Genomic DNA, 53,516 nt, shown 5'->3' on the forward strand with positions numbered 1-53,516 from the left:
GTGATGTGACGTGTACATGGCCCAGCCGGTTCTCAGAGGGGACACTGCAACCAGCCTCGCCCACCCAACTCTCTTGTAAGGCTGGCCAGCCCACCCCCAGCCCTGATGGGCATCTGCAGAAAACACAGCAGCAGCATGTGTGGGGCTGGGGACAGTGGGGCTGGCTGGGGTGGCAGGCTGGAACCTCTCCAGGAACCTGGGTTGCACCAGGGCTGGTGTCCACAGAGGCATCCCATACCACCGGCCTGGCATGGGCTCCGCGCCAGACACACTTTCACTGGACACCGTGGTTAGCCCACTTGCACAGAAGGCGGACACTTGACGCAGGGCTGCGTGTGGCTCCCTCACGTCAATGTGAGGCAGACTGTGTGGCTACGTGGGGGAGGTATGGGGGCCTCAGTAGGCCTAGGGCTGGGGGAGGGGCTGGACTGCCAGACCCCCCCACCCCCGTCTTCTCACTGCCCACAACACCCCCAGCCTGAGAGCCCACAACTTTTAAGAAAAGAGCTCTTTATTCCACGTCGTCCAATATTTTTACACAAGTAAAATAAAATGCATATCTCTATGTTCCGCGATCCGGGCGGGAGGCAGCGTTCTGCAACAAACGCTGCCACACCCTGTAAACATGATGGGGTGGAGATGGGGAGTGGGCGGGCAGGTGGGGAGACGTCCGTCAGGGAGGGCCTGCCCTGCCCATGGGGCTGCTCCGTGCTGACACTGGGCTGGCAGAGGCATTGGGCCCCGGCTGACACATGGAGGGAGCCGGTATGTACACACACCTAGTTGCAGAGAAAGGCCTTATGTTCTGAGGGCTGGTCAGCAAGGCCTGAGCACTGTCCACAGGGCGAGTGCCAGGCCCAGGGGGGTGAGGCTGCAGGCGAGGCAGGGCAGAGCACCTGAGCCCTCTGCATCGCTACCCCCACTGCCCCCACTGCCCCCACTGCCTGCCTGACCCAGACGACACTGGCTGCGGGTACGGTTCTTTCGGGAACAGCCTGGCCTCCGGCGTGGGCCCGTGGTGGGGAGCCCTGGTGGCTCGGAGCCCTCGGGCTGCAGCCCCCTTAGTGGGGGCTCAGCTGAGCCAGGCAGGGTCCCAAAGGGGGAGTCATTGCTGTGCCGAGGGCTGGAGCCGTTGCCCAGTGGGCTGTCACCGGGTGGCACACGCCCCTTGAGAGCATTGCCTGCTGATGCTGGGCTCCCAGCCTCCAGCACTGAGGCCTTGTCCATGACGTCTGGCTGGCAGCACTTCGGCAGCCCTAGCAGCTCCTCGTCAGTGGGCCCGCCAGTCCGGATGGGACGGGAGGGCCTGGCCGCCACAGCACAGCCCTCCAAGTCGGCAGCAGCCAGGCGCTTGAGGTCGCGGTTGGCCAGGCGTGGGGGCAGGCTACAGGGGAGCTCAGACGAGGAGCCTCGGAACTGTTGGAGCCAGGCCCAGAGCGGGCGCGCCCGGCAGTCACACACCCAGGGGTTGTCATTGAGCCTCAGGTACTGCAGGGCACGCAGGGGTGTCAGGGCCTCAGCAGATAGTGCCGAGAGGTTGTTGGCAAACAGGTAGAGCGTCATGAGGCGGCCAAGGTCATGGAAGGCGTGTGGGTGCACATAGGCTACACGGTTCTGGTGTAGCAACAGACGGTCGAGGCTGTGCAGGCCGCGGAAGGCGCGCTCGGGCACGCTGGGGATGCGGTTGCCATGCAGGAAGAGGTGTGTGAGGTTGCCCAGGTCGCGGAAGGTATCATCAGGCAGCGCCTGCAACCTGTTGTCCTGCAGGTAGAGGTACTGCAGGGCAACCAGGCCACGGAACAGGCCTGGGCCCAGTTCCTGCAGGCCGCAGCGGTCTAGGTGCAGCGTGTGCAGGCGGCTCAAGCCTCGGAACGTAGCGGGGTCCACGAAGCGCAGCTGTCCGTTGTCGCTGAGGTCCAGCTGCTCGAGGAGCGCCAGGCCAGCAAAGGCGGTGGCGTCGATGTGGGCCAGCGCGTTGGAGTGCAGCCACAGGATGGTGAGGTTGCGGCAGGCACGGAAGCCGGCGGCTGGCACGTGCGCAATGCGGTTTCCGTGCAGGAAGACACGCTGGCTGGCAGCTGGGATGTCGGCGGGCAAGGCCAGCAGGCCCTGCTGTGGGCAGCTTGTTGTCACCTTTGGCTCATTGTAACACACACAGGCGCCCGGGCACGGTGCTGCCACCTGCCACACCTGCAGCCACAGCAACCACGCCAGCAGCTGGCTCCCTGTGGGCAGACAACAGGCAGTTAGGGGGCAGGTCCCTGAGAAGCTGGAGGCACCGGTACCATGCTGGCCCTGTGATTGTGTCTCGGCGGGAGCAGGGTGGGGTGCAAGATGCAACAACCACTACTGGGAATCGGGGCTGTGGTGAGTCCCGGTCCACACAACACATGGAAGGTGCTGTGCCAACTGCACCATGGGAACCACATGTCCTACTTGAAGAAAACGCACCTGAGTTCCCCCACATCACCCACTCGAGGCCTGGGGTCAGCTTGCCCATCTCCCCCAAGGCCAGTCATAGGACTCCTGAGATGGGTGCTCAGGCCTACAGTCTTGGGATTCCATCAAATACAGAGTGCCTGGGCCTGGCCACCACTCCCATCGGTCACTGTGCTGTCCTTGGCCTACCTCTGTCTCCCCCGACCCTCAGGCCAGGCTGGGAGAGAGAGTGGGGCTCTTGGCAAACATGGGGAGACCATGCTGGCCACACTCACGGCCTTTGAGGCAGGGCTGATATAGATGCAGCCCTGCTCAAGGGCCCTCCTGGACCATAGGACAAGGGCTGTGGCTCAGGCCCCATGACCCGCTCAGGCCCAGAGCCACTGAGGCCACTGGGCTGCCAGATTCCTGCGGAGGCTTTGTTACCTGGCCAGTAGCTGTGGGGGTCCCCAGGAAACACTTCCATGGGGACCCGGCCCCTGTGTCTGGGAACCCACAGGGCTCTGGGAGAGTACAACCCTGCCCTGCGTACCTGCTTCCCAGGCAGGCTGCTCCCTCCACCCATGTCTCCCCCTTGCCTCCCACCTTTAAACCGCTTCCTGCTTTGGTGGTGGAACACTTCCCGTAGCCTCCTCCCGTCGCCCTCATTCCCAGCTTGATTTTCTCTTAGAGTGAGGCGTTCATTCCTTCCCAGCCAATCCCTGCACAGCTGCCCTCTGCCAATGTCCCCAATTCTCCTGCCCAGATGTTTCCCCGCTGGCTCTTCTCTGGGCCACCTCTCAGTGGGTTCTTCCCCAGGCCCATTGTGAGGCTAGACACACAGGGGCTCCACCAAGGATCTGTCTAGGCGGGAGATCCCTTCGAGGTGCCGTATCAAGCCCTGGTCTCAGCAGCAGGGCCACCTCCCCCAATACTGAGATCACTGCTTACCATTCCACCATTAGACTTCCCACAACCCCCCATGAATCCTGAGGGTTCTCTCTGCCTTCAGGAGTAAGTCTATTAAAATGTGAATCCCCCTGGGAGGGTTATGGCTTATCAGCTAACACTTGAGTTATCAGCTAACACTTGAGTTATCAGCTTACACCTTCCTTGACAGCTAACACCTGTGTTGACAGCTAACACCTTCCTTGGCAGCTAGCTAAGAGCAGAATTCTGCAGACATGAGGCTGGCTAAGTGCTGAAGCTGGAGCCAGAGGAAGGAAAGAGGACCACAGCCAGCTTGCCTACCCTGGACTGTGACCCTGGGGCCTTCCCACCCATGCTCTCCCCACCCCGAAAAAAAACCCCACACTGGGTCCTTTCTGTCTGGGCCGTCGTAGATGCTTGCCCCAACCTGGGAAATACGTGGGGACCAGGCTGGCTGAGCTCACAGTCACTACACGCTCATGCCCTTTCTGACTCTGGGACTTGGTCTGTCCTGTCTCCCAGATGCCCTCCTGGAAGGCCCCTCCTCCCCACACCCTGGGGCCCCCTCTGCCCTCTGCATCCCACTGGGCTGCTGGGGCTGGAGGCCATTTGTTGGCTACCTGGGAGATGGTAGCCCCAGGATGGGGGTTCAGAGAGATAGGCCTGGCCTAGGAGGCCCCGGAGCCCCGAGCGCCCTCCCCAGGTCGGCTGGTATAAACCCGAACCTTCTTGGCCAGGCCGTGCATGTGGGAGGCGGTGATGATGCAACTTGGCTTGATGTTCTATTTCAACTGCTGACACCTCCCCACTCTCTTCACAGATGTCCTCCCAGGTAAGTCGGGCTTGATTATGCCAGCTCCCCGTCAGTGTCTCACCTGCTGTCACAGGAGGTGACTGTGCTATGTAAACAGTACTTCCTACCCCTAGGACCTGGTCGGCACACGCAGGCCATGTGAGCACTGGGGCCAGACCCAGTACCTCACTGAGAAGAGTGGGCCAAGCCACCAATCACACCACAATCACGACCACACCACGTCACTGTACCATGTCACCAACTGAGCCTCGTCACCAGCTAAAGCACATCAGAGATCGGGCCACGCTGCCACCACCTCGGCAACACTACCTCCACACCACATTGTAATGATGCCACGTCACCGATGGAGCCACGTTGCCCATAGCCCCATGCCCCAGGGCTCCCTGCCTGAAGACTTGGTCTGTGAGCTCAGCCAGGCTCGGGCGCAGCTGACTTCTCTACCTACTAGAACCGTGCAGGCTTTCCCTTCTCCCTCTGGCCTCTAGGCCCTCTCGGCCTGGGCCCCCAGGAGGCTGTGTGCTCAGAGGCCTCCTCCCTCCCGAGGCCATGACACCCACTTTGAGTGCCCAGAGCAAGACTCAGAGACTGAACCACCTTGGGGCAGTGGCCATGTGGGTCTCATGGTGCTCAGCCTGGCCTGGGAGTGGGCAAGGGGTGACGAGACCACTACCTATCACTGCCGAGACAGAAGTTGGAAACCAACTCCATACCTCCCCAATCCACAGTTGCCCATCCTGGGAACCAACTTCTGTTGCCTGGTCCCTCTGCTTGGCCTGAGTCAGCCCAGTGGTGGGGTGGGAGCGGGTGGCAGCTCCATTCTCTGAAGAAATTTGTTAGCCACCCCCTACTGGTCTCCATGGCAACCCCTGGAAGATTTGAGGGACATCTTCCTATGAAATAATCAAACCCAACTTTGTGTCATGGGCTCATATTCATATCAGGTGCCCTGGGGGCGTGGCACCCCAGGGGTGCCCCTCCCACCCCCAATGTAGATCACTGTCCCACCCCATCCTAGAAAGTCTTCTTTGCACCATCAAGGTCTTTCCAGCTTCTAGGTCTGCATCCTTCCACCAGCCCCACCCTGCCCACCTATTCTCCTTTGCCTCTCCAGCCCGGGCCGCCCCCACTGGCTCCTCTGCTTCATTCATTTCCCAGTTCTCCACTGAACATCCACTTGAGGCGTAGCCCCGGAACACACGTGAGAACAGCCCTGATGTGGCCCCAACTCTCCCAGACACCACTGGTGCCAGCCAGGACCTCCGGCCACCTGTGCCTCCCCCAAGCCTGTGCCAAGGACCCCACATGACTGGACTGGCTCCTCAGCCTGTGATCACACCCTCTGCCCCCACCTCAGAGCCCCTCTCCCACCATCCTGAGGCTACAGGAACCCCCACCCCACAGCCGCCCATCCTGAGGCCATAGCTGCTCCTCTTCCCTCAGGCCAATGGCATAGGTCAGGGGCTAACTCCAGAGCCCTCCCCACAAAGGGACTACACTGGCTGGGGGAACAGGTCAGGCTAGGGGCTCCACCAGGTCTGGCTCAAGGGCCCAACAGGGCCAGAGCCTGTAGAAAGAGAAGGGACTGGCAGCTGCAGGCAGGCAGCATAAGGGCCTGGGCGTGCCCGTGCGGGCCATCCTAGGGGCTGCAGGGTCCATGGGGGCAGGAGTGGCAGGAGGCCTAGCTCTTGTGCAGCGTGGTGCCATGTTCACTTTCAAATGGCCAATGAGGGAGAGAGGGGAAGGAGGGGGCAAGAAGGAGAGCGGGAGCGTGGGGCAGGGAGAAGAGTGAAGGGGGAGCCAGATGGGACTCCCCCAGCAGCAGCAGAAGCCAGTAGTCAGGCAGGCAGAGGCTGCTGAGGTCAGCAGCTCCTGGAGTCAGGATTGCCAGAGGCCACATCTGAGGTGGCAGGCAGGCAGCTGGAGGTGGGTCTTTGGTGTCTTCCCTGGGTCCTGTCCCTGACTGGATCCCTCCCATCTTCACATGCCATCCTGCCAGGAAGGAAGGAGCAGAATCCAAACTCTAGGCTCCCACTGGGGACAGTCCAGAGGAAAGGTGGGTGAGGGAAGGCATCATAGTGCCGCCAGAGGGAACCATAAGGCGCATCCGGCTCTAGCCGGGAGGGCCTAAGAAGTGCCCAGCTGTGCTGGGTCTGTGTTGGTTCTTCCTGTGTTGTCCATGGCTGGGAGGGGACATCTCCAGGGAGGCTCTGAGCTGCCACCCTCCTCCTAGGAGTTTGGGGAGTCAGAAGGCTTTGAGGGGCCAGGGTGGAGGAGAGCTGGGTTATTGGTCAACTCAGGACCTTTGCCAATACCAACGATGTCCCTATAGGGGTCACGTCACAGATCGTATTATGAGGCAGAAGAGGCCACAGCTCAGCAAAGGAGGCCAGAAATAGCTCTTGTTGGCAGATGGGGGAAGGAGTGCTGTCCACATGCTGCAGAGGGCCAGAGCACCCCGCAGCGGCACATGCACACCCCCCACCCCTGGCCCCACCCTGCTGGCCCGGCACATGCACCAGCCCCCCACCCTCTCATTGTCCATCTGTCCAGCCTCCGCAGCCTCACACACTTCTCACACCCACCACCCACCTTCCGTCCATCCTGGGAAGGGCATTTCTGCACCCACAGATGCTCGCGGGGCAGCGACGCATCTCCATGGCATTTCCTGTACCTCTTTCCTGGCGTCAGGTTCTGGGGGTGGTGGCAGCAGCTCCAGTGGGACAGCCTGCCCTTGCAGGGGACCCACATCTCCTAGGGGTGTGGCCTCTGCTTCTACCTTCCCCCTTCTTGTGCCCTCAAGAGTGACCCAGGAGGGAGAGGCACGCAGCCTGGCTATGGAGTGCATGGGGCGGCATCTGTCCTTCTGGCCAGGCTGCTGGCCCCTCTGAGGCCCTGCTCCTTATTGATCTCCTTGGTGCAGTGGCTGCAGGGGTGGGGCAGGCAGGCTGGGGTTCTGTAGGGCTACGATGGGCAAGGTCACCCACCACGGCAAGAGGATGCTGGGTTGAGCCTGAGGTGGCTGCCAGCCCCAGCCCTGTGCATTGGAGAAACTGAGGCCCACCTGAGGTTGCACTGTGACAGGGGCCGTGCTGGGTAGGACCAGGACCCAAGCCTGACTCCACATTTTGTCCCCCACCTGCACCCTCTCAGTCAGGCCTGTCTTTGCCTTGTGATGCTGGGATCACACTCCAGACAACAAGGGCACCAACAAGGGCCCAGGGCCAGCAGGCCAGGTCTGGGGTAGGGCTCCTCAGCCTGCTTAACTCTCCTAGGAGTCGTCTTTTTTTCCCCCCTATGCCGTGTTATTTACACACGAATGTTCAACAAGGGTCAAGTTAATTTACCCGTTTTACAGGTGAGAAAAATGAGGTTGGCTGGGGGGAGGCCCCTTGATCATACACAAAAAGCCAAACCAAACCTGTTGCCATCAAGACAAATCTGACCCATTGTGACCCCACAGGACAGAGTAGAACTGCCCCATAGGGTTTCCAAGGAGTGGCTGGTGGATTCGAACTGCTGATCTTTTGGTTAGAGCTGAACGCTTAACCACCTTGATCACAGCCCTGGGCTAATAGGATGTGACCCTTTGATTTTCCAAGCCCCCAGAACCTGGGATCTGAAAGGCCTTGCCAAACAGTAAAGGGTTAAAGCCCTCTTACTTCCACTTTATTTTTAAACACCACCACCCTGAACCTGAGCTCCATCACCCCAAAGAATGTCTCCAGCCAACCCAGCACCCTGGGAAGGTTCACCATGGACCCCCTTCTAGTCAAGGAAAGTGAAGGTGGCAGGGGGTGGGGACTGGCTGGGAGCCTAGCAGCAGACTCACACCCTGAAGGTGTGGCCACCAGGTGGCCTCTCTGCTCAGCTCATCAGGATTCACTCCTTCACATGTGCCAGGCAGCCCCAGCCAGGTGCGGTGCTGGGTGCTGGGCACTGCATACACAAGACCATGTTGCAGACCCTAGCTCACGGCACTCATGGCCTGGGAGCAGCAGGCCCCGGGTGGGCACCCTGCTACATGTCATGTGCCACAATGGGGGAGTTAGGCTCTATGGGCCCCAAGCTGGCCCCAGACAGCTTCGGAATGTCACGGAGTAGCCCAGAGGCCAGCGTGAGTGTCCAAGCCTCGGGAATTCTTTCTTGGACAAGGCCAGGCTGCCAGCTTGGAGGGCTCTGGAACCCGGCCCTCTCACAGACCACACATTCCTCACTGATGCTAATCTCCCTCGGCCCCCACTCAAAGGCACTGCGGGCTGATGATGCCATTGTCCAAGCCCTGTCCAGCCCCAGGATGCCACGAGTACAGGCCACCAGATGGTCCTACCCACAGCCCCCAGCACCAGGGAGTCAGCCCCATGCCCTCCCCCGCCACAGGAGCTGGCGCCCCCTCCCTCTTCTCCCTTTTCCACCAGGCCGTCAGCAACCTCCCGATGCCTAATTACCTGGTGAATTCTGTCTTCACCACTTACTCATCATGGTCCCACAGTTAATCGAATCTGGCAGGCAGCGTGGACTTGAGACCCCAGAGGAGGCTAATGAGAAACTGGCCAGTGGCTGACATGGCTCTGCCTTGGGGGGCATGGGAAGGAGGGCACCTCCCTGTGCTGAGGTATGAGCACCTACATACCGCACACTAGCTGCCACGCCCATCTGCCTCTCCGTGTCAATCTAAACCATTCCTCAAGCCCTTCCTCCACCCCCTAGAGAGTGGCTGGCTGCTCACAAATATCGCTGCCTGCTGTGACCCTTCCCGCCACCAGCCCCACCCAGCACAGACGGTGTCTACCTGGCAGGGCTTTCCTCCCACCCCATGCCCATTCCCACTGCTACCACCGTGCCCTGAGCCCCATGCTCTCGAGGCAACCCACTGTACTCGTGGAACCCTGGTCTGTTTCCTGCACAAAACTACCCAGTCACTGACAGGCCCAAAGCGGAGCCTCTGAAAGGGCAGGACAGGCGAGTACTGGCGTGCACACTCAGGGCATACACAGTAGAGGCACACACTTGGGGTGTACACAATAGAAGCACATGCTTGGCACGCACAATAGAAGTGCATACAACAGGAGCTCACACTCAGGGTACACGTCATGAGAGCACACACAGGCACATAGCAGGTGCACATGCTTGGGGTATACACAACAGGAGCACACACTTGGGGCGTGTACAACAGGAGTGCACACAACAGGAGCTCACACTCAGGGTATGCGTTAGGGGAGCACACACAGGCACATAGGAGCACACATTTGGGGTGTACACAACAGTAGTGCACACTCGGTGCACACCATAGGAGCATACATGGGCAGACAGTAGGAGTGCACACCTGCAGCACACACCATAGGAGTACACACTTGGGGTGCACACAGTGGGAGAACACACCCAGGCCCTCCTAGCTGCTGGTGCTGGAGGCGGCCAGGGCAGAGGAGGGTGAGCTGGGCAGAGCACAGAGGGGTGGCTGAGATGGGGGCCAGGCAGAGGTGGGGACCTGCAGCCATGCCAGGAACCAGATCAGGGCGGAGGGTTTATTCTCCACTCTAAGGAAGCAAGACTGGGTGGACATATTTGAGCCCTTGGCACTTGTAAAACATGACAGACGAGGCAGCAGGGCGGCCTTTGCTGAGGCAGGATTCCTTCTGCTATGAAAAGATATGCACAGGCAGCTCCAGGTCTCCGGAAGCCTGCTCGCCCACTGGGATCACCGCAGATGTGCCCACTGCCAGGAGGAGGGCAGCTGTGCTGGACCAGACACCACCTGAGGGTGTTAAGGAGTCATCTTTCCAGGTAAACTCCAGCCACTTCCAACATTCCTGACCAGACATGGCTCCTTTGCAGATGAGACATTTGAATGTTTCTAGTAATGCTCAGTGGCTAAAACTCAGCTGGAGGCCTTGGGGTGGGAGGCAGAAGGGGGCACAAGTCCAGTGCCTGCCAGGACCTTGGAGAAGCACAGCGAGGGCCAGGGAGCGCACCTGGTAGGGACAGGTGAGGTGGCTGCTGGGCCAGTGGGTTCCAGCACTTGCCAGGGAACAAGAGATTCAACCAATAACAAAGGGCCTCGTTTGAGTCAACAGCGACCAGCGGCTGAGGCCAGATAGCCATAGGGAAGCACCTGTCATGCCTATTTTCCAGTGCACCTGACAGACCATGCCCTCAGGCTGGTGCTGGCCCTTGTAAATAAAGTGATATTGGCAAAGAGCCACGCTCTTTCTGTGACATGTTGTCTATGGCTGCTTTCACGATACCATGGCAGAGTTGAGCAGCTATGACAGAGACCGTGTGGCCACGAAGACAACATATTTAGTAACTGACCCTTTACGGAAGAAGTGTACAGCCCTGGTTTGCCCTCATAGCCACCAGTAGCAGTGAGCACCTGCCGTTTGGGTGTTGCCGCCTTCACCCTCACGACATCCCTGACCAAGGTCACTCATCCCCCTACTTAATGAAGAGGAAACCAAGGCTGGGAGAAGGCCGCTAGCCTGCCGAGCCCACAAGGCTGGGGAGGACAGAGCCAGGGTGGAGCCCCGTCTGCTTCTCCGCAGGCAAAGAGCCGCAGGGTCAGTCCTGGAGGAGGCTGGGGCGAGGGCAGCCTGTCAGGAGCGGAGGTTGAGGGTGCAAGGGAGGTGCCTCTGAAATACCCCCATGCAGGTTAAAAGAATAAGGATTATTTTGCTAGAGAGGCTGTCAGGGGGTTCACAACCAAATGCACACAGAAGAGGACAACTTAAAAACACAAACAGAATAAAACTGGCTGTAAGAAGCAGAGGGACGGATGTCCCCAGGTACCCTGGAGGAGGCGCTGAATGAAAACAGTCCCTACTGTGAGGGAAGGACAGAGATACGGCTTCAGGGAAGACAAATCTGATGCGAGGCAGCTTGGAGCACAGATGGGGCGACTCTGGGCCATGGCTATGATCTCCCCATGTCAAGCAAAACTGTTCCCCGGGCCCTTTGTCTACTCCCAGACAGTAGCTCACTGCCCACAAACATCAGAACCTGCCCACTTGAGCCTGACGGGAGGGGACACAGGACAGGTCCGGTGTGATGAGCTTCTCAGCCTCAGCTGATGATCTTCGCATTTTGAGAACAAAGAACCAGGAACCGAGAGAAGTGTCCGAGTGTGGGGTGTCGTTGAGGACAAGCTGCCCTAGACACCACGTGGCTGCTGCAGGGGCTGGGCTCCAGGCATCCTGGGGTCCACCCACTCCTGTTGACCCTTGGAAAGTGGGCTATGGAGGCGTTTGCTGTCGTCATCAGCATCATCAGCGTCACATCAGCCATGTGCAAGACCCTCAATCGCAGGTGGCCTGGGGCCAGCCTGGAGCCCGCCCAACCTCGTGATGTAGGAGCAAGGAGCCCCAGAAATGAATGGCAGCAGAGAGCAGATAGCAGACATCCCTGGGCAGGGACCATGGCCCACGGACCGCTCCATTCCAGCACTGGTGCCTCGTGGTTAAGGCAAGCCTGCTCAATGGCTGTGGAGGGGTTTTGAATGAGCATCTATCACCCAGGGGAGGCCCTGTCTATCAGTCCACCATTCTACCCCAACCCTAGCCTTACATGGGCCCACCAACAGCTTGTGTTTGGCTGGGGGGAAGAGTGAGAGGGGAAGAAGGAAAACAAGAGAGGGATGGAGAGGAAAGGGGGTATGGCCTCTCAGGTATGGCCCAAGGTACACACATTTCTCCTGTCACTCCTCCCTGGACGTGTCATGACCTCACCACAGTGCACCCTCCCAAACACACTGAGGGTGGGTGACCATCAACCCCACTCTTTAGACAACGGCATTGGGGCTCAGAGAAGTGAGATGATCACCTAGAGCACCCAGCGAGGTGGCAGAGCCAGGAGGCAGACTGGGCACACAGTCTAGGCCCCAGGACACAGAAGGGAGGGACTGCTGCACCCCCCTACTCCCCTGCCCCTGCTGTGGGTAGCCCCCTGACCCGCCCCACCCCCTGACCCCACCCCACCCCCAGTGCCTCGGCCTCTGCCCACGCCTTTTGTTCCCCTGAGCTGGCTGAGGGTGGGCCCTGGGGCCCGGCAGCCCTGAGTTTGGGTTCAGGCTTTGCACTCCCTTGCCATGTGGCTGGAGGACTTGCCAGTCTGCTGTGAGTCTCCATCTTAACATCAGTGATGCGACGATGGCCATGGGACAGCACCAGCCTCCCCAGGCCAGGAAACACCTCTGGCCTGGAAACCCCTCTGAGCACCCCCATCTGCGACTGGGCTCTCTGCCCACGTGCTGCTCCCCAGAGGGCACTGCAGCCTGCCGGTCTGACCTTCATCAGCCCGATCCCAGGTGAGCATCCCGGTCAGGCCCAATCTCCACCCTCCCAGCAGTCACCGCCTCTCTGGCCTGAGTGGATAGTAAATCCTGCCTTGTCCAGGAATGATTGCAGCAAGAGCTGGTTGCAGTCCAGGAGGGAGGAGGGTGAAATGGCTAGGTGCCCTACAGACATGACCGGAGGCTACAGGTAGGCCTAGTGCGGTGGCCCCAACTCGCCTCCCAAGAGAACCCTGCCGGCCCTCAACGAAAATCACCACTGTTTTACGTGCAACGCCAGCGCACTCAGGGTTTCCACTTCCCTGCCCACCCACACATTAGAAGTGGTGCTTTGGAAGAGGGGAGACATGTTAGAGTCCCAGTAAGACGATGGTGACAGAATACACCCTGTGAGGAGCAGGGAGCAGGGTGATGGGGGCTGTTGCCCTGGACAGACAGCCCAAGAAAAGGGTCCCCAACATTGGCACCTGGGGATCCTAGAGGCAGCTCCTGTGTAATCACCCGAAACCTGCCAGTCAACAAGCCTCACTCTCAAGAGAGCTTTCAACCAGCTTCTAATGCTTCCCTTTTCAATGTGACCAGAAAACCAAAGATAACTAAGCATCTGGAAACGGCTCCAATGCAAACCAAGATGAAAAACAACTCCAGAGGAAGCAGGGACAGTGCAGGAATAGAGGAAAATAGAGAGAGAGAAAAAAAGTGTAATTAGTACCCTTCTAGGGATAGGAGAGAGGATTTAAAACAAGAACAGGGTGCCATGAATAAAGAGCCGTAGAAGAATGAGAAAGAATGACTGGAAATTAAAAATAGAATTGCTAAAATTAAAAAAAAAAAAAAAATCAATAGAAGGGTTGGAAAACAAGGTCAAGAAAATCTTCAAGAAAGACAAACAAAAAGGGGGGGGGGAAGAAAGATGAGATTCAGAACCACAAATCTGTATTAGAGGAGTTCCTGAGCAAGAAAATTGAGAGAAAGTTATCAAAGAAATAACACCAGAAAATTTCTCAGAGCTGAAGACCCCACCCTCCACTATGCAAGCACAAAGAATGACATTCACAGTGCCATTTCAGGACTCTGGGGATCAAGAGAGGCCTGAAGCCCCCAGAGGAAAAGGTGGGCATGATCAACACAATACAAATCAGCCTTCTCCACAGCACACCCGGCACCAGAAGACAACCAAATTGTAATGGTTTCAAAACTCTGAGGTCAAACTCTTTTCAACAGGAAATTCTGTACCCAGCCAATCAAGTTTGAATAGACTTTCAAACATGCAAGAACTCATAAAATGATTCTTCAACATGCCTACCTTACAAAGTCAGTTAGGGATGTGCTTCAGCCAAAATGAGGGCATAAAAATGTGTCACTCAGGAAACATTGGATCTACCCTGGCACTGGTGAAGGAAAGTCGTGGGGCAGCAGGATCAGGTTCTGGGATGAGACCTCCAGGTGAAAAACCAGAGACCTGTAGAACCCCTGACATGGGGAAGAAGTAAGCACATGAGGTGGCAGATGGGACAAGAGAAAAAAGACAAAGTCAACTGTAAACCCCAGGAAAAGCAAAAGGCCATACAAGAAAGGGAAGGTCACCACAGCACCCCCCTGTGGCTTGGTGGCAAACAGCTTTTTTGTGACCTGGAATGAGAAACAGGGCTGTGGATTAACTGTCAGTAGTAATGAGATGACCTCTCTGGGTAGCACAAATAGTTTGCATTCAGCTAGTAATTGAAAGATTGATGGTTCAAACCTACTCAGTGGTGCCACAGAAGAAAGGCCTGGTGATCTGCTTCCATAAAGATTACAGCCAAGAAAACCCTATGAAGCTCAGTTCTACTCAGTTACCCATGGTGTTGCCATGAGTCAGGGGCTGACTCAACGGCAACAGGTTTGGGTTTTTCTGGTTTTAGTGAGAAGGTGACCACGCAGTGGAGTGTGGTACAGGTTTTAACCTTGTGCTGGGTACAGGCTGGGTACAGATTTTAACCTTGTGTAAGATATTGTGGCCCAAAATGTTATTTTTTTTAAACTATTGCATATTTGATACAGACGGCTCAGAAATAGAGATAAATAAAAAGAAGAAAACGAAGTACAGCTGCCAAAAGGTGGAGATGAACGTGCGTGAGAAGCAGGCATTGTTGGGTGCAGGAGGAATAGGAACCATAAAAGCTGGTTTGACATCACACTGCCCAGTCTGGGTGTCACCACGGGGGCAAGGCCCTGCTCACCACTCTGCCTGCTTCCTGCTCAGCTAAGGGTGACCAAGGATACCCTCCGGGTTCCCTGGGACACTCTGGGCTCCCAACAGAGGTGCCCTCGCAATCCAGACAGGTTCCAGCCAGAGCAGCCATACACCTGAAGGGGCAGCTTGGGCAGGGGGCAGCTGTTCCTCCAGGTCCAGCCTGCTGGTGTGGTGGGAAGGTAGGCTTCCCCCCTCTACTCCCACCTGGGCCAGCCCCCTCAGGATGCTGGCTGTCTCACCCCCTGCCTTGACCTTGTGAGCTAGCAGGCACCTAGTACATAAGAAACCTGATGAAGGCTGCAAGGCCTCTCCACCCCATCTCATCATTGTCATGGGCACCACCCCCTGTTTACAGGTCTGAACCCCTCCAGGCTGGAGCCTCTCAGGAGCTGACTGACCTTGCTTCTACAGAGCCCAAAACAGCATTCCTGAAACTGAACCCTCAGCACACAGGCAGAGGCGACGTGAATAAGTAATTGCTCTTTTATTAACGAGTGATAAATTATTCCTATATGATTGTGTGTGATAACTCTTCCTTATTCGAAATCAATTTGGGATGGAAATTGTCGGCGTCTTCTCACCAACAGGGGTGGAAGAAGCAGGCGCCTCTACCTCCTGGAAAAGCAGGTCAGCGTATTTCGGCAGCTTCCTGACATGACAGGTGCTCCCAGCGGGCAGCAGGTAGGCAGAATGGGCAGAGCAGGGTCAGGCTGCCCTGGGGGCGGGGAGGCCACCAAGGCAGGCAGTGCTGAAGTGGAGATAGGGTGGAGGCCAGGGCCCACCCTCAGCACCTTCCGTCCGGGCGGTGGGAGGGGTCAGTGCCGCCTCACTCCAGCCTCTTCCCACACACCTCTAAAAAAACCCCTGAAAGAGGCATAGCTCAAGTCCAGCAAACAGACTCCCCAGGCAGAGTCCCTGGGCAGGTGCCAGGGCCCGAGGATCCAACTCCCACCCAACACCTGGTGGCCACGGCCATGCCATCAGGGGTCAAAGAGAGGTCTTTGGCAGCCATGATCTCGCCCCGCCTCCCTTCACCCCACAGAGGACACATCCAGACCGAGCTCCGCACCCCAGCATCCTCCTCCTGGGCCCGCTGCCCCAACTCTCCACCAGGCTGAGCTTATCAAGCCTGAAAAGGCATTTGCCTTTTTCCTAACCCCTGGTCCCCATCTTTCCTCCTTCCCCAGAGCCCAACACACGGGGTCCCCAGAGTGAGCCCCACTGGTGACCCTGGCAGGTCGCCACCCCCTGGGGCCTCAGTGTCATCTGTGAAAAGGTCACTAAAGTAAGACTACATGCTTGAGGGCTGCACACAGCAGGTGCTCACTAACTGCTGAATAGGAGGATGACAGTACTCCCCAAGGGCCCCCTCCCATCTTGCAGCCCTGCAGCCACCACCTCTGAGCATGAGGCCCCTCTTCAGCCAGCACTGCAGGTGTGGCTGCTTGGGACAATGCCCCATGCCTGGCCGGCTCCCTGCCCTCTGCCCCTCAGTCGGCACCTCTTCCCATTAATGCAACATTTCAAACCCAGCAACTCCACCAGGCCAGCAGCCAGCCGCCTCCCTCAGGACCAGCTTCAGCGGCTCACTACTCCTCCCCAGAGCCACTCCTGCCCCCGTGGTGCTGCAGTGGGCAGGGCTCCCACCTGTGAGGCCGGGCCACCCCCCAGCCAAGCACTGCTGGGACCGCAACCTCTAGGGGCCTGTGAAATGGCAGAGCTGGGTGAAATGGCAGAGCAGACAATCCCCCGGGGGTGGGGGTACTTCAGCAGGCCTGCCTCCCTCTCAGGTCACTACTCTCTCCTGGGTCTGGAACCCACCCACTCTCCAGGTGTCCTGGTGCCCTCCCCTACCTTCTGTCCACAGCCAGCCACGTCCATTCCACTCTGTACCCCTGCTCTACTAGGCTGTGCCCCACGGGGACAACACCACGGCTGGTGGCCCCTGCACACAGCAGGCACTCCATAAATGTTTGTCAAATGAATGCAAAAAACGCCCATCATTCTAGCCAGTCATGGCCACTCCCAGGGTGGCGCTCCCTAAGGGCATCCAGCAGCTGGACAGCCACAGCCTGTGAGCCCCACAAACTGAAGTCCCTGCAGGCAGGCACGGCCCCAGTGACAGGTTTTCTGAGTGGTGCCATGAATGGCTTTACTTCTCTCTTAAAACTTTGGTGTATTTTCCGCCAAATTTTCTAATATGAGCACGGCTTGATAAAATCAGAATTTGCCAAGTGTTTTTGGTTTGTTCTGTTTGTTTACCGTGCTGAAGCTGGAGCACACGGCCCTGCCTGGGGAGTCCCAGCCTGCAGGGTCCCTACCCAGCCATGCTCATCCCATAGATGGGGTGAAGGCCAGGGCTTCGGCCCTGGCTCTGCTCTGTGGGGCCTCAGGCAGGTCTCCCAACCTCTCGGAACCTGCTTCCTCCTCTGGAAATGGAGATAACAGAGCCCATCTCACAGGACTGTGAGGGTCCATGTGCTCATGTAGGGCAGGTGCACAGTGGGTGCCCTGCCAAGACACTGTCATTTGAAGGCTGAGAGGGGGCAGGAGCCTAGGATCTCAACCTGCAGGGAAGTGCAGGGAGTGCATTCCCTGGAGCACCTTCACATCACCTGGATGTACTCTGCCTTACAGGAGAGACAGCCAAGCATCTGAGAGGGCCAGTCACACCTAGGAAGGGTGATGGCCCCAGCCCTGCCCTTCAGCCCTGCACTGGCCACCCCACAGCTAAACCCCTTCCCCACCCGTGCTACCACCTTGCCCCGAGTATCCCCCCAGATCCATCTTTAGTCCTGGACTCAGGCCCAATGAGGGCACCATGGGAAGCGGTGGGTGAGCAGGATTGGGCCTGCCTTGGGAGGGCCCCTCGTGGTTGTTCAGGGGCACGGTCCATAAACTTCCACCATGGGGTGCTCGGGCAGGCAAAAAGCATCAGCTAGGCCCAAGGTGTTCAGCGTGAGTGACCTCCAACCCCTTTTTGGGTGATCTGAGGTAGGACATGACCCTGCCCTGGGCCTTGGTTGGCCAGTGCAATGTGGGGGTAATAAACACACATCGGGTGTCAGTTATCTATAGGACATGAGCCTTGGGGCCAGAAGTGCAAGGCCTGTGACTCCTCCCTAACCTCTTCCCAGTGCCCCAGCAACACACTACCCCTGTTGAGGGCCCTTGTCACAGCCAAGCCCTGGTGACAGCATGACAGAGACAGCCTATATCAGGTTGCAGGGATTAGGAGGCCTGCGGGTCCCTGGGTACCTAAGCCCAGCCTGACCCCCACCTCCTGGAGCTCCCTGCCTGCAGGGGACAGGGATGGCAGCTCAGGTGGGGTCAGGGGCGCTTTTCTGGAGGCAGTGCCTCTGCTGGGAGAGGAAGCAGAGGTGGTCCCCGGAGCACCGACCCATAAGACGGGCTCTGGGGCAGTGGGAGGAGGAGGTGCTAGGGCTGTTGAGGCGGGAGCCGCCATTCCATTAGTATTTGTGGCACAGGTCCTCAGGGTTCCTGACTGTGACAGAGGCCCTGGTGAGCGATGGGGCGGGAGCAGGCAAGCCATGGTGTAGGAGAGAGTGACCTAGGGGGGCTGATACCCCTGCCCCTACCGCAGGTCTCGGGCCACCCCGGGGCTGGCCCCGCTCCAGGCAGCAGGTGAAGAATGGAGTCCATTAGGACCACCATCTGTCTCAGCCGTGATGGGTCCTGGCGGTGATATCCAGGAGGTATAAAAAACCAGGAGGTATATAGATGGAATATCTTTATGGGGAGAGTTTTTCTTTTGCCAATTTTCGAACAGGAAGCTAGACACTTGTCACACCTGTCCCCGTGTCAACCTCTGCCTGACATAAATTGGGGCCGAGGCAGGGAGATGAAAGATAGGCTGGACATGGCCTGGTGTGCAGGGCACGTGTCACACTGTTGGAGCACGGGGCCAGACAGGGGCCATTTGTGCCCATGGGCAGCCCCATATGACCATCCCCCTCCCGAAGCCTCCACACCTGTCCTCTGGGCCCAAGACCCCCAAGGTCTCCTTCTGTTCCCTTCCTGCCCTGTGGCTTCTCCCACGTGCCCCTCACCCAGCTCTTCCATTTCCCTCCTTCTGATATCCACAGCTCCCCTGCCTGTGGCTGGCCCCTCCCCTTACCCCGCTATTTCCAAGGACTCCTGGCTTCTGCTCCTGGGGCTCTGGCTGCCAGGAGCCCCTTCCTTCTCTAAGACCCGGCAAGACTGTGGCCTCAGTGCGGCCCGGTGGGCAGAGGCCAGGGTAGTGAGTGCAACCTCCCAGGCCTCAGGATGCTCACCGCTTGGCCCCTGTGCTGGCATTGTTCTCCAGGGGACCTCATATGCTTCGGGGTGTGCCTCTGGCAGCCTGGTGGGGGACTTTGAGCGTGAAGTGTGTTTTAGGACTCTCTGGGTGCCTAGTATAGAAACCCTGGTGGCGTAGTGGTTAACTGCTATGGCTGCTAACCAAGAGGTCGGCAGTTTGAATCCGCCAGGTGCTCCTTGGAAACTCTATGGGGCAGCTCTACTCTGTCCTGTAGGGTCGCGATGAGTCAGAATCGACTTGACGGCAGTGGGGTTTTTTGGTTTGGGTGCCCAGTACCCAGCACAATGGCTTGCTGCTCCCTCAGAGGCCCCTGGGAATCTTGGCCACACCCCTCAAGGAGTCTGGGGTTGGAGGCCCGCCTAGGCTGTCAGGAGGCCCTGGGGAGCCACAGTGGAGGCTGAGAGAATGTTGGTGAACAGAAAAGTGAGTGACCTGGGCCCCCTACAACAGAGACCCTGCCTGGACTCCCCCTTCTTAGGCCTCTGACTCTTAGTAACCGCTAACTCTGACCGGGGTGTGGGATGGCCCTCCCCAGGGACACTGTGGGTCCATCTGCCAGGCCACGGTCAGGGATCAGTGCCTCACAGTCCCCATGCCAGCCCTTCATGTGGGAAAGGACACCCATGTGGGGGCGGGGGGGGGATGCTCATGCCAGAGGAGCATGGATCACCACCTTGCTACTCCCTCAAAGGCTCCTGGGAGTCTCAGTCGCAGCCCCTAAGGAGCCTGGAGTTGAGGCCTGCCTCAGCTGTCAGGAGGCCCTGGGGATCCGCAGGGAGCTGCTGGTCAGCTCTGTGACCTCAAAGGAGCTCTCAGAGGTGGCGGCCCTGGGGGCGAGGATAGGGGAGGAGCGGCTGGATGGGTCAGGAAGAGCTGGGTGGCCTCAACTGGGGCAGACGGAGACGCGTGTGGGAGGGAACTTGGCAGGGCTGTGATGGATGGAGGTGGGGGGCACTAGGCAGACTCGCAGTTCTCGGGCCGGGATGCGGTGTAGAGGCAGGTGGGGGCTGGGAGAGCTGGGCACGGAGCGTCCTTGTGACCTTGGCCAGCTCCACAGCTTCCCGCGACTGCCCTGATGGGGCCTTCCTAGCGTGTGTCCTGGGGACTGGCCAGGCCTGGGTGACTCTGGCAGACTGGCCTCTCTCTGGCGCAGAAGCCACACCAGGGCCAGTGGCCTGCTCTCCCCCACCTGACTGTCCCGTGCCCCTGTCTTGGAGTGGGAGGCCCACCCAACTGAGGACCCCAGCCCAAGGACCAGGCAGGAGCTGGGGACCCACCCCTCTACCTGCACCGTGAGTCAGGCACAAAGCGGATTGTGGGGCAGTGACTTCCACACGGTGAAGGCCAGAGAACCGCCAATTTCCTTCTGCGTTTACCTGTGGCCGGGCCCAACCCCAGCTTGCCAGCTCCCTGCAAGGAGGACCCTGGCTGAGTTTCAGTCTGAGAAAAGTGGAGACAACAGGGACTAATGAGGGTCCCCATGTGGACACCCCAGTTGCTGGCTCTGGACAGCCCTACCCCCATCCTGCCCAGCCTCAGCCTGTTCCACACTCAGGCCTGTTCCACAGCACAGCATTGAGCTCTGTGTACTGACTCCCTTGCATGGGTGACTAAGACCCTCAGGGGCAGAAGGATCCATGGGAGGGTGGCCCCATACAGGGGCTCCTCCTCTGACTGCCTCCCCCACCCCCGGCACCGCTCAGCAGAGGCTCCCACTCCCAAGAACACTCTGAGGTCCACATGCCCTGAAGACACCTTTCCCACCTGCCTGTCTGGGGTTCCACCATTTCATTACCTCTCAGGGGATGCTAAGTGAGGAAAGCCTTAAGAAACTGGGGAACCCTAGAAGGTGGGGGCTATATCTCCCACCGAGGAGCCTAGAAACCCCATCATCATTTCAGCCCAGGGTAGAAAGTATTCTGGAAAGATCCTAGCCTAGCTGGGAAGGGGCCCCAGCAGCTGGGATAATCAGGAGCCAGTTTGCACGATTCAAGCACTCACCACCAACTCCACCATCACCACACCTGCCACATGCATAGGGGATCAGCGGGGTGGGTGACCCACCCAGGTGCACAGCTGACTCTGAGTGAAAGTCCAGCTGGTCCCACATTCCAGGCACCTGACGCCCGGCCACCTCCATGCCGAGTGGACATTGCACAGGTTGGCACCTCCATTTTCTTTCCAGACTGAGGCCACCAGCTGGCTGCCCTCTTGCAGCCACTTTGGCCAACCAGCCTGCGTGTGACGGCCAGTGGCCAGCCCAGGGTGCTGTCAGCTCCGACCTCCCTTGGGAGCTGCTTGAGGGGCAAGGTTCGTGCCCAGGCATGGGAGCCCCACTAATACCAGTAAGGATGCCCCTCCACGTCAGCCCCTGCCTCCTCCCAGGAGAGTGGAGGCAGGAGGCCTGGCTGGACACATTTCGGGAAAACTTTTCAGAGCCTCACTGGAGCATGAGCTGGTAGGCAAGGAGCCCAGGTGTCTGAGGGTGGGTCCAGGGCAGGCCCTCAGCCAGGCCAAGGAAAACCCACTGCCATCGAGTCGATTCCGACCCATAGAGACCCTATAGGACAGAGTAGAACTGCCCCATAGAGTTTCCAAGGAGCACCTGGTGGATTCGAACTGCCGACCTTTCGGTTAGCAGCCATAGCTCTTAACCACTACGCCACCAGGGTTTCCAACAGGCTCCAAAAAGAGGTTCCGATTTAGCACTGGATTTGAATTTGGGGAGGGATTGAGGCAGGCGGTCAGGGACCCTGGTTCTTGGGCTCAGATGCCAGAGGTGGAGAGCAGGTGGTACAGAGGGTGCCCAAGATCAGATAAGATGGGAGGCTGAATGTGGGGAACCAGGATGGCCAGGGGAGTGGAGCTGCAGTACAGGGGAAGGAGATGTGGAGCCAGTGGAGAGGGTAGCCTAGGGGGCCCTGAGACCTCACTCAGCCACACAGGCCTGGCACAGAGTAGGGAGGCAGCAAACATTGGCTGACCTACTGCCTGGGCCTGAGGGCTAGCAGCAGACTTGGTGACAAGCTGGGCTTAGCCATCGGAGCTGGTCCTGCTGGGGTAAGTGCAGGGGCCAAGGGTTTCTAGCTCGGCTTGAGCCCTCCCCTGCATTCCATATCCACCCACAGCCCCTTGGCTCTTTACTGAGCACCTACTGTGGGGACTGGCTGCATTCTCCCACCTATGAGGGGACTGAGCTGAGAACATCACCTCTGGTTGGCAGCCATGGATTATGGACGAGGCCTTCAGTGACCAGAGAAGTCACACAGTGAGTTGGCACAGCATGGGCTGATCCTACGGCTGCCCATGTTGGGGGGGAGGGCTTCTAGCATGTCCCGAGATGTGCCATCTGAGCCCTGGCAGGAGGTCAATAAAGGCAACATCTCACCAAGGTCAAAATGGCCTGGGGCAGAGAGAGGACATGACAAGGAGACTAGCACAGAAAAGGGCAATCCAAGAGGGCACCCAGGAGGAGGTGAGGGGGCCCTGAGTCCCATCTTGGCCTGAGCCCCAGAGCACCCCAGCCTGCTCAGCCTCACCCCTTTCCTCAGTAGGCCCCTGGCCCAGCTTCAGCCTTGGCCTGACATTTCCCGTGACATTTGCTGCAAAGAAATAGAGTCATAAATCCAAAGGTTAAATTTGCACATTGCCTCTCACTGAGGGGAGGAGTGGCAGCCCCTCCACCCACCAGGCACACTGAGCAGGCAGGTTTGCGTGGGATGGCCCACCTATCCCCAGGACCCCTGAGGAGGCCCAAAGGTCCCCCAGGGACCCTAGGAGGGACCTCAGCCATCTTTTCACAAAATGGGTTCCTGGGGCCCCCTTGCCCTGAAGCTCCTCCTATAGGGGGCGCCGGTCAAAGAAGTGCAGGAAGGCGCCTGCTACCCACCTGCTTATGCAGACTCCAGGCACTGAGAAGTCCTGTGGGAAAGGAGCTGGGTCAGGACTGTTTAACCCAACTGCTCCCAAATTTGTTTGACCACCAACATTTCAAGCACTTCAATTCCAGAGCGTGCATGATCCATGAGGGCCAGGCAAGGACGTCTGCAGTGCGGACCAGAGAGCAAAGGAGCAAACTCAGAGCGCCAAGCAGGCCAGCTCTGAACATCCCTTCCCCTGGCTCCCCCTCCCACTGGGCCAGCCCAGCTCCATGAGCCAAGAGCCCAGGTGGGGGCTTGTTGCCTGCCAGGCTTGAGCGGTGGCCAAGACCCAGAGCCCCAGACTCTGGCGGGGGGATGGGGGAGAAGGTCTGCCAACAACCTCTGCCTCTCAGCTCTGCCCCTGGCCCTGGCAGCCTTGGGCGGGGGGGGGGGGTGGGGGTGTGGTGCCGAGGCAGTAGGGTTCACAGGGAGACTGACAGGACAGAGTAGGAATCAGCACAGGGCCTCGGGGCCAGGAGAGAGGCTTGTGAAGGGAGGCAGGAGAGAGGGGGACCCCCAAGCATTCCCTGCACAAGCAGCAATTCTCAGCACTGAAATCCTAATGACCAATAAACTTCCGGAAACAGATTCCACTCACCAAGAACGAGAAATGCAAACGCAGGCCTAGGAATGCTGGTGGAAGTGTGTAAACGGTCTCACCAACGTTGGGGAGGGTGTGCGATAAGGCCCTATAGTCCTGTCCCTGAAACTGGAACAAGTATTCAGTGTATGTGTGTGGGGGGCTAATGTGACTATGACCACCTTGGTGACTTGGAGGTGGCTCCTCTAAGGACACACCAGGACCCTCCATGGAGCTGCATCCCCCCGGGTATCCATTTATGGTGCCCAACAGCTGCGGGCAGGAAGAGTCACCACCCCAGGTTTGGATGAATACATTACGGCACCCCCTTAGGAAGGGACTCCGCACACCAATAAACTCATGATGCACAAGAATAGTTACTGACACACAAAGTGTTTAAAATACAGTGACAAAAGAAGAAACTGCATTACAAAACACCCAGTAGGGTAGGACCTGGCTGGGCCCACACGCTAAGGTGGCAGCGGCGACAATCAGGAAGATGGTAGGTGTGCGTGGACAGGCGTGCCAACCACCCTGGCCGGTAGTGGTGTCCCACAGCTTCCGGTTGCCACTCTGTGCTCTCCTGTCCTTTAAAGCATTTAACCTCACAAACTCACGAGGGCAAGAATCCATCCTTCATCTGCCCTGGTTTAGAGTGCGGTCTTGATAGGCCATGAATGAATGAACGAATGAATGAAGGGTCGTGAACAAACGCAGCACCTGGGATTTAGCCACATGGAGGGTGGGTTGTGGGTGGGGCTAGGCTTTGGGGCTCAAGGGCGTTGAGGGGGCACAGGGGGCTTCAGATGCTGGGCCATGACAGAATATGGCAGGGACGGAGGGGGCAGGGAGAGGGGGAGTCTCCTGCGGGCTGGCATCAGGAGAGGCTTGAGGGCTGTGGCCAGAAAGAGAGTTTTTCTGCACCATTGGACCTTGAAGCCAGAAGCCCTGGGTGTCCACAGAGGACCAGGCAGCCTGACCTGGGGTTAGACATCAGGATCCACCAGACTGGGGGGCAGAGCAGCATGAACCGCACTGGTTAGGCAGGAGCCCTCTATAATCCTGCCACAGGGCTCCGTGGGGGTAGGGAGGTGCACTCCCTCACACACTTGCTCCTTGACTCATTCATTCACTCCCTCCCTCCCTCCCTTACACACACACACACACACACACAGACATGCACACACTCCCTCCCTCCTTCCCTTACACACACACACACACACACTCCCTTCCTCCTTCACACACACACTCCCTCACACTCCCTCCCCCCACACACTCCCTCCCTTCCTTACACACACACACTCCCTCGCATACTCCTTCCTTCGCTCATTCACTCCTTCCACACACCACATTCTCTCCCTCACATACACACTCCCTCCATCCCTCACACACATATTCCTCAGATACACACACTCTCTCACTCATTCACTCACACACACACATTCCCTCCTTCATTCACTCACTTCCTCCCTCCCTCACACACACACACACACACACACACACATTTCCTCATACACTCCTTCCCTGTCTCACGCACATTCCCTTACACACTCACTCACTCACTGATTCACACGCACACTCGCTCATCTAACAGCTCTGTCCCAGTGCTCTGTTTTTCTGACCCCTTTCCTGGGTGCACAGATCAAGGTTCCCTGAGGAGACTTTTGGGACCACAGGCCCAGGACAGCAGGAAACACACCAGGTTTTCCTGCATGGCTGCCATGTGGCTGCAATGGATGTGGCCCCTGGAGGTGGGCCCCTGAGTCAGCACCCCAGCCGAGCACCCTGGACAGGGGAGGGCATTTTGCCTCCCCACGCCCCCAGTCCTGGCCTCCACCTAGACCTGCCTGGTGCTGCACCATCTGTCCTGGATGACCATAACACAAAGCCACTAATTCAAACCCCATGGCAGGGAGCAAGGCAGCATGGCCACCAAGGAGCTCTGGGCTGTCCATGGGCAGAGCACCGCCAAGTCCCTTGGGCTGGGGCAGCAGAGGGAGGTGAGGAGAGGGCCCCAACGAGCATCGGGAAGGTATGGCCACATATGCCCTGTCCCTCACAGACACACAGTCTGTCACTCAGCCACTCAGCAAACACACCCTAGGCCCCTCCTTCAGCTTGACCAGGCCTCAACCTCCCAGGACAGCAAAATTTTCTCCCTATCCTCCTTTCCAGAGCTCCAGCCCACCCTGTGGTCAGGGGCTTCTTCTACAGCTGTACCACAAGCCCTCCTAGTTGAAACCCATTTGGCCAGACTCTCCTTCTCCTTCCAACCCCTCACTCCAAACTTCTGTGACCCAGGACTAGTTTGCACAGAGGGACCCCGGCCACCCATTAACTCTCCTGGCAGCCTTGCAAGAACCCCCACTACTCACATGGGGGACTGAGACTCAGAGGGTCCTTAAACCCTCGGCTGGTGAGGGGCAGAGCTGGAATGGTGCCCCAGCCTGGGAAACCTGGCAGTGGCCACCTCCCTCTTCCTGCAGGGCCTTCCTTCCATCTGCCCTCCTCCTCAACCCTGACTCATTGCCTTTATTTGCCCATCTGTAAAGAGGGTATGAAGGAAGGGAGTCTAGTCGGCAGTCCAGGATCCCAGGAGGATGTCCTTTCAATGGGAACCATGGAATGCAAGGGGTGGTGGTGTTTTGGTATTTTGAAGCACTGGAGTCAGAACTCCACACGGAAAGCTGGACCGACCACTCCCAGGCATTGTGTCATAGGTGAGGAAACTAAGGCACAGCCAAATGAACTGACTTGTCTAAGGTTGCATCTTGACAAGGGAGTGCATGGCTGAGCTAGGACCCGAGTCTAGGCATCGTTCTGCCATCCCACAACCCAGGAGCCAGGCCCTCTTAGCATTCCCACTTCCCCCAGGTGAAGTCTGGGTGCTGACCACCATTTGGATCACTCCTCCCTCACCCTACAGCCCCTCCAGGATTGTGCTTTTTCCTCACCTCAGCTGGAGCAGAGGGAAGACAGTTCCCACTTTACAGATGGGAAGATTGAGGCTTAGAAAAGGGGAGTGCCCAGCCCACCTTCATGGGGAGGAGGCACACAGCCCACCTTGCCTCACCTTGGAGCCCACCACACACCCTGCCCCTTCACAGGGGCACCCACCACAAGCTCTGGTCTGCACCTCTGTCCTCAGGTTTCACCCCTACACAGAGATGGTTTACTTATTCCCATTCTATAGACAGGACACTGATGGTAGCTGGGGAAGCAAGGTGGATAAAGCTTTGCCTCGCTGAGCCCCTCAAGGCCTGGCCCAGGTCCCCATCGCCACCACAGCATGAGCGGGTCACCAGCACCCTTACACATCTGTGCCTCACACAGCACCTGAGGCAGGTGATAACACACGAAATACCTCACCAGAAAGGCCCCCGCCATGGAGAAACTGTGGCCTCAAGGGAAGGGCCCCCCAAGGTCACTCTGGGTCAGCTGTGAGGGTGGCACGCACTTGGCCCTGGCTGGCTGGTGCTACAGCAGCTGCAGACTGCGCCCAGGGCCCGGCTTGTGTGTACAGGCGACAGCGTTAACCTCGAGGTTTGAGACAGCCTTCCTCTCCCAGGTGGTCCCTACTCACCATTTGCCACCATTGCACCCATCTGAGGAAGAGTGGCTGGGAGACGCTGCACCTCACAACCTGGGCTGGGGGCACTGAACAAGCCTCCCAACATACATTCTCAGGGCCTCTGCTACAGATACAGGCAGAACCAGCCACAGCCCACCTGGGCACATGAGGTGTACCCACACCAGAAGGGACAAACACATACGGATGTGCCCTAGGCACACGCAATCACAATTGCACACACACACGTGCAGATGCATCCTGAGTGGCACACGCAGCCGCACACACACAGGAGATGTTGAAGAGGAAATTCCAGGTCAGGGGCTTAGGCAGACAGAAGTGGGTGCCACCCTTGTAGCTGCATTTCTCAGCCCTTGATCTGTGGACCCTGGCTGCTCAGAGGCCCCCCAAATATGCAGGTGGGGATGTGAGTGGGGACTGCTGAGGAGTCCCAGCATGTGCAAACCGTGGAGGCCACATAGGCATATCATGTGCACACATGTGGTGGCAGGAATGCAAGGGAAGAGCGAGGACAAAAATGTGCACCCTCAGAGTCCCTGTGGGCACCCACAGTGTGTATACGCATGCACACTGAGCAGCCTTGGCATGCATGTGCACACGCGCGAGTGCAAGTGTGCAGCCCATGTAGACACGTGCACGTGCAAGGAAACGTGTGTACAGCCTGCGGCAACGGGGACAGCAGCAAGGCAGCCCGGCGGGCACCTGGAAAGCGCCCTCAGGCAGGGTCTGCCCAGCCCCCTCGCCCCCCGGAGGCCCGCCCACCCTCTGGGGACCTCACACCCTGTGGGGGAGGGGTCCTATGGGGCTGTCCAGGGAGGGGCGCTGCGAGCCCCGCCTCTCCTAGCTGCCAGCGGCTGAGCCCCAGGCTGCGGGTGGGGGGCACGTTGCCATCTTCCCGCACGCCTACCCTACAGGGAACGGGCAGCACTGGGACAGCCCCGCCCCCCACCCCCTCGAGAGCCGCCAACGTCCCCATTCATCCCGCTGCGGCCTGACCCCAGAGAAACCCGAGGTTGTGCGCTGAGTCCGCTGGGGTGCGGGTTGCCGGATTCCTCCCTCCCCACCCACCCCTGCTCCCCACCTTGGTACCCACGTTTCTGCAAACTCCGCGCATTAACCCCTTCGTGGCCACGGCGCTCCGAGGCCGGACCCCGCCCTTCCAGCGGGCGGACCCCACCCCGGCCTCAGCCCAGTGTCCGAGGCCATCCGGCCTCGTCGCCCCCGGCCCCGCCGCTGTCGCCAACTTTCCCGGGAAGCGGCAACTTTTCCTGCTACCGCCGGCTCCGCCCTCCCCGGGGCCGAGGCGCCCACGGCCCAGCCCGGCGCGGCACTGCGGTGGCATTCACAGCCGCCCATTGACCCTTCCCCCTATCTCGGCAGCCCGGGACCGACTCTGCGGCTCTAGAGGGGGCCAGACAGCCTCCGTCCCCCGCCCCTCCACAGTCCCCCGCCTGCCAGGCTCGGGGCGCGGCGCGCGCGGCGCGGACACTCACCTCGGGCGAACGCCCTCTTCATTTTAGGGGTCGGGCGGGGCGCGTCGGGGGCCGAAAGTCGCTCCGGTGCCGGCGCCCGTCACCCCGCGGCCGGCGGAGGCGCAGCCGCCCCGCGGCCGGGTCCGCATCCAGCCGCCGCCGCTCCGGCCCGGCCCGGCCCGGCCGCGGGACGAGGCTCGGTGCTGTCCGCTCCGCTCGGGTTCAGGCTGGGCCCCTGGGCCGGCGGGACACGGAGGGGAGACGCGGGCCGGCGCGGGTCGGGGCGGGCGGCTCGCGGCGCGGCGGCGGCAGACTGGCGGGGCGCTTGAGGAGCCGGCCGTGAGGGGATGAATGTTTTATGGGATCATGTGGTTTGACGCGCGAAGAACCCGCCCGGATCCCCGAGCCGGCCGGGGTGGGGCGGGGCGGGGCGGGGCGCGCGGCTGGGGCGGGGCCCCGCGGCGGGCGGGGCGCTCACCTGGCGCGGGCGGCGGGGCGAGGCGGGGCGGGGCGGGGCGGGGCTGGGCGGGCGCGGGCAGGGGCGCGCAGAGGCGCCGAGGCGGTAGCGGCCGGGCACCCAAGCCGGACCGCAGGAGGCGCTCAGCCTGTACGCTGCACCGGCGTCGCGCGGACTCAGACAAAGGCAGCCCGTTTCTGAAGATTCGGCGGCCCCTGCAGGCGGCCGCGGGGACGACGGGCCCGGACAGAACGGACCAGGTGCGCGGGCCCGAGAGCGGGCGGGTAGGGCAAAGGAGCAATGGCTTTGTCCCGAGGCCTGCGAATGGGCGTGGCGCATCCGGCCTCCGTCTGGCGCCCACCCTGCCTTGCCCCGCTAAATCATGTAGCTCCTCCTGCCCAGCAAACCTTTGCTGGGGTCGGGTTGACCCATTTTCCAGTAAGAAAACTGAGGCTCGGAGCCTAAGAGATTTGGGGGCCTCTCATTTGCCTTTGTGGCCCTCTCTGTGCCGCACAGGAGATAAGGAGAACCCCAAACACCCTCCCTTTCCCTTGTGCAGGGCCATATGTGCATCCGCGGCCGCCTCTCCAGGGGTGCTGAGTGCTGAGTGCCACCAAGCCCACCCCTGCGGTGGCTCAGCGAATCCTCCCCACACTCCACTGTACACACGGGGAACTTGAAGCCACTCACTGGGAGCCTGCAAGGAGCTGAGACCTGTCTCCGAGGCCAGCGCTCTTCCTCCAGGGCCCTGCACACAGCAGCTCCCAGACCGGCTCTCCCTACACGGCCACCTCAGGGCATTGGCCATCAAATGGAGATTGCCTGGTGTTTCAGTTACATGGGCAGACCTGCTAGACCAGGCTCCAGCCCTGGCCCTGCCATGAGCCTGAAGAGGGACCTTAGGTCCATCTCCAACCCACAGCTGGACCCACCGTGGCTGCAGATGGTGGCGAACCACCTGCCTCCTCTTACTGGGGCAGCTAAGGGAGGTCATTCTGGGGCACGGTGCAGGGCCACAGGAAGGATGGAAGCTGATGCCGCAGTGTGGAGGCTTCTGGCACCAGTACCCTCTCCAGCCACCAAGCCCGGCTGTTCCTGCCTGTCTTGGGATGGGGCCTGGGCTTCCCATCTGCCCACAGGTCTGTGCTGTCCGAGCAGAGCACAGCCTGTGGACCAGCCCGTTGCCTGTCCCTGCCCAAGTCAGCACCTTGGCCACCGCCCTCCTTGCTGAAGGCGGGAGGTGGAAGCCTGAAGCCTGTGGTATTCAGGACTCCCAGTTATCTCTGGTTGCTATAGGGTGGCTATGAGTCTGAATCCACTCGATGGCAACAGGTTTAGTTATCTCTGGATGAGTAGGTGTGGGCCAGCAATGAGGGGGGTTATGGGAAGTGCAGGGAGAGGTGAGCAGGGCTGCTGGGTGGCGTGTCTGTTCACACCCACAGGACACTACTCGCTCCTCAGGCTGGAGATGTGGCGAGGGTTTGGTAGGCACATTTATCAGGGTGTGGGCAGGTGGAGGGCAGCACGGGCTCAGCAAGCTCCCTGGGTGGGTGACCGTGGAGCAAGCACCAGCCCAAGCCCAAAGGGTAGCTGCCCCTGGTGAGGGGCTGGTGGGGCAGGCTTGGCAGGGGCTGGAACTAAACCCTTAACCTCTCATCGCTTTCCTGCTCTCCCACTGCCCCTTTAACACAGTCTACACTGCTCAGCTCCCAGGGCAGAAAGCAGGGCCAGAAGATGGGCAGTGGCCAGGAGCCCAGCAGTGATGCAGATGACAGGCTCTTTGGGCAGAGATAATCTGAATTCTCCAGACCTTCTGGACACATGGACCTGGGGCTGTGGAGAGGGCATGGGCTGAAGACAGCCAGTTCTGTCCTCAGGGTTGAGCATACCTGCTACCCACTGCCTGGGCTTGACCACAGGGCCAGTTGTCCCCATCCCCTAAACCCACCACACAGCAGGCATGGCCTCATGCCAGCTCTCACAGCCCAGCTACACCCTTCCAGTGAGGCTTGGCACTGCCATGGGGCCTCCTTCACCCCCATGTTCTGGGGGTTCAGCTTCCATGGCCTGGGATGAGAAAAGACATAGGGCCCACTCAGCTGTGTGACCTCAGTGAGGCTCCTCCACCTCTCTGAGCCTCACTGTACCATGTGGACAAGGCAGACACCAACGCCTCCTGGGTGGAGTCGGGGGATGGCAGAGCATAGCTACTCACCACCCCTCCTTTGTCCAGGCATGCTGTCCCCTGAGAAGACCGTGGGCCCTTATGCAGTGACTGCGTTTTGATTCACTCCCTGGCTCACTCATAGGCATCCAGCTTGGGGCAGTGGAGCCAGCAAGGACCAAAGAAATCTTTTGCTGTAGCTAACCCGAGTTAGGGCATCATACAGCGTGCAGTCTCCCAGGGCTATGGGAAGCTGTCCCCATTCTGGAGACAGCCCTGTTGTGGGCCTCTTCCAGCAGCTCTGCAGGGGTCCATGGACATGCAGCCCTTTGATGCCCTCTGGGGAGGGGTTGGAAGTGAGGGTGGGAAGTCTCAGCTGCACATGCTCTGGGTCACCCCAGAAGCGTGTGAGAAGAGACGGGGAAGGGAGCTTGTAGGGCGTTTACCAAACCCACTTCTGCACCTGCTGCCCAAGGGCTGTGCCAATGTGACCTTCCCAGCACTCAGAGTGGGCAGCTGGGGGTGTGGTCCCAGTGCCAGGGATCTGGGGGGCGCCGGTCCACCATCTGCTCTCACCACAGAGGGCGGCTGCCTGCCTGATGCTCGAGAGGACTCTGTGCCAGGCCTGCTAAGCGCTTCATTCCACTGGGTCCTGCAGTGTATACATTCATGTCCTCAACCACTTTCCAGACAGGGAAGGGGAAGCCAAGTGCATTCCAGTAGACCTACATCCTGGCAGTTCCTCCCAGGACCATTCTCTGCTCATAGCCACTGCTTCCTCTGGGAAGCCCACTAGTGCCCTCACTGGCCTCCCTGCCCCCACCACCTCCAGCCTCGGGGCTGTAGAGGGTGTCTAGGCTTCCTGTCATAAGCCCTGCACACCTGAAGACTCCTGCCCAACTAGTCCCTCTGCCCAACTTTGGTGCATATTAAGCCATAACTAATGTGCTTCCTCATCTCTTATTCATCAAAGTCACAGACAGCAGCAACCATGGCCAGCACAGGGAAGGGGCCAATGGCTAGCTAGACCTGTGGTATTGTCTCCAAAAATTCCACCTGCCCATTTCCAAACACCTCCAGCCTCCACAGGATGCCAGCTTCCCCAGGATGGCATCCTGGGTTCTACCTCACTGGAACTCCCCCCCCGTCCAGGTCACACAGCACATCCCACCTCTAGAAGGCTGTGCAGGTGCGCAGTGATGGCTTCATCCCCAGGGTCTGGAGCTCCCAGTGGCTTGCCTCCAGGGTGGGAGCCTGAGGTTGAGAGGAGAGGAGACTGAGGCACCTGGACCCAAGGCCGGGTCTGCCCATTCTTTGGGTTCTTAGAGGGATGGGTGAAGCCCCGTGATGCCCTATCCTGGGATGAGCTCAGGTCACTCTGGTGGGCACCTTGAGTGGCCTCAGGGTCCTTTACCAGCAGGGGGCAGCCATGAATGTGGTCAGTGGCCTGTGTCTGGGCAGGGCCAGGCTGGAATGAATAGAATATTTCTGGTCCCTGAGGGCCGTAAGTCTGGGGTGGGAGCGGAGTGGCAGAGGTCCCAGAAGGTGGGATCCCAGGCTGTGCCCAAGGCATCAGCTGGTGATTCTGCCCCTCCCCCACTTTTGCCAGGAAAGCTAGATCCTTCCAGTGCCACCCACCCGACAGTGACAGCTAAATTGGGAGCTGCTGCTGTTCATACCGGGAGCCTGGCTGGCAGTTAAAACCAGGTCGGGGGTGGTGGCACCTGGTGAAGGGACCCACATGGGCTGGTGTGGTGGGAGAAGCATGCCTAGGTGTGGCTGTGGCCCCTTCCAGGATGGACAGGAGTAGAGGCAGGGTGGGCATTGCAGACCTCCCTGGAACCACAGTGAGAAAGGCCTCCTGCTGGGCCAGATCTCAGGCTCCTTCTCACTTCTGACCTGTGATGCTTTAGCTGACCAGGGCCCAGCCTTGCTCTTGCCAGGTCTCCTATGCCTCTTAACATCTTCCTGGGGCACTATGATCCACAGGGCAGGCAGCGTCTCTCAGTTTCCCAGGTGGAGGTTCCCCCCAGGGTGCCCAGCTAAGCGCAGAGAGGGACCAGTCTGAATCCAACTCAGCGCTCCCACCCAAAGAGCACTTGGGGGTCCCTGCGCACCTTCCTCCCCTCACCCACTTTATCCACTCTCTTCCTCAGTCTTTAGTCACTCAACAAACAGCCCCCATGCCTCTGCTGGATTCCGACTCCCCCTGCTCCAGAGAGGGGAAGGCCTGGGCCTGAGTCACTTAGCCTATGAGCCCAGAACAGAAGGTCACCCAGAAACCCCCAGGGACCAATGGGGGAGGCAATTAGGGCAGAACCCACCTGGCACCCACCTGGTACCCCACATTCTGCCAGGGGTCACTTAGCCCAATTCCTCTGGGCTCTGGCCTCCAGTGAGTAGCTCTGCACCTCGAAGACCATGGTCAGAGAGCTGGGCAGAGTGGGGGCTGGTGGGGCCTTTGTCCCATGCCTGGCCCCATCCTGGACCAAGCCTCAGCCCACCCCTGGCAAGACCTTGGCCTTGAGGTGAGATGAGGTCCCTGTAGCTGGTCCTGGAGACCATGGCCCTGGGTTCAGACTCAATGGACCTACAATTTCTCATCAATCCCATGGGCCCTGTTGCCATCCTCCTGCATGGGAGCTCAGGGGGCATGTGCATGGGCCTGGTGTGAGGAGGGGGCTTGGAGCCGGCAGCAGCAGTAGGCAGGCCTCTGAGACTAGGGTATTTTTAGTCAGGATTCCTGCTGACAGTCCAGGCTGGACAGGGTTTGCTGCCAGCCATGGAGGCGCTTCTCCCAGCCCGCACCAGGATATCCAGGGTCTGCCCACTCCCCTCCCTGGATAGTGCTCCCCCGCCACCAGCCCATCCAGCTTCAGTTCTTACCAGGCAAGGGAGCTGGTTTCTCCCAGGCAAGGCCCTCCCAGGAGGTCGGCCGTTATGGGAGACCTGGAAGCAGGGTTTGAGCTGAGCCTGGACCCCAGGGGTGCAGCTGAGAGTAGGTGGAGGTAGCCCTGGGCACAGAGCTGTGGGCTGCCCACCTCCTGGGGCCTGGGACCCAACCACTACTCACCACCCACCTGCCTGAGGGCTAGGCTCCTGCGGTGACTTCAGTTGCTGCCCAGGCTTCAGGCTCTGGGTTGAGCAAGTAGTCCCACTCAGAGGGCATCCCATCTGCCTGGAGACCCCATCTGGGACAAGAGGCTCATCAATGCCCATGGCCACCTTCCCTGAGCTTGGCTTCTCTCCCAGCACCACCTGCCTCCTCTGGCCACTGGGTTTCTCCAGCCCTCCTATTCTTTCCGCAGCATAGGCCAGGCAGACTCTGGTGGGGTACAGTGTGCAGGGGTCACACCTGGGTCTGCAGAGTCTCACGCCTGGGCCAGGGCCACCTTGGCCATAAGACTCGGCCATAGACACGTGAGGACACCTAGAAAGAAGGTCTTTTGCTTTGGCCACTCCCTTGGGTCCCCCACCACTGGCCAAGGAACAAAATCACAGCCCAACACCCTGGACAATGCCAGACGCGTGGACTGCACTTGCCAGGCTGTGTGGCTGTCTCACGGGGTCTCACAGCCCCCTCATTTCACAGATGAGGAACTGAGGCCTGGACACTGAGGCCACAGGCCAAGGCATAAGGCCGAAGGAGACGGAACCTGAATTTGAATCCAGAGCTGGGACCCACAGCCCATTCTCCGGCCTCTCAGAAACTGTGACTGCTCGTTCTTTAAATGAGTCAAGAGGCCTGTCCAAAGCAATTCTGAAGTTTTTGTGAATGAGTAATCAAATGAAGAAAACCAGGAAGCTATGAAAAATAAGCACATTGAGGAGGGACTGGCCGTGTCAGATACTAACATGTATTGTTGTTGTTCGTTGCTGTGAAGTCTGTTCTGACTCATGGTGTTGGGGCGACACTGTATGTGCAAAGTAGAATTGTTCCATAGGGTTTTCAAGGCCATGACCTTTTGGAAGCAGATTGCCAGGCCTGTCTTCTGAGGCACCTTCTGTGTGAGTTTGAACTGCCAACCTTAACAGTTGTCAAGCGCTTACCTGTTTGCACCACCCAGGGATTCCTAACACATAAAACCACAATATTTAACCCAGGTCACAAAGAGTCAGATAATGGGAAAGTCCAGAAAGAGACCCAAATGCAAACCTGAGAGGAAAAGATGAATGATTCAATAAACAATCTAAAAAATATGCAATAAATACACGGTCTTAGTACAACTAAACAGACATTTGGGAGAAACTTTTGGATCCCTAACTCACTCCTTGACACTAAAATAAGTTCCAGATAGACCAAAGATTTAAAAGGTCAAAACGAAACCATAAAACTACTAGAAGAAAGCGTGGAATAAAACAAAAACCTGTAATCTTGAATCATTCTAAGAATTATACATAACCCAGAAGCCATGAAATAAGAGATGGATACATTCAACCTCATTAAAAAAAAAAAGAAAAAAAGCAGATATGTGGGTGGAGGGGGGAATAAAATAAAAAGATAAACAACAAACAGTGGAAATATTGGCAACTCATTTCACAAAGGGCTCATTTTTTATTTTTTTCATTGTGCTTTAAGTGAAAGCTTACAGTTCAAGTCAGTTTCTCATACAAAAACTTATACACACATTGTTATGTGAACCTGTTTGCTCTCCCTATAATGTGACAGCACACTCCTTCTCTCTACCCTGTACTTCCCGTGTCCATTCAACCAGCTCCTGTTCCCATCTTGACATCTCATCTCCTCTCCAGACAGGAGCTGCCTGCATAGTCTCATCTGTCTACTTGAGCTAAGAAGCACACTCCTCACCAGTATCACTTTATGTCTTGTAGTCCAGTCTAATCTTTGTCTGAAGAGTTGGCTTTGGGAATGGTTTTAGTTTTGGGCTAACAGTCCGGGAGCCCTGATCTCTGGGGTCCCTCCAGTCTCAGTCAGGCCATTAAGTATGGTCTTTTTACTATAATTTGAGGTCTGCATCCCACTTTTCTGCTCCATCAGAGATTCCCTGTTGTGTTCCCTGTCAGGGCACTCATTGATGGTAGCCAGGCACCATCTAGTTCTTAAAGGGCTCTTTTTTTTTTTTTATCTGTAACAAATCCTTACAGATCAATATGAAAAAGACCAATATCCCAAGAGAAAAATGGGCAATGACTTGAAATACACCCACGAAAACAGGCTCAACTCCACTCAAAATAAGAAAGATACAGAGTTAAATTACAATAAGATTCAGTCCCCCTGCCCCCCATGGCAAAATCCATCAAGCTGGGTGACTCTCCCTGGCAGATGAGGGTGGGGGCACCCAAGATATGAGAAGGGCTGGACCTCAGCCAGCATTGTGAGCACCCAGCCTCTGAGCAACTCCAGGGGCAGGAGGAGGGCTTTGAGGGCTGTGACTGGGGGCCAGGTGGCTGGAGATGGGACAGGAACCAGACCCATCCCTGTGCCCCCTTTTTTCCACACCACAGGCCTGGGGCATCTGGCCAAAACAGGGAGTAAAGGCTTACTTTAAAATAAAATAGATCACTCCATCCCTCCTGGATGCTGCCACCAGTGAGGCAGTAGGCAGAAGGCTGACCTGGCTATCCCACCTGGTTGGAGTCCCACCAAAGTCTAGCCACCAAGGGCCTGTTGACCACCTGTACAGCCTCTTTGTCTTCATTAGTGCTGGGTTAGCTGAGTCTGTTCTAACTGATCTCTTGCCTTCTCAGGAGCAGGGCCAAGCTCAACAGGAGCCCAGTGGAGGCCCACTCAGTTCTCCAGACCTGGCACCTTCACTCCAGTGCACCACAGCCCCTGACTGAAAGCTCCACTGCTCCTCCTTATTGGTCTCCATGTGTCGGTGGTCAGCAAATCACCCTGAGCCTCAGTCTCCCCGATAGTAAAATGGGGTGAGACCTACATCATAGGAGGGAGAATCAGCAGGAATAGGGGGCCAGGAGGAGTGGGTTGTGGGGGGAAAGCAAGGCGGGAGCCGGTCAGGACTGAGTTTATAGGACTTAGGGACAGTGGCAGGAGATGGTCCAGAGACAGGTCCACAGATGCAAGCCGACTGGAGCAGAGGGGGCTGATGCAGGGAAACTGCCTGGAGGAGGCAGGCCTGATTGTTGACCCCTGAGCCAGGATCATGTCTGCAGGGATAAGCCTGCCTGTCCATTCATCATTACACCCATGTTCAAGGAGGAGCGCCTGACAAGCCCGGACTCTAGGCAACAGTGGGGCTAAGTGAGGGAGCAGAGTGAGGCGGAGCCACTCTCACAAAATCGAGCACGCGGGGCTTTCTCTGTCCCATAACTCACCGGCTTGTGTCATCCCAAGGAACCTTCTGGGAAAAAGGTCACCTTTTCAGCTGAGGCTGAGCTAGAGGCAGAGGAGGGCAGCTGGGGTAAAGGTAAGAGCTGGTACCTCCAGAAGTCAGCTCCCCTGCCATATCAGGAAGCCATTCTGTGTGTCCCTCAAGGAGGAGGCTGGGACCCCGTTGTGGGGGGCCCGGCTCCAGGGGTCCCGCCCCAGAATCATGTGACCACCACCAAAAGTGGGAGGAAGGCTTGGCCACATGACTGCTGTGTGCTGAGTGCAGTGCAGACATTGTCTGGTCGAAGCACCAAGGCAGCAGCTCAGGCCCATCTCACAGGTGAGAAAACTGAGGCCTGGGGGGTACACAGTGAGTAGGATGTGGGAAAGAGGACAGCCCGGCCTGTTGTTATTTTCCTCACCCTGTCTGGGCTTACCTCCCTGGGAAACCCCCAAATACCTTATGGAGCCAGGAGGGGAAAGACAGGGTGCCCAGCACCAGATGAGCTAGCCCAAGGCCTGGTAGCTGCTCTGACTACACTTCTGTCTTCTCTGGTTCTTGGGACTCTTAGTTATTAAAAACCAGACAGGTGCTGGAACAGATAAAGGGCATCAGGTGAAAACTAAGGAAATCTGAATAAAGCCTGAAATTGCAAATAGTTAATGCACTCAGCAGCTAACCGAAAGGTTTGAGGTTTAAGTTCACCAAGAGAAGCCTCAGAAGAAAGGCCTGGCGATCTACTTCCAGAAAATCCGCCACTGAAAACCCTATGGAGCACAGTTCCACTCTGACACATGTGGGGCTGCCATGAGTCAGGAGCCCACTGGTTTTAGTCGATAATAATGTATCAGTGCTGGTTCATTAATTGTAATAAATGGACCACATAAATGTCAGATGCTAATAATAGGGGAAGCTGGGTTTGGGGTATAGGGGAACTGTACTATCTTCCCAATTTTTCTGTAAATACAAAATTGTTCTAAAATAAAGAGTTGATTTTTTTTTTTTTTTTTTTAATGTCAAACAAATGGGGAGTTTTGCTTAGGGGAACTTGGCTTTGTGTTAACAGGGGTGGAATGATTTTGAAAAGGATAGTAATAACAGTTGTCCAACAAAAAGAATGTAATCAATGTCACCAAACTATACATGTGGAAATTGCTGAATTGGGGAAGGTTTGGTTGTGTATATTTTCACACACACACACACACACACAAAAAAAAAAGTCAGATTATTTAGCAAAACTCTGGGAAATACAGAACAGTATAAACGCTCCCCTTCCCCCACAGCGACCCTGGTCCTTGATCCCATAACTGCCGGCGCTCTTCTCCTGTGTGACCCTGGCTGAGTCTCCCAGCCTCTCTGGCTTCCTCTTGTTCTACTTCTCCCGTTTTTTCCAATGAAAGGAGAGTGTGACAGGGACATCCAGGCCCAGAGGTCACACAGGCCAGGCTCTTATCCCCGATCCACAGCCCAACCCTCCCTGGCTGGGGGGCCTTGTTTCTCCAGGCCAGGCACTGCATTCGTAGAACAGGCCGTGGACAGCAGTGCTGGACCAGCTGGGCCCACCCAGAAGGGGCCAGACAGGTTCTGCCTGTTCTGGGGGTTTCTGTTGCTGAACCGGGGATCCCAAATTAGCCCTGGTGACGTCTGCAAGCTCTTCTCTGGCAGAGACAGGGGGAGCGTGTGCTGCTTCTGGGTGAGCTGGATACCGGGGCCCCAGGCAGGGGGGCAGCTCTATTAATAACCAGCTGTCTTCAGGGCCCTGGAGACCGGCGATACCCGAGGCCCCTGCAGCACCAGTCTCCTCTCTTCCAGAGCTGGGGGCAGGCCTGCTGGAGACTCATGCTGGTGGGGAAGAGGCCCTGCACCCGATGGGCAGTGGCTCTACGCAGAACAGCAGAGGACCTCAGGCTAGTCCAGGGAGTAGGGGTGGCCAAAACCCATGACTCGGGGTACCCACGATGGCTAGGCCCTATGCCAAGCATTTACTCAGCCCTGAGGACTCCCCAGGGACCTGCCTGGGCTGCCCAGAACCCTCACCCATCAACAAGGCCCATGAGTCCACTAAAACCTACCTCTTTCTTTTTGTTATTGTACTTTAGGTGAAGGTTTAGAGAGCAACCTAGTTTCTCATTAAACAGTTAGTACACATGTTGTTTTATGACATTGGTTAACAACCCCATGACATGTCAACACTTTCCCTTCTTTGCCTGGGGTTCCCTGTTACCAGCTTTCCTGTCCCCTCCTGCCTTCTAGGCCTTGCCCCTGGGCTGGTGTGCCCCTTTAGTCTCATTTTGTTTTATGGGCCTGTCTAGTCTTTGACTGAAGGGTGAACCTCTGGAGTGGCTTCATTACTGAGCTAAAAGGGTAGCTGGGGGCCATATTCTCAGGGTTTCTCCAGCCTCTGTCAGGCTAGTACATCTGGTCTTTTTTTGTGAGTTAGAATTTTGTTCTACGTTTTCCTCCAGCTCTGTCCAAGACAGTTATGATCCCTTTCAGGGCAGTTAGTGGTGGTAGCCATGCACCATCTAGCTGTACTGGACTCAGCCTGGTGGAGGCAGTGGTAGATGCAGTCCATTAGTCCTTTGGACTAATCTTTTCCTTGTGGTTTTAGTTTTCTTCATTCTTCCTTGCACCCAAAGGGGTGAGATCAGTGGAGTATCTTAGATGGCCGCTCACAGGCTAAAACCTCCCACTTTCTGACCCAAGACGCTGGGACCCAGGGCCTAAAGGAAGTTCCCAAGCCCAGGCTGTGGCACTTCCCTCCCCACTGTGGTTGAGTCTCAGCTATGTGGCTGGATGCTGGGCAAGTGCAGTTTAGAGCCTCCTGTCGGGGGAATGGCACCCCCTGGTGATGGGCATCCTTCCACTGAGAAGGGGATGTTGGCCTGGCCCCAGGGCTGCCAAACACCAGGCAGCTGCCCTTTCACGCAGGGTACTTGCCCAGCATATTTCCAAAAGGGTGAACCCGCTCCTTGGCGGTTCATGAAAAACATCAATGGTTGCCTGATCTGTGCTGGAGCAATGTGTGGCAAAAAAACCCTGACAACAGGAAGAGGAACAGATGGGACCCCACCCAGCTGGCATTGCTCTGCCCAGCTCCCGCTGCACCCTGTCCACACAGCCCCGTCGGCACATATGATATCCTACTGTGTTCTTTGTGTTCACACCCCCGGGGCTGGGACCATGGCCACCACGTGTGCAGCAGCCCTGGCCCAGCCTCAGGCTGCTGTGGCAGGACAAGGGTCCAGGCCAGGGCAAGGTTGGGTAGAGAGCCCGGGTTCACGGAGCCCACTCTGGGCCTCCTTCTGGCTCCCTCCCTCCCTTCCTTCCTTCCTCCAACCTGTCAACTTGCAGGGAACTCCTTCATTGGCCCAGCCGGCATCAGGCTGGCTCTGGTGTCTAGGAGTGGGGTCTGTAATTGGCTGCCCTCCCAGAGCTCCTGGGTTGGATGAGGGAGGCAGGGTCTCCCCAAAGAAGTAGGGAGCCCAGCTCCCCAAATGTCTGTGGGCATTCATTGAAAGAGCAGACAGATGCTCCCATTTTTCAGGAGAGAAAACTGAAGCTCAGAGGAGTCCCAGGCCTACCCAAGGGCCACAGTGAGTAGGGCAACAAATCCCAAATGCCTGACTCTCCCTCTTGCTGCTGTGGGGGCGGCTGCAGCCAGAAAATTCCACTACAGAATTTTCCAGTCGTATGAGTCTGAAATGATCAAAGGGCGTGTGCAGAGACCTAGAGAAAGTGAAGAGGCTGAAAGACCCCTCTATGCTCTTGACAGGTGACTCAGACACAGGCTCCGACCTGCAGGGAACATGGAGGTGCAGCGGGGTGGGCTTTGTTGCTGGGTTAGAAACCCCACATAGCTCACCCCTGAATCCTGGCCGACGGCCCCACGCCAGCCTGTGCTGGGGTTGTAGGAGGAGGGGGGCATCTCCCCAGACCCATGTCCGGAGGTCAAGGACCCTGGCTGGGCACCCAGGCAGGAAGCAACCCATTGTACAGAGTGCAAGTCAGCTCAGGAGGCAAGGATGTGCTCAGAGTCACAGGGCCACCATGCGGACTCATCAGCACCCTCCGTCACCAAGCACCATGCTGGGTCTGGGGAGACCAAGGGCAGTGAGCTCTCCCCTCAGGGGCCAGTTTTGCCTCAGTTTCCCTCATTATATTCAACTTTGAATAATGTCCCTGTAAAAATGCACCTGTTCCAAGGGTCAGCCACCAATACCAGAGTGAGAATTAGTGGGTTGCATCAGTCCTGGCATTTGGGTTAGATGGAGAGAGGAGGCACCACATGCCAGGGGCTCGGGCAGCCATCCTGGCTACCCCCGCTCCAACCCACCAGGAGAAGAGTAAAGCCTTGAAGTGCCAGGCCTTTGAATCTTCTGTCTCCATAGCAACACATGGGCACAAAGGGCCAGGCCAGCGAGAAAGGAAGAAGGGCATCTTTTATTTATGGGGAAGGCATGTCAGCAAACCAGGCTGCACCCACACCCACAGCCAGGCCTCGTCTCAAGCCCGTGCCCTAGTGCCCACCTGGCACATCACCTGAGCTGCCCTAACACACCTGGCTGCCTGAGATCCCCGATTAACCTTGACAGGGGGAGGCCCAGGCCAGAGTCATTGTTAGCTACTGGGAGGATCAAAAATAGAGCTGGACAAATGAAGAGGCAGGGGTGGCGCAGGGTGGCTGTAGCCAGTGCTGGTGGTGACAGGCCTGAGACCAGTTGTCATCCACCCTGAGGAGTAACCCCAGAGTTTGCCTGGAAGTGAGGGAGCTGCCACCCTCCACTCACACCCCGGTCTTTGTTTGGGCACTCACTATGCCCATAGCTGCTGGATGTCTCCTGGGTCCCACAGTGAGGAAATGTGAACACTGCCTACAGCAATGTGAACTAGAAATAGAGCTCGGTGCTAGGAGGGACTCTCAGAACGACCAGTGCAAAGGCCCTGAGGCAGGACAGAGCCCCAAGCACCTGAAGAGCAGGAGGAAAGTGGGGAGGGGAGTGCAAGGTGGGGCAGGCCTTCCTCCATCTGGGGAGCCCCAGTGAGGCCTGCAGGCAGCCTCCCCCCACCCTACCTGGTTAGAGGCTCCACACAGTGGGGATACGTTGGGTGGTGAGGTATGGTCTGCCACAGGGTGAGGCCTCCCACTACCCACCCGATCCTGGCTCCTTTCCACCAGTCCCACCCTCTCCTCTGCAATCCCTTCCCTCAGCACTTCACACTTCTGTTCCCTAAACCCCAAAGACGTAGGAAACTGCACCTGTGGCTACCACGAGGGGGACAATTCTGACCCAGACCCAGTGAGCAGCGCAGGATTTTACTTCAGAGACTTTATCTCATTTTTTAAAGCTCTGAGCCAGGCTGAGAGGAGAGATGCCAGTAGCAGTCCACAGCTGCCACTTGAGACCCTCTACTGTAGATGTCCCTCACCCACCAGAGTGGTGCACCGTATTTCCTTTTCCTAGGAAGTGTCTAACTGGCTGTGTTGCTCAAGATTGGGAGAGCCACAAGGACATTCAAAACCAGTGTGTGCAATGAGCCCTGCATGGATCTGAGCATGCTATGGCTTCAGCTGAGGGCGAGGCACAGCGGTAGCACCCCCATGGTCCTCAGATTTTCATGAGGAGCCACACCACAGGCATCCTCCCCACTTCAGATCTGGATTCAGGGTGCTGCAAGCCCCTCGATGAGCTGACAGGTCCCTGCACAGGCTAGCTGGCTCCTGACCCCGGGGTGGCGTTCCTCGGCACATGCCTGCACATTGGGCAGCCCAGCTGTCCCCTCCCACCCGTTAGGAGACAATACCCCCCTCACTGTCACCTCTTCCCGAGATGGCCCAGTAAGCTGCCTGGGGTGGGGGCCAGGCAAACATGGTCTTCCACACATTCAGCTTTGGGGCCTGAGCCCTGAGGTGGGTGAGGGAGGGTGGGCTCTGGGAGACCAGGTCAGTAGAGAGGAGAGAACATGCTGTCAGACAGGCGAGTGGACTGGCCTCCGGGCCCCAAGCCTGCACACAGAAGGGGAAGAGGGCCAGGAGGAGACCTAGGACGAGGTGGCAGCTCAGAGCTGGTCCTCTCTATGGCACCATCTCCAGAATGGCCCTAGGACCCTGCATTACACAGACAGGACCCCCCAACTAAGGCACCTGGATGATGTTTCCTCAGCCACCCCCTCCCCAGGCTACATTGTCGGGGCAACAAGTGGTGCACCCCCCACTCCAGGCTCTAGCCAGGCCCAGCCCCACACCTCCTGGGGTCTCTGACTGCAGAAACAAAGCTCCTGACTGCCATGGGCGTCTACCAGTTTTGGTTGGTCCTTTCCAATCCCCACTGAGGGCTTTCAATAGACATATTTCTTCCCCTCGTCTCATCCCCACATCAACTCCATGTTAGAATGAGGAAACTGACAGGGACAGGAAACAAGGCTTGGGGTCAAACATCTGGGAGAGGCAGAGACAGAACTCAGGCGAAGGCTACCTGGCTCTGGAAACTTCATGTGACCACCTGAGCCTCCATGTGGCTAGACCCGACCCCTGCACAGTCATGCCTCCTCACTGCCCTCCTCATGACAGCTCTGCATAGAATGTTTCCATGGCTGGGAGACGTGGCTCCTGCACGCAGCCTCCATGCAAATGTAGCCATGGGAATAGGGTATGGGTTGTATGTGTGTGGTGGGTGCCTTGAGGTCCTTCAGCGGCCATCAGTGGGCGCCACAGAGACTGGGGGAACAATGGGGACAGGAGAAAAGCCCATGGAAGGGCTGGAGGGGCTGCAGGCTGGGTCGCAGGCAGTGTTTCTTTCCTGGTCACAGAACAGGTCTCGGTAAGGAGGCCTTTGTTCCCAGTGCTGCTGTGGCCAGCAGGCGGCTCTATTCAATGTTTTGTAAGTGGTAGGAAGTTGCTTCCATTCATCATCAAACTCTTTCATTACAAAATGCTCCATCCTTGAAAACACAGCTCATCTCAAGCTGGCAGAGCGAGCCAGGCGAAGAGGGGTGGGGGGGCCAGTGGCCGCCCAGCCTGCCCAGCCCCTTGCTTCTTGGGGTTGCTCCTCAGGGGAAGCACCAGGAATCAGGGGCCTCAGACCACTGCTGCCTGCTGCACTGGGCCTCAGGGAGCTCTGGGCTCGTTTACTCAACAGGCATTTGCTGCAAGGACCCATGTGGTGCCCTGGGTGGGTGTTAAGGCCCAATGCTCTGCAGGGGGAGTCAAGCTTTGGAGTTTTATGCCTGTTCTGGGAGAGAGCTTGTAGGTCTCACCAGCTTCTCAAGGCACCTGAGACCCTGAGGAAGACTGCTCCAACTTCACTTTCCTGGCGCTCCCTGTCGGAGGTGGGTGGCTGTGGGCGCTCAGCATGGACTGCTGGAGACCCGACACAGGGGAGCCGGAGCTGCAGGCACCAGGGTACAGGGGTGTAGGAACCGGTTGTGCAGTGGGTTCATCCAAAGCAGCCCAGGCCTCTGGAGCCCTGTGTATGGAGATGGAGTAGAGCTTTCAGGAGCCATCTTGCCTAGGGGTGACAGGGAGACGCAGGGGTCTTCTCCAGAACACGGTGATGACATCCAGAAACCAGGAGACCGGAGTTCCCAAACTGTCAGCCTCCTGAACACCCCCTGTAGGGAACGCTCCCTCCAAAGCATCGTCTCCCTGCTGGGACCTTGGAGCCCCCGGACATCTCTTAGGCTGGCTGTGGGCCCATGTGATTGTTCAGGGCCCATGCCCGCCTGCTCCCTCCAGAGGCAGAGGGACTTGCAAGGAGCTGCAGGGAGCCAATTATCCCCGAAGGCAAGCTGGCTGCAGATAATTGGGGAGACAGGCTTTTAACGGTGGCGGTGGCAGACTGGTGAAGGACTCAGGAACTCGGTGGCCAGGACACGCCCAAAGCCTAATTGGGAACCCCTCCTGGGCTGCCATCTGCCAGGGGAGGGGGTGTTTTCTTGGCAATCAAGGAGGGGAAGCTGGGCACTCGGGTGTGGTTGAGCAGCTGCCTGGAGACCCTGAAAGTGAAATTGGTGATAGTGGTGTTCAGGCCTGGGGGCACTGCCTATCTCGGAGCTTCACCTCACCTCACTCCCAGCCCCATTCCCCACACTCCTGCTCCCCCTCCTAGAACCTTCTTCTCTCTCTCTCTTTTTTTTTTCCTCAGAAGACCTTAAACCAGAGCTCATGTACACCTAGAGTGGCCCCCTTTTAAAAAATTAATTTATTTATTTTGCTGTTGTTGAGAATATACAGAGCATAACAGACACCAATTGAACTGTTTCTAAAATTTAGTGACATTGATAACATTCCTCAGGTTGTGCAACCATTCTCTCCCTCCTTTTCTGAGTTGTTCCTCCTCCATTAACATAAACTCACTGCCCCCTAAGGTTCCAATCTAATCTTTTGAGTTGCTGTTGTCCATACGATCCCATATATATAAATCTTAAAAGAGCACAATGCTCAAGGCAGTCATTCTTTACTAGTTAAGCTTGGTTTTAAGAAGATTTCAGGGGGATACTTTTGGTTGAAGGTTTAAAGATTATCTCAGGGCAATAGTTTCAGGGGTTCATCCACCCTCCAAAGCTCCAGAAAGTCTAGAGTCCATGAGAATTTGGAATTCTGTTCTGCATTTTCCCCCTTTTGATCAGGATTCTTCTATGGAACCTTTGATCACAATGTTCAGTAATGGTTGCTGGGCACCATCCAGTTCTGGTCTCATGGCAAAGAAGGCAGTTGTTCCTGGAGACAATTAGCCACACATCCCACATCCTCCTGTTCCTGACTCTCCTTTTCCCTCAGGTGGATAGAGACAACTTGTTGTGTCTTGGATGGTAGAGCGGCCCCTTCTTGAGCAAGGGAATACTGGCATTCTGTCTTGCAATGTGGGGGGTGGTGGCAGGCACCCTCCCTCCTCAGCCTCCTCACTTCTAATTGGCCAAAGGAAAGGGAAAATCAAAACGCTAAACTAATTGAGCAGAACCCTCCTATCCTGGCCCCGACTGACCCCCCTGAATTGTTATAATGCTCCCCCACTTTGCAGATGAGAAGGCCCCAGGATTGCCTGTGGGAGGCTCGCCCGGTCCTGTGCCACCCTGCTGGCACTGCCTGCCAGGGCTCCAGGTCAGGGGTGTAGCACTCCAGGCTTTCCTTTCAGGAAAAATCATGGGGGCACCTCTGTCTCACAGAATCCACATGGGGCAAAGCATCATGTGCAGAAGAAAAGGCTTTGGGGAACAGAAAGACCCAGCTCAATTTCACACAATCAGTCAATTGCAGACTCACTGCCTCACCAGAGAGGTGAGTTAGCCACCCCCCACCCTCCACCCCCCACCAACTGTGAGGCCTGTGTGGGTGAGGGACAAGCCCTTTGCAAAAAGTCTGTTGATCACAGCAGGACCAGAGCCACCCATGTGGGGTCTTCACCCAGGTGGGGGTTAGTAAGGGTGAGGTGCTGAGGTGGGGAGGACAGGGAGAAGCAGGTGGACAGCGATGGAACTGGTTTTAGATGAGGGGGTGTCAAGTAGGGGAGGAGGCTGGAGAGAGAATGTGGTCCTAGTTAGAGCAGACACACTGGATGTGGTCACCAGAGAAAGAAGGCTGATGGCAAGGGGAGAGGCCCAGGACCAAGACTGGGGCTGGTGGTGGGAGGGGAGGTGGAGAAAGGCTTGGGGGTCTTAGGGGCAAATTTGGGGACACCACCCCTGCAGCTGAGGGAGCTTACTGAGCTGAGCCCCACCCGATGGGCAGGAACGGTCTAGGACCCAGCAGCCTCAAAGTGGTGAGCTCCCTGTGGCCAAAGGACATGATGGTGACTGGCCATTGGGAACCTCATGAGGGCATAGTCCATGACCACTACTGTCTAGGCCCTCCTGCCCTCATGGGAAGAAGTCGGACCTTGAAGATGCTTAAGTCCTATTCAGCATGGCTACACACTGGCCCAGGCCGTAGGTCTTCATCTGGCTCTGTCCTGAGGGTTCCTTCTGTGAGGCTGGCACCCTAACCTGTGGAAAGGGGCTACATCCAGCATCGTTTTATTCACAAGCATCCGCTGATGGCTGTGGGTGGTGGCTGATGGGAGACACATGAAGGACTCAGGTCAGCGGAGAAGTAAAAATGCTTTATGGCAGCTGGGACGCATTCATCACGCTGCACAGCCACGGAATGTGCTGGAGCCTTGCCTTGTTCTCCGTGCCCTGGAGTTGTGGGAGGGAGATCTGTGCTGGGATCTGGCTGGGCCAGGACGGCATCCAGGAAAGTGACCTGTGGGGACAGTGGAGGGCAGGAGGGAGGGTCCTGGAAGGGTGCTGTGAGCCCTGAGCTGGGGCAGGAGACAGACCTGATGTGGAAGTGGCTCTGGGTAGGGCGGGGAAGCGGGGTGTGGCCAGATCTCACTCCGGCAGCAGTGGGCAGCCAGGTCAAGGCCTTGGACGGGGATGGGGCAAGGCCCCCAGAAGGGGGCTAGAAGGGGAAGAAGCAACAGAGAGCAAGGTGCCAGGAGGGACCTGTGGGTCACAGGGCACCAAGGAGGCTCATTGGGGGTACTCGGACCCCTGACATGCTACCTCCTTTTCAGGGGAACCAAGGCCTCAGAGGGTGGGGCAGAGCTACTGTGGGGGTACAGGGTAGCTGCAGAAAGCTGAGCAGTGCTCTGTGGCCCTCTGCTGCTCTCTGCTGGCTGACTTCCGCCACTGCAGGCCTGCTGTGCCCTTGCGAGATCCTGTCCATCAAAAGACTGGCGCCCAGAGCCAGGCTGGGCTGGAAGGGCACTGAGCTGGACAGTGTTGAACCCCAAGGCATGAGGGGGTTGGAAGTCTGGCCACAGCCATGCACAATAAGCACCTGACCTGCCAAGTTCTGGAGCTCACGCTTCCCTTGTGACCAGCTTCGACCAGTGGGCCCACTCCTGCAGACATTCTGGGGGCCGCCATTACCACCCACAGTGGCTGAAGATGGAAGAGGGGCTCTGAGAGGCCAGGCAATGCCAGGGTGTCACGGTGAGTGTGAGGCAGAGCTGGGATGTGCCCCATGGTGTAAGGCAGTAGCAAAAGGGTCCTCCTGTGGCCACAGCCTAGGGACAGGAAACCGCCACCTGAGAACCCAGTTCTGTGGCTCTTGATTCTCGGTCCCAGGGGCTGGCTAAGGAGGAGCTAGCTGCGGGGGGGCCACCTGCCTCCACCTTTGCCCCCACCACACCCTGAATGCAGGTCCTGCTCCCAGCTCCCTCCCACCATGGGGCTCTGCTTCATCACCCAAAACCGAAAAAACCAAACCCGTTGAGGTGGAGTCGATTCCAACTCTTAGTGACCCTATAGGACAGAGTAGAACTGCCCTATAGGGTTTCCAAGAAGCACCTGGTAGACTCGAACTGCCGACCTTTTGGTTAGCAGCCAAGCTCTTAACCCGTATGCCACCAGGGTTTCCTTCATCACCCAGGCCCCTCCACGAAGAACAGCGTGTCAAGGGGACAATACCACATAATCACTTGGCTTTATGGCAGCCCTTTCTCTGTGTTCCCTAGAGCTCTGGACATTAAAAAAAAAAAAAAAATGAATTCCATCAATCTTAATGGCATTTAATAGGTACAGTTAAAACTGGGCAGCCACAGGACACAGATGCGAGGTTAAAGTGAAATTTAGTCCTGGGACATGGCCAGGCCCAGCTGGACCCAGCCTGCTTATGGACTCCTGGTTGGGGCTAGAGTTAGGGTGGACCAGGGAGGGCAGGGACCAGGGGACAGAGGGATGTGGGGTAGGATCTGGGGTAGGCAGGGATTTAGGAGAGGCTGAGGCCCTTGAAAGGACACATGAATGGGAGGCTGGGATGCAGGGAGGGAGGGACTGGGGACACCGTGACAGCGAACAAGGACACAGCACAGACTTGATTCCAAGTTCTAGCCTTGCTGTTGGTCTCTCTGTGCCCTGGAACATGCCCTACATCCCTTGAGCTTGTTTCCTGGTATTTAAAAGGAGCTGATAAGGGCCATGGGCTGTCCCAGCACTGACGGTGACGCTGACCCTGGTGCCCAGGTCTGGCAAGTGCGTGGGTCATGGAGTCTCTGTCACGGCAAAGCTTGCTGTGCTCCATGCCTGTCTGGGAAGTGTGTCGAGTCTGGGAGACTGGGCGAGTGTGCTGAGGGGGCAGAGACTGTCCTCCTGCCTCCAGGCAGACAGGCAGACGGGCCTACCCAGTGCAGGGGGAGGTGGCCAGAGGCTGAGCTATGGTCAGGGCTTTATCCGTGGATATGAGGGAACCCAGGAGGGAAAGGGCTATGGCTCAGAGAGATCCCATTTTCTGAGAAGCTTCTCAGGTGCTCTGGGCCTCCTTTCCAGCCTCCCTCTGGGCCCCTGAGCCCCTGAGGCTCCTGCCTCTCCAGAACTTCATCCAGGACCTGCCCTGCTCTTTGAGAGGTGGTATAGCAGGGTGCCCAGGTGCTGCTCCTCTCCATACCGCCCATTCTTGCTGGCAGCAAGTGGGCCCGGCCACGTGCTACTCCCCTGCAGGCTGCTGGTGGGGACAGGGCTGAAGGGGTCTCAGATTTTCCTGGGGTTTCTGTGTCCACTGTATACCTGTGAGCCCAGGCGGGACTGGTCCAGCACCCAGGAGACTCGTCCCACCCCAGCCCTGCCACTTTGGTTTGTCCTGGGGTGGATCACAGTTAGTTCTGAGGCTCAGAGTTAGTTCATATGCCTGTGAGGAGGGAGCTGGCCAGCCCCAGGGGGGGACAACAGCTTTGCTAGGGAACTCCAGAAGAAGAGGCTGCCAGGTTCCCAAAGGAGGGAGACATGGGCATGGAGAAGAGTAATTGAAATGTGCAAGTGCTTTCTGGCTAGTGCTCACGGGGTCTGCTTCAACAGAGTGGCCTCCCTGTGCTTGTGGAGGGTGTGCACACACAGCCATGGGGGTGGAGCCCTTGTGCCCATGCGTGCATGTTTGTGCAATGTCGGGCTGCATGTGTTCACGTGTGCATGGACCTGTGTGTGAACATGTGTGATGCGTGTGTGTACACGTGTCACGCCTCCAAAAAAAGAAACTGGGGAAAAATAAACTCAAATTTCAGTTCTGGCTTTCCACCCTGAGTGATGGGATTGCATCCCTTTTCTGTATTTATCAAGTTGTCTACAAAAATCATATGTTAGCTTTCAGATCAGGAATGGAATGAACTTTTTCAAAACACAAGGTGGTGTTCAAGATGTCCAAGGTCCTTCTGAGAGGTTGAAGCTGAGGCCTGGGGTAGTCCAGAGGGAGGTTCCTGGGACAACAGAGTGGCTGGCGGTGGCGCCTGGTGGTGGTACTGATTCCATTTTGGAACCGTGTGTGTCTATTATGGAAACCCTGGTGGCATAGTGGTTAAATGCTACAGCTGTTAACCAAAAGGTTGGCAGTTTGAATCCACCAGGTGCTCCTTGGAAACTATGGGGCAGTTCTACTCTGCCCTATAGGGTTGCTATGAGTCGAATCGACTCTACAGCAACGGGTTTGGTTTTGGTTTCGGTATTATATACTCCCACCCCCCCCCACCCCCCACTACCAGCCTCTGGGCCGAGCCCTCCCCACCAGTGCCTCTCCTGGCTGGTTCCTTACCACCCTGAGGGTGGAACTTTCCCACCTCATTCCACGTCCCATCTCTGCCCTCTGACACCCATACCAGCTACTCCAAACCTACCACCAGCTCCCAAGGGAACTTTCTGGGGCTCGCCTGTGATGGGTATCACTTACTCCCCAGGGCTCAGTCCCTGGAGAAGACACAGTGACTCCACCCACCATCCGCACTCTCGTTTCCCCTTCAGCCCCCACCAGCCAGCAGCGTCTGTCTTGCCCTTACCTCCCTCCTGCCTTGCCTGCTCCCTGCTGCTCACTCCTGGGTGCAGCGTGGGGTGGGGACACAGAGCTGGGAAGCAGCATCTGTGTTCTCCAGCTGCATGCTGGCCTGTCCCTCTTGTCTGGGGCCCCCCAGACAAGCATAGGTCAGAGCCTGCTGGCTGTGCACCCCAGCTCCTCTCCTTGCTGTTTGCTCTTTCCCTCCCACACAGACGCACATGTTTAAACATCGATTGGAGGAGGTAGGAGGGGGAGAGCCCTGTTGCCACTCCTGGGCACTGTTCTCTCCAGTCCCATTTCTCAGCCCCAACTGCTCCTCTCTGGCTGCAGGAATCTGGGGAGTTGGGGCGGGGAGGGCGGGGGGTGCTGTGGAAGGGCCACCATGGAGAGAGTGGCTTCAGTAGGTTGTGGCCTCTCCAAGACAGGGTGAGTGCTTACGAGATGTTAGCATCGTGCTCCACCCATAAGGTCAAGGTCAGTGCTGCCCAGAACCTGGAGGTATAGGGAGTTTCAAAGCAAGCCTGGCTGCTTCAAGGAAAGACAGTCGATGCTGGCTGGGGTCCCACAGCAGACACATTGCAGGGGTGGAGTGTCGGTAGCCCCTGGACTCCCCATGCCATGGGTGTGTTTGCCCCTAATGCCAGGACCTGTTTAAGGGATGGCCAGTGAGCAGCTGTCCAAGGAAGTGCAACCACCTGAGCCCTAAACACCCTGGATGAAGTGGGGTGGACAGTTAGTACGGCTCCTTGCTTGCCTCTGCACAAAACTGCTGACGTGTGTGCTAGGCCCCGATCAGAGAGAAGAGGCCTTGAAGAGCTCTTGAAAAATGCTCCTGGCCAGTGCCCAGCAGGCCTAGTTAAACAGATCTACACAGAGCAGATCCCAGAAGATACCAGGTGAGGGCACTGAGGCCACGTCTGCCGGAGCCCTCCTCTCGGATCCACCCAACTGCTGCACGTTACAGAGCGAGCTGTAGGGCTATTTTATGGCACTGGGACTTTCATGGAGTGCCTGGGTGGGGCAAATGATAAAGCGCTTGACTACTAGCCAAAAGGTTGGACTTTTGTGTCTACCTAGAGATGTCTCGGAAGAAGGTCACAGCCTTGAAAACCCTATGGAGCAGCTCTACTCAGCAGACATGGGATTACCATGAGTTGGAATTGACTCAGTGGCAACTAACCACAACAACCAACAACACGAGCTTTGTAGAAAATGACAGAGCTCCCCTAGGGGCTTCATCTTGCAGCTTCATCCACGTGTGGCCTGTGTGCACCTGCTGCATCACCACAGGGGTTTTCCATCATGCCGATCAGGAATGCACTTCCCTGTTGGATAGCACCCAGCGAGATTCTTGCCTTATCGCCATGTGGACATCCCCAGTGCTCCCAGGAATTCCTTTCCTTCTTCCCTCATTAGGAGGCTTGGCTCTGGCCACTGTCCAGGAGGTCAGAGGTCAGGGCTCAGGGCGTGGCGGGGATGACATGCCTCCCTTGCCAGTGTGAGGAAATGGCCCCTGTGTTAGTCATCTAGTGCTGCTAAAACAGAAATATCACAAGCGGATGGCTTTAATAAAGAAATTTATTCTCCCACAGTCTAGAAGGCTAGAAGTCTGAATTCAGGGTGGCAGCTCCAGGGGAAGGCTTTCTCTCTCTGCTGGCTCTGAGGGAAGGTCCTTGTCATCAATCTTTCCCTGGTCGAAGAGCTTCTCAGCACAGGGACCCCGAGTCCAAAAGACGTGCTATTCTCCTGGCTCTAGTTTCTTGGTGGTATGAGGTCCCCATGTCTCTCTGCTCGCTTCTCTCTTCTGTATCTCAAAAGAGATTGACTCAAGATACAACCTAATCTTGTAAATTGAGTCCTACCTCATTAACATAACTGCCACTAATTCTATCCCGTTAACATTATAGAAATAGGATTTACAACACACAGGAAAATCACCTCAGATGACAAAATGGTGGACAATCACACAATACTAGGAATCATGGCCTAGCCAAGTTGACAGATATTTTGGGGGGACACAATTCAATCCATGACAACCTCCATGGGAGACCTGAAGCCCCCAAGAGGTACTGGGGCAGCAGGAGGGATTGGAGACTGCAGCTATGAGGTGTGGAGTCCTGTCTTTCCCTGTCCCCACCCAAGGGGACCCACCTCAGTGTCCCCACTGGAAGGCACGGGTTACTGAGGTTCTGATGCACCTGGAGGGTGGGGGCAGGGAGGGCAGGGAGCCCCTGACCTCCCAC

General features: G+C 57.5%; 1 protein-coding gene across 1 annotated transcript; it reads right to left on the reverse strand.

Moving 5' to 3' along the window:
• Positions 1-512: 512 nt before the first annotated feature.
• RTN4R (reticulon 4 receptor) lies at positions 513-28,981 on the reverse strand. Its single transcript, XM_049866758.1, has 2 exons — positions 28,583-28,981; positions 513-2,225 (listed from the first exon to the last, which is right to left on the reverse strand). The coding sequence occupies exons 1-2, from the start codon at positions 28,602-28,604 to the stop codon at positions 817-819; spliced, it is 1,431 nt and encodes a 476-aa protein (XP_049722715.1). The 5' UTR covers positions 28,605-28,981; the 3' UTR covers positions 513-816.
• Between the last annotated feature and the right edge of the window lie 24,535 nt (positions 28,982-53,516).

Source organism: Elephas maximus, chromosome 22, assembly GCF_024166365.1.
Source record: "Elephas maximus indicus isolate mEleMax1 chromosome 22, mEleMax1 primary haplotype, whole genome shotgun sequence".
Taxonomy (NCBI): domain Eukaryota; kingdom Metazoa; phylum Chordata; class Mammalia; order Proboscidea; family Elephantidae; genus Elephas; species Elephas maximus.

Bases quoted from the DNA above. Each gene is read 5' to 3' on its own strand.
- RTN4R (XM_049866758.1), bottom strand. From the start codon at position 28,604: ATGAAGAGGGCGTTCGCCCGAG. The intron at 2,226-28,582 runs GTGAGTGTCCGC...GTCTGCCCACAG, and splicing joins GAAGAGGGCGTTCGCCCGAG to GGAGCCAGCTGCTGGCGTGG.